Source organism: Coptis chinensis, unplaced genomic scaffold (assembly GCF_015680905.1).
Source record: "Coptis chinensis isolate HL-2020 unplaced genomic scaffold, ASM1568090v1 utg653_pilon_pilon, whole genome shotgun sequence".
Classification (NCBI taxonomy): domain Eukaryota; kingdom Viridiplantae; phylum Streptophyta; class Magnoliopsida; order Ranunculales; family Ranunculaceae; genus Coptis; species Coptis chinensis.
This window is the reverse complement of record NW_028238177.1, coordinates 167,957-238,124: the sequence shown is the minus strand read 5'-3', so window position 1 is coordinate 238,124 and position 70,168 is coordinate 167,957. Positions and strand designations below refer to the sequence as shown.

General features: G+C 37.0%; 7 protein-coding genes across 13 annotated transcripts in view; 5 read left to right on the top strand and 2 right to left on the bottom strand.

Annotated features, from left to right (window-relative positions):
• LOC147472894 (NAD(P)-binding Rossmann-fold superfamily protein) overlaps positions 1 to 1,419 on the bottom strand; it is a 3,229-nt gene extending 1,810 nt beyond the window's left edge. Inside the window, exon 1 of the mRNA XM_086588114.1 lies at positions 669 to 1,419. Within this exon, the coding sequence (XP_086444240.1) occupies positions 669 to 1,136 (468 nt within the window). The 5' untranslated portion in view covers positions 1,137 to 1,419. The remainder of the gene's footprint in view (positions 1 to 668) is intronic.
• A 15,068-nt stretch (positions 1,420 to 16,487) lies between these two features.
• On the top strand, positions 16,488 to 18,831 carry LOV1 (NAC domain containing protein 35). Its single transcript, XM_086588116.1, has 3 exons — positions 16,488 to 16,823; positions 16,965 to 17,233; positions 18,060 to 18,831. The coding sequence occupies exons 1-3, from the start codon at positions 16,622 to 16,624 to the stop codon at positions 18,681 to 18,683; spliced, it is 1,095 nt and encodes a 364-aa protein (XP_086444242.1). The 5' UTR covers positions 16,488 to 16,621; the 3' UTR covers positions 18,684 to 18,831.
• Positions 18,832 to 27,038: 8,207 nt separating this feature from the next.
• LOC147472892 (Class I peptide chain release factor) lies at positions 27,039 to 29,237 on the top strand. The gene is made up of 3 exons (XM_086588075.1): positions 27,039 to 27,962; positions 28,056 to 28,137; positions 28,778 to 29,237. The coding sequence occupies exons 1-3, from the start codon at positions 27,265 to 27,267 to the stop codon at positions 28,796 to 28,798; spliced, it is 801 nt and encodes a 266-aa protein (XP_086444201.1). The 5' UTR covers positions 27,039 to 27,264; the 3' UTR covers positions 28,799 to 29,237.
• A 389-nt stretch (positions 29,238 to 29,626) lies between these two features.
• LOC147472891 (phospholipase D delta-like) lies at positions 29,627 to 36,594 on the top strand. Of its 6 annotated transcripts, none has more exons than XM_086588071.1 (12): positions 29,627 to 29,970; positions 30,639 to 31,327; positions 31,726 to 31,842; positions 31,969 to 32,163; positions 32,619 to 32,885; positions 32,983 to 33,051; positions 33,305 to 33,452; positions 33,541 to 33,689; positions 34,188 to 34,355; positions 34,966 to 35,129; positions 35,511 to 36,209; positions 36,286 to 36,594. In XM_086588071.1, exons 1-11 carry the CDS (start codon positions 29,682 to 29,684, stop codon positions 35,605 to 35,607), a joined length of 2,352 nt encoding a protein of 783 aa, XP_086444197.1. In that variant the 5' UTR covers positions 29,627 to 29,681; the 3' UTR covers positions 35,608 to 36,209; positions 36,286 to 36,594. The 6 variants fall into 6 exon arrangements, with proteins under 6 accessions (XP_086444197.1, XP_086444194.1, XP_086444196.1 ...); XM_086588068.1 differs by having other exon boundaries at positions 34,966 to 35,163; XM_086588070.1 differs by having other exon boundaries at positions 30,315 to 31,327; positions 34,966 to 35,163.
• Positions 36,595 to 37,147: 553 nt separating this feature from the next.
• Positions 37,148 to 45,876, top strand: STI (AAA-type ATPase family protein). The gene is made up of 7 exons (XM_086588067.1): positions 37,148 to 37,404; positions 39,900 to 41,939; positions 42,228 to 42,447; positions 43,220 to 43,783; positions 44,296 to 45,112; positions 45,389 to 45,470; positions 45,567 to 45,876. Exons 2-7 carry the CDS (start codon positions 39,906 to 39,908, stop codon positions 45,666 to 45,668), a joined length of 3,819 nt encoding a protein of 1,272 aa, XP_086444193.1. The 5' UTR covers positions 37,148 to 37,404; positions 39,900 to 39,905; the 3' UTR covers positions 45,669 to 45,876.
• A 787-nt stretch (positions 45,877 to 46,663) lies between these two features.
• On the bottom strand, positions 46,664 to 52,135 carry LOC147472889 (2-C-methyl-D-erythritol 4-phosphate cytidylyltransferase, chloroplastic-like). 2 transcript variants are annotated; one of them, XM_086588112.1, is made up of 12 exons: positions 51,966 to 52,135; positions 51,657 to 51,888; positions 51,507 to 51,578; positions 51,364 to 51,419; positions 51,170 to 51,249; positions 50,815 to 50,897; positions 49,964 to 50,041; positions 49,071 to 49,139; positions 48,261 to 48,329; positions 48,113 to 48,159; positions 47,158 to 47,248; positions 46,664 to 46,998 (listed from the first exon to the last, which is right to left on the bottom strand). In XM_086588112.1, the coding sequence occupies exons 3-12, from the start codon at positions 51,510 to 51,512 to the stop codon at positions 46,942 to 46,944; spliced, it is 636 nt and encodes a 211-aa protein (XP_086444238.1). In that variant the 5' UTR covers positions 51,513 to 51,578; positions 51,657 to 51,888; positions 51,966 to 52,135; the 3' UTR covers positions 46,664 to 46,941. The 2 variants fall into 2 exon arrangements, with proteins under 2 accessions (XP_086444238.1, XP_086444237.1); XM_086588111.1 differs by having other exon boundaries at positions 51,657 to 52,026.
• A 1,510-nt stretch (positions 52,136 to 53,645) lies between these two features.
• Positions 53,646 to 61,656, top strand: MMT (methionine S-methyltransferase). The gene is made up of 12 exons (XM_086588102.1): positions 53,646 to 54,119; positions 54,196 to 54,401; positions 54,482 to 54,691; positions 54,765 to 54,860; positions 55,641 to 55,829; positions 56,049 to 56,237; positions 56,330 to 56,566; positions 58,368 to 58,502; positions 58,693 to 59,013; positions 59,187 to 59,366; positions 59,618 to 60,586; positions 60,998 to 61,656. The coding sequence occupies exons 1-12, from the start codon at positions 53,903 to 53,905 to the stop codon at positions 61,325 to 61,327; spliced, it is 3,279 nt and encodes a 1,092-aa protein (XP_086444228.1). The 5' UTR covers positions 53,646 to 53,902; the 3' UTR covers positions 61,328 to 61,656.
• Positions 61,657 to 70,168: the final 8,512 nt, after the last annotated feature.

Genomic DNA, 70,168 nt, shown 5'->3' with positions numbered 1-70,168 from the left:
GTCAAGTTTTCTTTGTTTATTTACCGAACTTTTAGTCCTCGTGTTCAAAGCACAATAGTAGGATTATATCCTTAATGTGACCTAAGGAACTTGATTATGGACAGAACACTTATTAGCAGTGTCTTACTCCTTAAAAACTTAGTTTGTGCAGGCCGAGACAAATATAGGCAACAGTACACGTTTGAGAATTAAGTCAACCCACCATGACACCCTCTTTAGTGTTTGGGCCACTATCATCCCAAATATAATCAAGGAACACAGTTGACAGAGAAAAGGTATTATTTAAAAAACTACAAGAGTGAATTCGAACCACCCAAGAGCAAACCCCTTTGAGTTTGAACTTTGATTTTTCTTTGGCTTGATTGTAAAGCCTATCACAAGGTCAGATATAACCTGTGTTTGTCTCTTGCCAAACTAAAAGAACCAACTGATAATTCTAATATAGAGAATTTAATCTAGTTACAAGGCCTAAAACTAACCATAAATATTAGTACACTACCAAATGTGTAACTCAAGTCCAAAGCAATAAAAAATAATGATAATAATAATAAGAGGTAGAAGAAATAATTGAGCTCTAAAATAATCAAAAGCATCCAACTCCTCAGCTCCAAAGCAATATAAATTAACAAAAAAGACAGGAAAAGGTTTGGTTGCTAAGCAAGAGATACCTGGCGAGATTGGCAGTAGTGGAGATCGGTCCAGGAGGTCTCGTCGAAGGGAATGGTGTTGGGCCAAGCTGGATTGGGGACCATGGCAGAAATGGAGGAGGTCAGCACCACCCTCCTCACCTTCCTGGATGCCTCCAGAACGTTGAGAGTGCCCTGCACCGCCGGGACCACCAGCTCGGATTGTGGGTCCTTGGGGTCCTCCAAGTTGCAGGGTGAAGCCACGTGGAACACCCCGTGGCACCCTTGGACAGCCCTGGAGACGGCATCCACGTCTAGGATGTCGGCCTCGAATATGTGGAGTCGTCCGGGATAGGTGGAGCCCATGGAGCGTAGGTGGGAGGTGGGAGAGCCAGGATAGACGGAGGCATGAACGGTGTAGTAACCCTTTTCCAGAAGAGTCAGGGCCAGCCACGAACCGATGAACCCGTTGGCTCCCGTTACACACACCACCTGCTCCTTCTCACTCATAATTTGTTCCCTTTCGTCTTGCTCTAGAGTCTGGAATATGTTTTTTATTTCCCGATGGATTTTCTTTGTATGTAACTGGGTACCCAAAAGCCCACCTTATCCCTTTTCCTCTGAGCTAAAGCCCAACCACTGTTTATTAATTCTATCAATACAGAATAAAAAAACATGCCCACTCTAGCTTGAAATCATCATAGGAGAGATGCCAACAGAAGAATAGATCACCGATATAGATCTAGTTATTTATGACGAATAGAAAAATCCCATAGAAAAAATAATCGACTTTAATTTTAATTTTGATTTAAATGGCCAATGATATCCGGGTTCAAGCTAAATTTGAAAAAAAACTGTAAGTCCAAGTCCAATGGGGTGCTACATGGGTACTGGCCATATAGCACCCAAACACCGAATGACCATTGGAATGGGGCTGCTAGATCGAAGGCTCTTAAAAATTGTACCGTCCATATCCATTTATCACATCAAAACTAAAAATCTCATTGGAATGAAATTTAAAGTTTTGGCATGGCAAATATGGCTGGCAAGATAACAAGGCTAAAAATCCTATGTGGCACCCTTCTGCTAGCCCTCCATTGGACTTGCACTAACGATGATTGAACTTTGAGATAATATATTTTGTAGCCGGTTCCCAAAATTCCAATGGTCTAACCACCATTCCTTAGATATATATTATAGCTATACTCTCTTGGCTCAATTTTTTTGGAGCATGTGCAGAGTCTCCAATTATTTTAAAACACTATTGCTAATTACCAAAAAAAACGGAAGCCCAAATTAGAAGGTGTACTATTTAGGCTTATTTTAATAGTTTTTCAATATATAACCACGTAAAAGTACTTGCTACTGTTTCCATTCATCGTGCTTAATTGCTTATCATATCAAAGCTCATAAACCACAAAGAAAGAACACAATTGCATCACAAATACAAGGCTATTTTTTTTGGTTAAAGGTTGTTGGTGTAAGCATATTGACCATGTAGATATTGTGACTTCTAAATTATTGATCCGACCTCAAATATACGTTTTTATCCGCTTATAATATTTAATTTCAGTTATATTATATAATCAATAATGTAGGAAATTTATGTTATTATTGCTTTTTCAGGTTATAAGTCTATTTCGGATGAAATATCTTAAATGAGGAATTCTAGTGCCAAAAGGAGCTTAAATAAAACATCTTACTAAGACTAAAACTTATTAGAAAATAAACCAAAAAATCAACGGTCAAAGTTAACAATCAACGGTAAAAAACAACTCAATGACCGAGGACCAAAGACCAAAGACCAATGATTAATTCTCAAAGGCCTAGAAGACTTGTCCTCAACTCAAAAATCCACAATATTAATTCATTTGATCTTATTTAGTATTTGTATTTGAAAGTAATATATAAAACATAAAGTAAAAGCAAAAACAAAGTGATGTGTTGTCCCAAAAATGATAGAAAATGGACAAATATGTAATCATGTAAAAGTTCTATATAAAAAGGAAAAATATAGAGAGAAAAAGATATGATTAACTAGATAAAGTAGGAGTAGGAGTAGGAGTAGAGCTAGGTTAGATAATTTTTAGTTTTTAGTTTTATTTGTTTTATCTTATTTTCCATTGTTATCATTTCAAGTTTTAAATTTTATTAAATACAAAGTTCTTTTATTTATTTCAACCTTGTTTCAATCATTAGTTATTTACTGCCCAACTTGTTTTCCATCATATTTTCTTTACATAAACATGTTCTAATCATTTGCAATCCGTCAAATGATTATAACTTGTTCTTAAGTATTTTCTCATTCCATACAACCATTCCAATCATGTTTTGATCGATCATTAGCCTTTCATATAAACCATTCAAAACATGTTTTAAATCATTAGATTAATCTTTCAAACATCATTCAACATGTTTTCATTTAGCTAACCATTATACAAAGTTAAACCACAAAAAGATATATTCACACCCTAATATTTCATAAGAATAACCATCTCTCTAGTTCATTAGGAAATCATTGGCGAACTTCAAAACCACTATAAACTACAAAAGATCAATTAGCACTGAGTATAGTAATATGAATCTTTGATCAATCAAATACCACTCCAACAATTGAAAATAATGTTAATGCCAATGGAGATGAATTGAGAGATTGAAATTGAGAGTGAGCAATCTAACTAACTAATTGAAATATGGAAACAAGAAACAAGGGGTGTTTGATTTTGTTAAAATAAGTCCATTTTATATGTTACAACAACCAAAAAACGTTAGATAGATTTATCAACAAACATCGATAATCAAATACTAGATCCCCGACATCCGAAATTTAAGAACACTTGATATAAGTCAACTACAACTAAATTTGATATATATTTTAAATATAGCTTGCCCAATTTTTTGACATCTTTTTGTATAAGAAGTGTATGCAAGCCAGTTGTGGATGTGAATCTCCAATGCATGACTACTTTCAATTGGTCTTTGAACATAGTAGGTATGATTTTGTTGTTATATTAGCATGATAGTAGAGTTTGTGGGTTGTGAGAAAAGCCACCATCTGCTAGACATATTATAATTTTTTTTTGTTGGTAAAAATATATTAAAACTTCTTTGATCTGTTACAATTGGCATCTTACCGATTACATTGCAAAACATTGGGAAGTCATCAACCATAAAATTGCTCAAAATAAGTTAAAACAACAAAACAATGAAATAAAGGAAAATGAACAAAGACTAAAGCAACCGTCAAACAACTAAGCTTCAACAATTGTTCTTGAAGCTTAAAGCCATCAAACAACTTCAAGCAACCATAATCGTGTATTCCAACGCCAATACGAACATATATACGGATTTAATATTGTGAGTTCGTACGTGATTTCTTGCATCCTCTTATAAATTTTATTTCTTCTTTCCTACAAGGAATAAACCTCAAAGAATAATTAATCGGAAATCGGAAACTTGATGCAAATGTAAGCCATATCGTCTAGCTAAAAACCCGAGAGCTTTGTCTCAAACAGCCCGTGCAGACCGCTTGAGTGTACACTCAAACGACAAGCTTAAAGAAAAAACCCAAGAGCTTTGTCTCAAACGATTTGTTCAGACCATTTGAATCTACATAAAAATGAGACCGTTTGATGAGAAATGACATAGCAAGACCATTTGAGTGTATACTCAATGGACCTTGTAAGGTCGATTGGAAGTTCATCACAACGGTATAGTGAAGTCATTTGGGTCTCATTAAACTTGTGATTTTAAGGACTTGAATTTAAAGGGTTTTTAGGGTTATGCATGGTTTTAGCCCTTTAGGAAAGAAGAATAATTGAGTTATGGGTTTAACCCTTTACACTCTTACTTAAATGGGTTTTCATAAATTTAGAAATTTGAAAGTGGAACCATTTTGGAATTTTGAAAATTAAATTACAATAACCAAAATTTGAAAGTTAAGCCATTTTTAAATATTTAAAATTTTGATACATTTTAAAGATGTTTGAAATTTTAATATATTTTGAATAATTGAATGAAATATGTTTGAAATTAAAATTTATTATGTTGGTACGAACTATGCATTAGACATGTATGTACTCATAGTCACAAAAATCTCTGATTTTTTCAATAAAACGTAAAAAGTCTCCGAATTTACTGGTTATTAATTTTTTAAACGATAAAAACGTTAAAAGTCTCCAAATTCTCGACGTTTACATATATTTAGTGATTTCCCGATTTTTATAATGTTGGATAGTTTTTATTGTTATTTTTTATATTCTAAATTGCAAATATTTATAGGAAAGTATAAGAATAACAAGACTTTACATATATATTTGCAAATTTTGAATTTGATACATACTCAAAGTGACCTTGACATGATGCACCAATGCACAATTACACGCTAACATAAATCTCTATGATTTAATTAATTATAGCTTTTTGATTTTTTTCCCTAATTTTTTATCGAATTTGTACAAATTTATTTTATTCTTGTAGAATTTATACTGAATTCCAAATTTGTGACTATATAGGTTACTGACGCGTATTGTATGTGTAAATTGTATAAGAGAATTATCTTTATCAAAAATAAAAAATAAAAATGACATACTAAAATTTTCTTGTCTTATGACATCATTATGACAATAAGCATATGACGGTAAGCATCCAGATCTAGTAAGCCGGAATATAGAACTATGGAAAGAGAAAACAATATATAATTTTAATGTGTTACGGCCTTACGGTGTTAGAAAGAATCACGAGATGCCTGCGTTGCTCGCTTGGAGTTGTAGGAAAAAACAGGTATTTTCTTTGACGTGCACCCACACATCACATTTCGCATGTGGGCATACTACCAACTTTTACCAAAAACACAAAACGTAATCAGGCTGCTGCTGGCTGGGTCAATACGAACCTTGTCCATAGCCTTTGCCTTATTTCCTCGATCTCTAGTAAAATTAGGAAGCTGTCAATATAATAAGAGGAAGGACAAACATAGTTGTCAGTCTGTCTAATAGAAGGTCAAATGATAATGTCATAATGAATCAGCGGTGTTGATGGCCCCACATGCTCCCATGTCAATCAAGTCTAACTAGTTTGTCTCGAATGCTCTCTCAAGTCTCATCGAGTCATTACAATGAGTTCGATAAAGAACACAACACCCTATAATTAGCCGAACCAACCCTTTCACAAGTAAGGATGCAGCATAAATGGCCATTACAATCAGCGGTGAGGTTCAGAGTTATTAATTACGTACTCTTGATTAAAAACATGGATCCTCTGTCCTCACAAACAACAAAGGTTGGGAGTTTTGAGATAGGAAAAATATAACAGATCCTAAGACCAGTTCGTTCCAAACTGAAAGGCTTGACCTGCAGGCCAGTAGCCAACTTGTCAGCATCTAGATATAATGTGCAAGAAAGTAAATATAATTCTCCACCCATTAGAATTTGATATTCAGCTCCACATGATGATTTGCGCCAGCAAACACAACAAATAATGCTAGCTACAGAGACTGGGCGGTCAACGACAAGCCTTAAGTAAGACAAGTTCATATTGGTCGGTGGCTATGTGGACCCAACACCGCAGCCCACTTAATACACTCTATACATAGTTGGGGTTTGTTTTGCATTAAAATTGACGCTGATTTTGATCTTGTTTTCAGTGGAGAGTTATGGAGTGGAGAATGAGGAGCGGTGACGACCGCCTAACTGGTCCAGACCACGAGATAATTGAGAGTTTGGAGTGGCTACATCCTTACTTAATTAGGGGGGTGGGGGCCATCCCTATGTCGTCTTCTGGCCCGAGCCCAAAAACGAACCCACCTTCCCAATTCCTGCAGAATCTAGCTCTAACCCCATCCCATACACCTGACCCGACCTACTTTAGCAGATGACGAGGTGCGTCACCTAGGGTAGTGCAGTCTTAGTTAGTCACACGTTATTTATTTATTTATTTTTTTTTTTTTTTTTTGCAGTTTTTATTAAATGAGATAAATAACTCCTTGATATTGGCGGATTCAAGTCCCAAATCTCTGGTATCATCATCTAAAAATTTTACTGATTTTATTAATAGGCACTTGCACACACTTATGGCTGGCAATGGGTTGGATCGGTCCGGATATATGCAAATCCAAAATCGATCCGCTTTTCAACAATACAGACCAAAATCGGACCCGATCCGAACGGATATTTGAGTTAGAGAACCAAAACCGAATTGAAAACTTTTTTTTGATTCCGGATCCGATCCGTTCCGAACCAATAAGTTCAATTTCAATCCGGTGAACCGAGTTCTTTATAATTGGATCCTAATTTTCGTTATATGAATATTAAATAATTTTTTTTACTAAACACAAAAACAGGATACACAAATCCAAAAGGCATAATGAATGATTTTAAATCCAAATTTGTAAGGGATGATTTTTCTTTAGATATAAACCATTTTTTTGTTATGTAAAAAACATATCGTAATATTACATATGTATTTTGCATATCTTATTTTGGAATTTTAAATATTGTAATGTTGCGGTAATAGAAATATATGGTGGAGGAAAATTAGGAAGAATAAGATTAAATATTTTAATCGGATCAAGCCTATAACGGTTCGATACATACTTAATCCAGAACCAATCCAATAAGAGTCTGGTTATGATTTTCAAGACCCAGAACCAATCCAATATGCTAACTACCTATTCCAGATCCATTTTTATTGGTTCGGATCGGATCAGGTATCGGTTCTTACCTGACCCATTGCCAGCCCTACACACTATCTTATTAATGTGGTCTAAATGTCCAATTAGTCAAAATAAACATCTAGTAAATCATATTTTTGACTTTGGTCCTTTGTTGGACTATAGGTGATGCTCTTAAATTTTGAGCATATACTGTAGATCGAAAAATCAATTTCAGCATATTGGTAAGGAATGTAAGATATGCACGCACATTCGCCATTAGATATACATATCAAGCTCATTCTTCAACAGAATTACATTTAATTTATCATTAAAATTTTATGAAGTGTACTTGGAATTGAAATTAGACTCCTAACCCGCTCCGGGCTAATCCGTGTAAGATTTTAAATCTTTAATAATAGGTTTGGGTCTCCTTAACCCAATAAGTTTCTTCAAAAAAAAAAAGACTCCCAACTCGCTCGTAATGCGAAAATTGTTCTGCGCGCATCAGTCCCACTAGATCAAGTGTACGCCTATTGGAGAACCACTTTTTGTTGCCAGAAGACTGCAGTGACATGCTTTTGGCATGATATCTTTACGACGTCTTGCCTAAAACCCGATAGAAATCCATGACTTTTGTATCGTACAAGCAACGTTGGTGTTCAGTTGACTGGAAATAACAAAAGAAGCAGTAGGCCAGAGAGTAAAGTGCGCGTACATCTACTTGGACATTCACTTGAATTGGTGTCTACTTATGTAGTTATGTGCGAATATTCAAAGTCATTCTAGCTCACTACTAGAACTTTTTAAAGAATTTGTGGGCTGGGAAGTAGGAATTAATCTATAATCTGCATTTGGAAATACACCCTTCATGGCATCTAGTTGTTGGAGTTATCCCTCACATGAGGAGAGAAACCGGAAAACGGGCTTTCGGCATCGCCTTAAGTCGAAGCGGCTTTTGATAACTTCGAGTTTCGATAACATAGGGCTTACCAGCTCAAAGTGAGCTTCGAGTCTTTAAGCGCCGACTTCGCCAGAAGGTGGAGGGAATTTCGTGGGCTTGCTACAATTTCCGCTAATTTGGTTTTTGGAGATAAAACCAAAATCAAGGTTTTGGAAAACCTAACCTAACGGAACCAAACAAGTCGGAAAGGATTGGAATCCGGACTAAAACTAAGAGAGAACCTTTACGTAGAGATACACCCTTAGAAAGAGATAAGAGTTATCTAGTAAGGTGAGAGGACAAAAGGAGAGATTGTAATCTTCCTTCCCATTTTATTAAGAACAAGTAGGCATCATTGGCGAACCACGGTGTTGTGGTTTGTTGTTTAACCGCTTTTATTATTATATGTTGTTGAAGTTGTTTAGCGAAGTTGGGCATGTTAGTATAAGTAGTTGGTGATATTTAGAATTTATCCGAGTTGAATTGTGTTCATACAAGTTATCCGTGGTAGTGGGGAACCGATTGGTATTGGTGTAATCCCCAACAAGTGGTATCGTTCCTTGGTTAGAATAGCTTTAGGGTGTTATCCGAATCTTGGTCGAAGGTGTTTGACGAATTCCCGAGAGAAAGATTTGAGGTTAAATAACTTGTAGAGATGGACCATTCCGCGAACACTGTATTTGAGTCCGAATAGGAAGAACTACACCATCCGAAAAGCCAAGATGGAAGACTTGCTATACTACGCAAGGACTTGGCACTTCCCATTGAGAATGAGGGGAGTAAAACCGAAAAAACCTCTGGCCGAAAAAAGCTTGACGTAAAAGCTATTGGGTACATTCGACAATGGATAGACGATCTTTCACCATGTGGCCCAAGAGACTACTGACCCACTTCGAAGACCTTTATGAGAGGAAGCCCGGGTGGAAACAAAGTGCTAGTCGTTAAGAAGTTTGCGTAAGACCAAGAAGGTTCTTCAATGTCGAAAGCATCTTAATGAAGTATTTATATCATCAATCGATGCATTTGATGAAGATCAATTTGGGAGACGGAGTTGAGGCTTTGTTTCTATTAGGCTCTACCCGAAAGTTGGGAGACATTAGCGTTTCTCTACATGGAGCGACCAAGGATGGAATTGTTACCATGGAGATAGCTACCACGCCTTTGTTGAATGAGGAGACTAGAAGGAGTGCAAGAAGCGATTCTAACTCGAAGTCCTTTCACGAGAAACGGGGGAGAGGTCGGCGAAAACCATCTCGCTTCTAGAGGTGATGTTAGTAAAATCCTAGAACTCCTAAGGCAGAGGCAATGTTACTATCATCCAAAGGCCAATATGAGTTTTACAGGATGAGAAGAATAACCGTTACATGAAGACATGGTGCGGACGGAAACACGGAGATACTACCGCACTAGTCGATGACCTACACGGAATTGTGTCGATTGTGGTGTGTGGCCAGTCTTAGTACCTCATGTCGATACGAGTCCAGATAATAGCATCCTATCACGCCACAATCGCTCAGAAAGATTCTTCACTACCTACCGTGGTGAATATGGTGAAATTTAAGGATGAGTAACAAATGGAGTCTCAAGATTATAGGCATTGGAGATGTTCATGTAAAACCAATGTCGGCTACACCTTGACACTCAAGGATGTAAGACATGTCCCCGACATCGGTTAAGCCTAATTTAATTTTTCAAATTAGATGACGATGGCTTTGTAAACTCGTTTGGTAAATATGGAAATAAAATTAGATGTTCCATTAGAAGCGTTGGAAAGAAAAAAATCTTGCTCTCTTTACAAAACACGACTAGTTTGTGTAAAGCGAAGCATGCGCGTGGAAGAAGCATCATCCGAATGATGGCCAAGAGACCGCGTCACATGGGCATAAAAGGGATGGAAGTTCTTGCTTTAAGCAAAAGGCCATGCCGGACATTAAAGGTACACATTTAAATACATGTACTCATTGTTTGGTAGGAAAGCAACACGATGTCTTTCCAAAGATTCCCGTCTCACGTAAAGGACACCGTCCCCCGAGCTAGTACAATACGCACTTATGTGGTCCTATGAGAGTGAAGTCCCACCGGGAGTTTCAGTTTCATTGATGATGCGTCAAGAAAGATATGGGCCTATAGTCCGAAGACCAAGGATGAAGTACTTGGCGTGTTTGAAAATTCCACAAAGATGGTGGAAAGAGAGACCGGAAGTTGTTGAAGTGTATTCGCCGGATAATGGGGGTGAGTACATTGGGCCATTTGAAGAGTATTGCCGAGTCATGAGATTCGGCCATGAGCGCATCGCTTCCAAGACACCGCCAATGAAATGGAATAGCAGAGAGAATGAACCGCATCATTGTAGAGAGGATAAGATGCATGTTATCTCATAAAGCTACCTAGAAGCTACCTTTAGAAGCGCAATGCGTTGATTAACTTGTCACCGCAAAGCCTCCGAATAGTGATTATCCGCAGAGAGTATGGTCGGCAGATGTGTTGATTATGGATACTTGAGGGTATTTGGGTGCGGGGCATTTTGCATATTCCGAAGGATGAGAGATCCAAGCTTGATGACAAAGCCAAGCGGTGCATTTTTCCGGGTTATGGAGATGAAAAGTTTGGTTACAAACTCTATGATCCGATTAACAAGAAAGTAATCCGAAGTCGAGATGTTGTGTTCTTAAAAGACCAAACCATAGCAGATTTGAGGAGGGTAGAAGGCTAGGCTTTCACCAATGATCTTGTTGATTCGTAACTAAGTTCCTACCGTGGAATCGCGTAAGGCATTGAGAATGCAGAGAACCATGAGTTTGAAGCTCATGATGAGAATCCTATCGCTATGATGGGATAGAACCTATTGGTATAGAAGATGCATGAGATGCATGAACCACCACCGAGAAGCAAGCGAAGTGCATCCTCCCGGCACCAAAAATTTGCAAGGAGGTCCGACAGAGAGACTAGCTTCAACTGTATCCACCACATTTAGTAGTGTTATGGATGGTGGAGAACCTATGTACTATCAAGAGGCACTTGAAGGTACGCATAAAAAAAAATGGTTGAAGGCCATGCATGACGAGATGGATTCTTTGCATAAGAATCACACTTATATGAAGTTAGTTGAGAAACCCACAGGGAGAAAAGTTCTCAAGAACAAGTGGATATACAAAGTCAAGCATGAGGGAAACAATCCTCACCCAAGGCACAAAGCTCGCCTTTGTCATCAAGGGATTCGGTCAAAGGAAAGGGATTGACTTTGATGAGATTTTCTCTCTTGTAGTGAAGATGACTTCTATCCCGTGGTATTGGGTATGGCCGCAAGTATGAACCTAGAGGTTGAGCAGCTAGATGTTAAGATGTTTTCTTCATGGAGACCTTGAAGAAGATGTCTACATGGACCAAGGGTTTGAGGTCAAAGGCAAGGAGCACCTAGTATGCAAAAATAAAAGAGCTTGTATGGGTTGAAATTAGCATCGAGACAACGGTACATAAAGTTTGACTCCTTTATGGTGAAGCAAGGATACAAGAAGTCCGCTTCCATTGTCGCGCTTGTTCGAGATTTCGGATGGAGATTTCATTGTGCTATTTTGATGTGGATGATATGTTGATAGTTGGCCCAAACATCAACAAGATATCCAAGCCGAAGAAAGACTTGAGTAAGTCCTTTGAGATGAAGGATTTGGGTCAAGCAAAGCATACTTGGGATGGGATCACTCGTGATGAAAAGAGTGGAAAGTTGTGGCTTTCTCGAGAAAGCTACATTGAAGGGTGTTGAAAAGATTCAACATGGATCAAAAGCCGGCTAGTCGGTTGTCCCGCTTGGTGGCCTAACCAAAAAGAGATGTGTCCTAAGGGTGAGCATGAGCAGAACGATGGAAAAGATTCCTTATGCATCCGGGAAGGGGCGAATTGATGTATGCCATGGTGTGTACTAGACCGGACATTGCTTTTCGCCGTTAGGTTGGTAAAGCGATTTCCATCTAACGGGTAAAGAGCATCCTCAAGGTGTTAAGTGGATATTGAGATATCTCAAAGGCACTTCCAAATCATGTTTGTGCTTTGGTGGAAGTAAGCCCTTACTTGAAGCTCTACACCGATGCGCATTATGGCGGTGATGTTGACTCGATGAAGTCCACCTCCTAAGTATCCGGGTTACTTTTTTGCGGGGAGCAGATCTCCACTACATTAGTATATTGCGACCATGTTGCAAAGAGTTGCTATGGATGAAGAGGTTCTTCGTTGGCTAAAACAGAAACATTTTTGTAGTTCTATGTGACGATCGGAGCTACCATCCACTTAAGCAAGAATCCGAAGTTTTCATTCTAGATCCAAGCACATACACGCGCTGCTTATCATCGATTAGAGAAGTTTAAGCATTTGTGTATCGAGAAGATCCATACCGACAAGAACGGGTCGGATATGATGACCAAAGTCTTACCGAAGGTAAGTTTGATGTTTGTTGTGCTATTGCTATGAATGGCGTTTTGTTATTGATTTGGCAATTGCATGGAGGTAGCCCCCACCGAGCCAGATTGTTGAGTTATCCCTCACATGAGGAGAGAAACCGAGCCGACGAAACCATCGCGATGGTCAGTCGCTTCCGCCACCGCTTCGATAGAAGAACTTCATAGAGTTCCAGAATATGCGACCGCAAGTGAGCGCCCTTCCAAGGCGCGTCTTTACGCCATCTATTTTTTTCGCGGGCTTGCTACATCCGCTCAATTTGGTTTTTGGAGATAAAACCAAAATCAAGGTTTTGGAAAACCTAACCTAACGAACCAAACAAGTTTGGAATCCACTAAAACTAGAGAGAACCTTTACAGATACAACCCTCAGAGTGATCTAGTAAGGTAGAGATCAAAGAGAGATCAATCTTCCTTCCCATTTTATTAAGAACTCTTGTGGAAGTAGGCATCATTGGCGTACCGAAATCTTTGTGTTGTTTTGTTGTTTAACCGCTTTTAATTATTATATGTTGTTGATAGTTGTTTAATGAAGTTGGCATGTTAAGATAAGTAGTTGGTGATATTTAGAATTTATCCTGAAATGAATTGTGTTCATACAAGTTTATCGAAATGGGGAACCGAATTGGTATTGCAATCCCCAACACTAGTTTGAGGGGAAAAGTTACTTTAGAAGGGATTTTGGATATATAAAGAGTTCTTCATGAGAGCTCGATCTTGAAGGTGAAGGTGGAGGGAATATCCATGCATGCTCCTATTTCATAAAAATATTCTAAACTAAAAAATGGAGTGCTCCTCAGAATTCAAACGTACACTTACTCCCTTAAACTCGTGGGTGCGTCCCTAAACCTTAGTTTTATCCTTGCCTCAAAATCTTGTAATTTTGATTTATGGAAGCCTTAAAATGTTTAAAATTTAAACTTTAACAGCTTGTGTAGTTGTGCCACGTGCTTATCTAAACGAAAGCAAATTAAAACAAAAACAAAAGAAAAATATGAAGGAAAACATGTTTAATTAGTTTTTGAAAAAATATTAAAATTGGAAATTTTGTTTAACATCAGCTCTTCGTTCCTACGACACAAGTGATTGGTTTTAATAAGGAATTGAAATCCAGTTGAAGGACGAAATGAGTCTTTACTCTGAAGTCTGAACAGACAACAGTTCAGTCAATGTAGAAGAAAAGGAAAAGTCTTGGCTTAGTCAATACGTCCTCTGGAAGAAAGTGGAGAATTGAAACTTCATTTCCTCTGCCTTGCTAATAGTAGTTTTATTTCTCGATCACAAATCTTTCTGGGACGTAATGTATCTCTTTTTCACGCAATATAATCCAAGATTTCTGGATGTAAAGAGGGGTTTGATAAGAAAGACATAACTTGGTATGCAGAAGCAACCGCCCATGTCATGAATGAGAGCATTCACTTTGTCTTGAATGGAAGAGTGGCCCTTTCAGAGGTTGGACGTAGTGAAAGATAGTTTTTTTTTTTTTTCGATAAAGAACAGTGAAAGATAGTTGTAGTGTTGAATGGTGTTCAGTTGGATTCTAATCTAATTTTCTCGTTGATTTCAATGTAGGGCCAACCTTTGGTTCTAATAAGACATGGGTTAGCTTTTTCAGAACAAATTAAGCAAAGAATCCTAGCTAGCCTGAAGACACGGTTCCAAGAAGATAATTAAAAACTTGACTAAACGAGTGATGATGAAAGAAAAATACACGGCATCAAGTGATAGTGATTGAGTCAGGTTAGCCCGTGAGATCCACATAATAAATGCAAAAAGCACTCAGAAAGATTGTACTGGATGTGCTCCATTTCTTAACAATTCTCAGTACGTAATACGAAAAAGAAAAAGGATGGGCAACTCCAATGGGTGCCAATGTACCACGACGCCTTTACGATGGCTTGCATCTCAATCCTAGTCGGATGCAAATGTATTTTTAACTTGCAAAAATAAATAAATAAAAAATAAAAATTAGGGCGTGTACACAAACACGAAACAAACTTAAAAACGACACTTTCAATTCATGTGGCATTCCAAATGATGTCCATGTTTTTATGTCATTGTGTAAATCTGGAGGAATATTTTCCTTTAGGTTTACAAGTTGATGATTATTAAATGTACAGTGTTTGCATCCCCTAGCTATTAGGAGAGTGTAGTTTTTGATGATGAGTATTACAAATAATTTACGGTATACACCCCTATTGGAAATGTCCTAAGAATCAAGATAGACAATATCCGGATATCATATCACAACTATATATGATATATGTCGAAAAATCAAAGGTGGATATTTTTGGATATATCGATCCCAAATATTAAATATTTTTTTAGGCGATATATATAGATCGAGTAGGTTCCGAATATTTTTTATACCATAGTTTATACCACCACCCCCTACCTACAGATGAGTTAAGTGCTAATAATTTGTGGATATGATTAACCATAGATACATATCAGGAAAATTTTGCAATTCTCTTTTGGCAAATTTAGAAATTTCCAAATGAGCTCATTTTTTATAGGAATGTTCTCTATAGTGAGAAGTTCATATCCACAAAAAATCAAGTATTAAATGAATTTTATAGTGAGATATAGACCATTGTATAAACTATTGTATATAGATCCCTCCCTTACGGTGGGTTTACGGTTTAGGGTATATATATAGGATAGGGTATATATATTAAAATCACTAATTTTATCACTATTTTTTATATAATTAATATATATCCTTTGGCCTTTTTCGCTTACATTTTTTATATATAGCAATGAAAATTTGAATATATATTCTGGATATATCCGAAACTTTTACAATCATAAATTTGCAATTTGCAAGTTGTAGTCTATCATGCACTTTAGTAGTGTTTGCAGCTAAACAAAAAAATTGAGCATGTGAATAATGGTCCAAACTTTATGTTTATAATTCAATAGTGTGTAATTTGAATTAGTTGCATTTGATATATATATATATAATGTAAGTTTGAACTATCTATGTAACTTTGTCATCAATCAATAATTATTGTCATTCTTTTAATTCAAGTAATTTGTTTAATTTTCAAATATTGTCTGATTTATTTGGATATTCGATATTTAATACATAGATTAATAGATATATGGTCAGATGACCAAAAATATATATCTCTGAAAATCTGATATATATCGGAAAATTAGGCATCCACGCATGCAACGATATGGATATTATGGGCGCTGGCTAAGAACTACCTTTTCAGGTAGAAAAGGGTTTCACAGAGGCAATTGAAATCTTGTTCCAAAAGAAATGAAATGCATGAATGGAAATAAAGCTTTTAATTCATCATGTTACCTGACAAACACACATAGGACTAATTGAAGTTCGCGAAATAGAAGTTTAAATTCAGAATTAAAAAAATATATATAATAATAATAATAAATAAATAAATAAAATAGGAAGGGATAGAAACCGAAGTGACGATGGGGAAGGGGGCCGAGGCCACCGCTAACTGGCTAGAGCCAAGCTGTCCGCTTTTTGAGAGGTCCCTTTCACATCTATTAAGGTCCAAATGCAGTCCTCATTATCCAAGTAGGACCAGAAAGAAAGCTCTGCTTGTAGATCTTTCTCCAACACTCTCTTCTACAATTCTATCCTAGATTGCTCCTCTTTCTATCCTTTTCTCTACTCTTTTTTACATAACTTCCCCCTATATGTACTATTGTATGTATGCACGCTAACATAGAGATTGACAGAGAGACTATGATGAGTTAACTTTGTGGTGGATGATGTGGACGCCTTTGACATTTTAACCGTTTCTCTTATCTTCCCCACCACACCACTTGGACTACTACTAGTACTACTGGCTGCTCCTCTAACCGTGCAAACCTCTCTCTTCATTCGATCTCTAGCTAGTATAAAGGAGGAGATCAGAAGATTACTCAACTCAATAAAGAGTGTTGCTCATATATGACTGTTACTAGCAGTTATTAGTTTATGGCAATTGCAGCCGCCATGAGCCAAAACGACGATAAGGACAACCACGACCACGACATGGTCATGCCCGGCTTCCGCTTCCACCCCACCGAAGAAGAACTCATAGAGTTCTATCTGCGCCGCAAGGTAGAGGGCAAACGCTTTAATGTTGAGCTCATTACCTTCCTCGATCTATATCGCTATGACCCTTGGGAGCTTCCAGGTATCACACTCCATCGAACCTCTCTCTCCATTCAAATCCCACAACGAGTATGGTATATATAGAGAGATAAAGACGACAGTAGTACTACTCCTAATTAATTAGACAGAGGAAGCTTTCCTAACTAAATTTCGTTGTTCTCAGCATTAGCTTCAATAGGAGAGAAAGAATGGTTCTTCTATGTGCCGCGAGACCGCAAGTATCGAAATGGAGATCGCCCTAATCGTGTGACAACATCTGGCTACTGGAAGGCTACGGGAGCCGACAGAATGATTCGAACTGAGAACCTGCGCTCTATTGGGCTCAAGAAAACCCTAGTCTTCTACTCAGGGAAAGCTCCCAAAGGCATTAGAACCAGTTGGATCATGAACGAGTACCGTTTGCCACAGCACGATACTGATCGGTACCAAAAGGTACAACTCACATCATAACTATTGAAGAATCAAAATACTGAGAAATTACATAAAATCAAGATAGTTTAGTTTTGCAAGTTTCTACACAGATAGACTTCATCAAAACAAAACAAAAAATCTAAACAGATAGACTTAATTTTTTTCATCCTTCATTTGATAACTTCAATCAAGTGTGTGAGAGAGATCATCAGCCTCTTACTATCATTCCCCTAACTAAGAAGACTTCACAAAATAAAACAAGAAAGTAAATATTAACCGAAATTCATTAAAAGCCAGTTTTGATCGGAGATATATGTGCCCGGCTACTTGTACTGTTAGGATTCTTTATAGAGAAAGGTTGGGTTGTGCGTACCAGTATCGTCTATGTGTTATCGGTGTAGTCTGGTGTGAATCTCACAAGCCCTACTCCCATGGATCCCAAATTAGGGAAACCCTAGGAAGGCTAGGCGCTCCATGCCCGATAATAATCATTCCCATGTGTTTGTTTGCTTTCCCCTTTCAGTGGAACTCTAGTTTTGACAATTTTCTTGGTGAACGTACAGTTAGCCTGAGAAGGGATCGAACCTCTATTAGGATAAAGTTCAAGGTGGTCATGATCGAATAGCTAGTGCCTGTATATATAGCTTCATTTTCCGGAGGGAAAGTTGGCGTTATTTGACTCATCATTTCTGCACTTCTTTTGAGTTCCAAGTATATTTGTAGTACATCCATGGTAGCTAGCTATATTTCTCTTTTGTTGAGTCATGCTTCTTCCTTTTGTTGAGTCATGCTTCTTTCTCCTAATTAAGTGGAAAAGAACTGTACAATTAGTCCTTATATTTTTCAGGCTGAAATTTCGCTTTGTCGAGTCTACAAAAGACCTGGAGTAGAAGACCACTCCCGCCTTCCAGGTTCACATTCTTCAGCACCATCTTCATCAAGAGGGACTCACTCAGATAAAATACAACATAATCTGGTTAGTAATGGATCTGCAAGCTTCCAACCATTTGATAATAATTCATCGGCAAGTGAGATAGAAAAACTTAATGAAGCGGATGCAAGCAGTAGCACTGATACCGGGACTGCTCTTGGGCTTGCCAATATTGGTGCAATCTCTCCTATGACCTCCACACTCGCTCCGGCTTCAGTTGAAGAGGTTGGGGGTGCATTCTCACAATATTCAAGGCAAATCATACAACCACCAACCTGTACTGGTACCCTCTTCACTTACCCTCCAATGCCGACCGCGGATGACTTGCGTAGGCTAGTAGACTACCAACATGCTTATGTTCAACAGCAGCAACAACATTTTAATCAACAGAATCTCACTCAGATTTTGCCTTCATCTTCTCACTCCCAGTCACTAGTCCTCAATACCCTACCAAACACAATTACAAACTTCTCAGACAAGCTTTGGGAGTGGAATCCTATCCCAGACTCTCACAGAGATTACACCGGCCCTTTTAAGTGATCAATGAACTGGACACATATTAGCTAAGCGCTATATGTTTAATTACTGATTTCACTGTGCGTAGCTCTATCTATTGTGTTAGATTGTAACTTGCAAGCCTGACTATAACGTTGGTTGATGTTAGCGATTATATCTTTTTGCCTTTGCATGTTTAACTGATACATATACACTAGGTTTTTAGCTTTTATCATCGATCTATTAATTGCATTTAGATATATCTCATACTAAAACTTGAATTTTGTGCTTAAATACGATGCTTTTGTAGACATCTATCATCTATGGGTGTAGAACTAAATACTATATAATTTTGTGCACAATAACCTTGCTTTTTAGAGGGCTAGTTCCCGGCCTGTTTTTGTTTGACGACCGCGAATTGCTACTTAGTTAATTAGAATTTCTACCTCGTGTATATATATAAGAAAAACATACTATCAGGTTATGTACGTAGAATTCAATAGTAAGATTTTGTCTTTAAAGGCAAACTAACCTTGTTCTTTTAGAGGACTAATTCGGTGTTTTCCTTTGAGGAATTCCTACTTAATTAGAATTCCTGGCCTATTTCCTAATGCATGTGTGCATAAAAAACACACAACTATCTTTCTTCTTTTCTTTTTTTTTTGGTAAAGAACTGTCTAGTACTTGCAGAGTTGATGAATTCATGTGTACAATGTTACATGAAGAGAAAATATGACACACATGTATAATGTACCTGTAAAGGATGTTTTTGGTGATCCTTACAAATATAGGTTTGATCAAGGGATTGGGATGATTGGATTGAATTGACCGAGTTCGTATGGACGAACTACCTACGTATCAAGTTCTCTCTCTGGGGTAGGACTTGAATCAGGTCAAACGTAGTTCTTGTCCCCTTTATATAGAAAACATTGGCGATCCTTCCTCTTCTTTATCGTCAGGTCAGATCCTGGTCTTTAGGTCATGATGGTGAGTTATGGCGATTGATGAGGTGCATGACTAAAGTTGCAACCTTGAATGCATCAGTGAAGGCGTACGTTACTAGCCGTTATTGAATGGGGTGAGTGAGCACGCACTATGGAGGCCGCTCTAGGACGAGGTCGTCCATTTGACTTGAGTCACTTTGGAGTGAGGTTGTAGGGTGAGTGTATGAGGTCATTAGGTGAAGTGATTATGTTGGTTTGTTGTGAAGCGATTTGTCATGAGTTCGTCGGGGAGGTGTCTTCTGATGGTGTCAATTCATGATGGAGAGACAGTTTGGTTCGCTATGAAGCAAGCTGTCATGAGGGGGGAATGTTCTCTTGATGAGTTGTGCTGGACATGTGTATGATATATATTGGTTGTGTATATTAGTCCCTCACACAACCCCCTCTCATTAATTCGTTCTTGTTTATTGGGGCGATCTGATAAGAGAGTAGGTCACACGTGGGAAGCATATAAGAGAATGACTAGTGGTGAGAACTAAGCGAATTGAGGCCTTTATTCCCAAGCGAACTAAGATAAGGAGATTGAAGGTTTTGCGCATTTGAGTCATGGTGAGAAAAGGAGGAAACTTCTTGTGGTGTCAAGCTTTTTCTCTTCGAAGAGAATTAAAGGAATCAATAAGGAGGAAGGAGTAAGAAGAAATGTCCTTCACTTGTGAGTGATTCGGACTTTGTCATGGGGAACGAGGTGGCTGAAGCTGTTGTGAACGAACCGAGAGATGTGTGTCTGTCAACTTGGATGAGGACTGGTGGTAGCCTTGGGGGTAGTTCGAATGCTGGAAATAATTTGACGCTGCGTTCTATTAGCAAGCGTCCTATGGGTGAGAATGACCGGGAACGTCTTTTGTGCCAAGAAGACTCTTTCTTTGATCTGGAGGAGGTGACTGTGGCAATTCAACCACCAAATTTGAAAAGGAAGGTTGGTGATATTGTTGATAATGTGGGGACTGTAGGAACTTGTGATGGGAAGGTGGCGATGGATGGTCCATCTCTCTCTAAAACTATTGACCTTAGTGAGTTTGACTTGGATGTTTTTGATAAGGAGGTCGGTAGTGCGACTGTTGTTTCTTCTCCTACTGTGAAGCAAATAAGTGTTATGAAGGATTGTGCTAAGGGGATGCAAACACAGAGCAAAAGTGTTGAGCTCGATATGAGTTTGTCATATGTTCATCCTAAGACGGGAAAATCCCATTTGGTGAAGCGATCTGATTGTAGCTTTAAGTCGCCATTGGTGGCGAGCTACTTGTTGGATAATATTGTTTTGGATGGTGCCATGAAGGAGTTGGCTGAAAGCAAAAAGCTGGTGGACAATCTGGAGGTGCAAGTGGTGTCGATTTAACAGAGGATGCTCCTGTTGATGTGCTTTTCAAAGATCATCATGCTGTCTTATCCGACTTTATTGATGGAGTTATGGATGATGGGGGCATGTCCCCATAGTTTGAGTAATATAATGTTTAAATTTTGCCTGTTACGTTGGAGTGACGGAAGGCTGTTTACTTTTTGGACTGGTTTGAGCAAGTCGATACTTCATGCATCGCGTTTTTGCGAACTGGTTTCCTGAGGTGACTTCGGCAGTTCTTTTGATACTATGAAGCTTTTGTGAACTCGTTTCGTAAGGTAGCTCAAGCAGTTCTTTTGAGTAGCTTTGATGATCTATTTTGCTTTAATATTCCTTTGTTTTTAGCATAGTAAAACTCTGTTGATGTTGTTGTGGGAGCTATGATGTTAGAAGTATAGTTCCGTAGCTTGTAGTTTTGTGCTGGAACGCACCTAGATTTAGATTGTCATATGTATGAGTAGGCAATCGTTACGGTCGGTGACGCTTCAGTAGACTGAGTGGTTGTTCCAATGTTGAGTAGTTTCTTTTGGACGAGGTCGTCCACCCGGCTTAAGTTACTTTGGAGTGAGCTCGTAGGGCGAGTATATGATGAGTTGATCCTGGACGAGATCGTCCATTGGTATGATACCATCATAGGTAGATCCTGAATTGGTCCTAAAAGTTTAGGTCCCCAGTTGGCGAGACTATTTGCTTGGCTGGAGTCACTTTGGAGTGAGCTCCTGAGGCGAGTTCATATTGAGTTGCTCCTAGCTTCTGCTCTCCATTGGTATGATACCATGCATGTTAGCTCGCCGATCCTGAACTGGTCCTAGAAATATAGGTCCCCAGCTGGCGATACTATTTACTCAGCTGGAGTCACTTCGGAGTAAGCTCGTGAGGTAAGCCGGTGTAGAATTGATCCTGGATGAGGTCGTCCATTGGTATGATACCATCATAGCTCGATCCTAAACTGGTCCTAGAAGTTTAGGTCCCTAGTTAGTGAGACTATTTATCCAGTTGAGTCATTTTGGAGTGAGATCGTGAGGTAAGTTTATGTTGAGTTGCTCCTAGCTTCCACTCTCCATTGGTATGATACCATGATAGCTCGATCTTAAACTGGTCCTAGCTAGAAATATAGGTCCCCAACTGGCGAGACTATTTACCCAGCTGGAGTCACTTTAGAGTGAGCTCGTGAGGAAAGCACGTGTGGAGTTAATCCTAAAAAAGAAATGCGACCTTACACGTGGTTGTTAATATAGACTAATGGTAGAAGATACGTCCGGATTGGTGGGGTGTTTCTATCGGTGCATTTGTTTATTGGTGAAGCCCCCAATATATATTTTGCGTTGTGCGACTATGATTGTGAGTTGATCTTGGTGTGGTCATATGACGGGATCAGGGGCAATTTGTGGCCAGGACGTATTGGAGCGTACTGCTGGTTGATCAGTACGCTTCATCCTATATGGTTTGGTGACGTCTCTCTTGAGTAATGGTGAGTTTTGAGTTGGTCACTAAGTTTTTCGTATGGACGGAGTTTTTTTTTTGGGGTGCATCGATGGTGTAATGTTCGTCTCCTTTGCTATGGGGGATGAGTTGGTCACTAAGTTTTTCGTATGGACAAAGTTTTTTTTTGGGTGCATCGTCCTAGTGTAATGTTCGTCTCCTTTGCTATTGGGGAGTCGAAGTGTGACTTTGTGGTTATGGCAGTTCGTTAGTCGTTCTAACGTGTGTGTGAAAGCAAACTAGTTTGACATTGTGAACTAAGTATTTTTCTACAAAACATGTTCCATGAAAGAAGGATAACTTTATTGATGAACAGAGAGATAAGATATTGACGAAATAAATAAAATATGTTGAATTGACCTTTGAGAAAGCATAGATACTCTTTTGCTCATATGATGGCGGTTCTTTGCGAACTGTGTGTACCGTGTTGGATTAGCTGATGTGCGCTGCCATACATCGTCGTTGTAATAAGCAACCTAACTGTAGGTCGGTGAATCTGGACGATATGGGTGGATCCATTTGCAAACTGGGAGTGTGGAATGGGGGGAGTCATGTTCTATTTTGGCATTGATTGTTGGGACACGTGTTTGAGTAAAAGCCCCAGTAGTTTGACATCTCTTTTGTTTTTGTGGTTCACCACTGTTGGCGTACTATTGGATGTAGTCCTTTTGTTCTGGACCTCTGCTAGATTGTTGCAGTTTGTTGTTAATGAATTCCTTCAAGAGTCCTTTGCTGATCAGGTATTGTATGTAATTTCTTAAGCACTTATACTTGTTTCTATACTGGAGTTAACAATAGTCCACCCATCGGAATCCATCAGTCAATCTTTGCCAAAAAAGGCAAGTTTCCCTCCTAAGAGAAATTCGAACCTTAAGTAGTCATAAAAGGAGAAAAGACCGAAAAGCCCTCAGGTTCTCACAATCTCCCCATCATCGCATAATAATATGTAGAGCACAAAGAATTCAATATTGTAGAGCTAACTAGTATTGTTTTATTCCATTCAGTTTCGATATTTTTGGGTTATTGGGACAACAATCTATTGAGCTCCTCAAGAGACTTCAGAAAGTTATGGACACGTTATAACAGTTGGTTCTAATGAGTTTGTTTTTAGGAAGATAAAATTTGCTATTTAGAAAGGGCTTGCGGCACAATTTATTGTACATTTGTCTTAATTATTTGTAAAATTTGTTATAAATAAAATTTTCACTTGATTTAAAAAAGCACACACACCGAAAGTTGTAGCTCCAAAAGGAGAAACAGTTGAAAGTGGTTTAGTCTAAAGTGAGCAGTGGAGGCAGGCCCCTTGAGTTTGGGTCTAGACTTTAGATAGACTCGAGAAAAAAATGGAGAAGAAAGAAAGTGAGAGTACATTGATAGGGGCTGAATTCAAATGCAACCAGTCTATTGGGAATGTAGAACTATAGGTGGAAGTAGGGGTGAGAATTTGGCCGTAATGACCCTAACCCAGCTCTGACCGACCCGACCCTAAGCCCTATAAAACCCTCACAACTAAAGCCCTCGAGTTTAGGGCAGGGCCAACCCGACCCTAAGGCCTTCTAGGGCAGGGCTAGGGCTAAAGTTCTGAAACATAGGCCCGACCCTAATTCAGCCCTAACCAATCCCTAGTTATAGTTTCATATTTTTACTATAAATACACGTACCATAATTGTCCAACTCTTTGTTAAATATTTTAAATTAAAATAACATTGTCCTTTGTAATTTATCACTTACACCCAAAGGTATTTTCAATTACTTGTCTTATATAACAAAAACTTGTCAACCTATCTAGCAAATGAAAAAACAATGAGCACTAGCCTAATAAAAAATAAGACTTTATCCCTTTGATCATCAAATCAAAGTCTAGAACTTATTATTCTCAATTTATTTTCCCACTTACTTTTATAAATTATATTTTTATTCACATCTAAGCCAAGTCTAGAACTAAAGGTTTCCGGCCCACACTATTAAAGTTATAAATACGAAAGAGCAAAAATTTGAATACGTAAAACCAAAAAAAATTTTGTCGAAAAAATGACATTTGTAAAACGAATAAAATATATAAGCCCGGCCCTAAAACCCGACCCTAAAACCCGGCTCTAAAGCCTTTAAAGAGGGCTTTGAGTAAGATAAGGGCTTGAGATTTAGACTTGTAACCCGATCCGACCCGATTCTATATTGACTTTAAAGTCGAGCTGACCCGGCCCATTGCCCACCCCTAGGTGGAAGGCCCTCAGACAAGTAGGCTCTTACCACCGTAGATGACTCATAGCGTCAGCAACTAAGACAGGTAGGCTCTTACCACCCTAGATGACTCAATGCGTCAGCAACTGGGGCCAAGGCATCAGTTGGCCTCGCCATGGTCATGGGTTCTCGGTGCAATCAGTCATGAGTATCTGGTCTCGAAACAAAATGACGTGTGGGACCAAAATATTGTGAGACCCGGTTTTGGACTTTGGATAAAGCCAATTTTATTACTTTTTTTTTTTCCAATCCTCACTTTCTCTCGGTTTGTCTCTTTATTATTGACAAGTCAGTCCGTTATATATTTATACAACTGGGGATGGACGTTTAAGAGACTCTTCTGACGCGAGGTGTATGTATATTAACAAGGTTCTTTTTTGTTTTTTTTGTTTATGGTGGTTTTATACCCAGGCTGGATTTTAAAAGTATATATTTATTTTAAGTTAAAATAAATACATAAGTAAAATTTTACTTAGAAAATAAATTTAAACGTAATTTTTTGTAAACATCATATCTACAAAATTTCAACTAATTTGAAAATCTCTAATTTAAGCAAAAAATGATTGCAAAAATACTATTTTCTAGACGGTTAAATTTTTTTTAAATATGACAATAATTTTTAGCTAAGGGTTAGAGATTTCCAAATGAGCTCAAATTTTGTGGAGATGATCTTTATGGTATGTAGGTAATACCCACAAAAAATTAGAATTGAATTCATTTTCTAAGTGATGTTTTACTTACGTACTTATTTTAACTTTAAAATAAATATATACATCTAAGATCGGGCTTATATATATTTTAACTTTTTATCCAATGAATTCATAAATAAATAAATAAATATATATAAATATATATAAATATATATATATATATATATATATATATATATATATATATATATATATATATATATATATATATATATATATGGGTAGGTTCCATTTACAACACTTTTTATACAACGCTTTATACAATACCCATTAAAAATATGAATTAAGCCTTGATTCCTTGTAGATATAATCTCCACACCATGGAGATCATCTCCACAAAAATTTCATTTGAAAATTCATAATCATGAGAAATATTGTTCTCAACCTTGAATTTTTAAAATCCGTAAATATATTTTGTAACTTTTTTTTGGCAACTTAAAATGTTCAAAGGACCCAATTTTTGTGGAGATCATATCCATGGTTTTATCTTATCTACAAAATATTAGCCCTTAAAACATCTTGAAGGGTCCAAAGGAGGATAAAACGCGTTGTAAAAAAGTGTTGTAAACGAAACTAAATATATATATATATATTTATTTATTTATCCTCTCAACTTTTGGATCCAAGCTAAGTCATCTGAACAAACTTGTCATACCGATTCATTAACTGATTTATAATTTTCTATTCTACTTAACAATTTTCAAGAACTGTTGACCATCAACTTTTGATGTTGCCGTTTTTGGAAACAAATTTGATGAGATGAATAGATGATTGTGAGATTGTTTCTTATAGAAATTTTCCAAATGACAATTAAATTATCTTAGATTTTGCAATCTATTATTTTTACACCATCCATGATGCAAGACTAAATTAAAGAGACTACTATGATGCATGTACTGGCGCACATGTTGTTTTTATCCACAAATCAAATGATTAAAACAATGAGAGTAATATCGTAAATATAGAAAAATAACATGGGCAAAACAATCCTAAAAAGTGTGACCAATAGTCACAAATCACAAAATAAACAAATATTATAATACTGTTGCGGGACTTGTAGCTCAGGGTCAGGATTTTTAAATTAGTAAAAGATAAAATGTGTCCAGGGCCACCCATTGACATCTAGGGGCGGCTCAAGCCATTTGAGGGCCCTTAAGAGAAGTTTAAAAAGAGCCTCCTCCTATTGATTACACTGACTTTTTGTAGGAAAAATTAAAAGGTTTTGTTGTAGAAGTGTGGAAAGGGTTTGCTTAAGAATGTAATTGCATTTTTTTTTTTGTGTTCAATTCAATTAATATTTTTTCAAATGGTTTTTGAATTTGTTGAAATTCCGAAATCCCAATCTATCAGTGAGACCAGGGAGGGCCATTCATGGCTATATTGTGTGTTCTGGATTCAGTTCAGATGTGCCCATCACAACTGCACTTGTTGCCCATCAGTTTAATGCTGCCTACAAGTTTTGTTGAAACAACCGAAATAAAATAGCTTGGACTTCCATGTTTGCTGCCCATGCAATTTTTATGAATATTAGTATTTGACCCAGGTAATAATGTTATCATTTAGGAAATAGTAGACAGAAATAGGACTAAAACCTAATATTTCAGTATTTCTAGACCAAAATCTAATTACCATATTAATAGTATGACCAATATCTAAAAAACCCCACGAAAAATGTAGAATGAACTCAATGAAAAAGAATATAAAAATGAACACTCTCACAGTCTCACCGTTAACAAGTACATGTAGGGTCCTAAACTTGGGTTTGTGGAGAAATTGTTGTAATGGCAGAGAAGAATTGAAGGGGCATACGAGAAAAGAAGAAATTGACTATAAGTAACTAAATATTATATTAAATGTCCTTTTTACCCTTATCGGCGGGGAAATTCCATTTCATTTCATTGATGGCGGGTGCGAGTGCGGGTCGGTTGGGTTTTCAGTTTCAGTTTCAGTCTCATTATTACTATACAAAAATAATTCCTTGTTCAATTTTATCATCAGGGTCGTCGTCGTCGTCCTTGTTATTACGTAATAAGATTAATTTATTGTTATCTTCATCCTCCCGGTGGTCTTCTTCTTCTTCTTCTGTCAATATTAATATTGATGGTAAACAACAAGTGGAGGATTGTTATATAAAGTTGTCGGACGAACAGCTGATGGGCCAGTGTGAGATGACCACCTTCAAGTCTTCCGGTCCTGGCGGTCAGCACCGCAACAAGCGCGAGACCGCCGTCAGGCTCAAGCACGGCCCCACCGGTATCATTGCCCAGGCTTCTGAGGATCGCTCCCAACACATGAATCGTGCTTCCGCCTTGTCTCGTCTCCGCACCCTCCTTGCCCTTAAAGTCAGGACCCCTATTCCGGACCTCCAATCCTACACACCACCTCCACACCTCCTTCAAATTCTTCCTCTCAAGTCCACTCTCAGACCTTCTGCTTCTTCTGCCTCTCAAATTGGTCCCAACAATTCTAAATTCGTTTTGGGTATGCAAGCTCTTCTGGATCTTCTTTATGCTGTTGGTGGTTCCGTAGCTGATGCAGCTAAGTTGTTGGGGTACATTTCCATTTCCATTTCTCTTCCTTTTTATGTTTTATTGTTTCTTTACTGCTATTATGGGACTCAAAATCTCTTCACTCACTTCCGCAGCTTGAGCACTGGTGCTCTATCACGATTGATATTGTCTGATGATTCTCTCCGACTAGCAGTCAATCACCTCAGGGCATCTAAGGTAAAGCATTACCTGTCCTCATACGATATTTTTTCCATTTACGTTGCCTGCTGTTTATGGTAATACTTCTCTCCAAATGCTCATTAAATCTGCTTGGAGAAGAAAATAAATGTAGTGATCAAATTGGAGATGCATCCTAAATTTTATTACGACATCCAATCTTGCTCTGGTGGTTCCATGAGCTTTGTGGACACGTTACTTTATTGAGTTGATATCTGAGTACCATTGTGCATGTCCTGTTCTGGATAAACCTCCCTAGAATCATTTACATCTTATTCATTTGATCTAGAAATAACAAGTACTACATCTTTCTCATCCACTTACTCAAAAATTGTATCCACACACAAATTCTCTGTCAGTTTGTTATGTATAGACAGTCAGAAGACTAGTTTATCATCCTGGCGATAATTTGTCTCCGGTTCTATTTTACACTTTTATAGTTCTCATTCCGTTGTAACTTGGATTGGTTTCATCTTTCTGTGAAATTTTTATATCCCACATGGCATGTCTAGTATCCGCCTAGCTCCACACTCGTTGAACTGCAATTTGACAAATCTGACGTCAAAGCAATTGTAAAATTTGTAAATATTTTGAAAACTCAATAATTTGACAAGGACAGCTACTTGATGAATTCTTTCAGGGTATGAAGCCTCTCAAATAAAGTTTCTTCGGAAAACAATGGACATTCTTGTAAGGCGCACACTCTTCTTATGGGTTACCATACAGGAACACCTTCTTATTTCCTGAGGATACAGCTGACAATTTTAAGCTTCTGAAGTTTGCTCGTTCTGCCTTGTGGCAACGAAAACTTGTCGCAAATATCTGCTACAGCAAAAGGCTTGGATACTTGACGACAACACTTCTCAAATATTTTCACTGCTTCTGCCATCTGTAAAGAGTTGCAAAAGAGATGCTGAATTTGCGTTGGCCGTCAACAAAAGTGTAAAGATTGCAGTAGTTTTGATATGGGGCATTATTATTGAACTGTTAGAAGTTAACTGTAGCTACTATCTTCACAGGCTGTAGTAGTTCGAACTAAAATTCAACATTTCGGATATGATTTCATCTTCTAGTTAGAAAAGTTTGATAATTCCTACAAATTGGAAGTGTACTGTTTCATTTATGGCCTACCAATGTGCTTTATGCTTCTTCTGTGGTTAGCGTTTCAGTGCTAATATGGTCCATCGGAAAGGAATTATTTGAAAATGCTTTTAGAGTTCATCTTCAAGTGAAAGAGGTGTAATAGAACTGTAGAAGTAAGGAAGTTTGAGTTGTCTGTGGTATATGATACGGTTTTTTTTCGGTATATGATATTTCTTTGGTTTTTTTGCCTAGAGAAATTATGTAGATAATACAGTTGATTATGTGATTGCTAAAAAGTAAATTTAAAGATCATTCTCCTGGTTTGGAGAAATTTTCGTCAAATTCTGTTTTTTGTGCAACGTATATTCATATTTAGTTTTATACTTCTATGTTGATTGTCGATTAATATTGAATGTCAAAGTAATAATAAGAAAATTTCATTTCTTTAGATTCATGAACAGATGAAGAAATTTATGAATTTTTATACAGACCATCAATACAGAGTATATTGTAACATACATGTGTCTCTGTGGACTAATATCAACTTCATGTTAATGGTAAGTATCAAATGGCGTCAATCACGAAGAGGAGACACAGACATAAATTGGGTCGGGTGCTCTTATACCCACACATGGCCTAAAGGAGTCAAGGGCTTTCCCGCGTTGAGTTCGGCGAGCGAAGCGCTCCACCACCAACCAAATGGCGTGACCTTTTCGCTTCTTCTATATATGTCTATAACCAGAACCACAGGTTCGTTCTTGATCGTCCTTCTTCCTTTTTACCCGGCCTCGTAAATAAATCTTGAGTAGTAATATGGTCATATGGAATGAAGTTTTTGATGCACCATTCATTCAAACAATTATTTAGTTGTCGCTGTGGCCAGTGGCAAAGATCTTTGCCACCCATTGCTTACTTGAGAGCAAATCGGGCTTACTAGATCATTGGTTTTTAAGTGTTGCATGATTGGGGTGGTGTTGCGGGTTTTTCCTTTTTCCCTTTAGTTACTTTTTGCAATTACTTGTTAAGGTTCTAGTGCGTCATTCTCTTAGTTCTGGAATTTCACAAGTTCATATATTCATTCGTCTTAGTGGCAGGGAACGTAAGTTGTTATTCCCTATGCTGTTATTGTTAGATTGCGTGCATTTTTATTAAGATTCTGGCCAGTTCTTCGGATTACATGGAACAAACTGTGCTCAAACAAACCGAGGTTGCTGAGAAGCTTGTCTTCTTGCACGGTGATCTGGACTTGTGGATATTGGAAGCGAAATCTCTTCCGAATATGGATTTAGTTTCTGAGAGGATGAGAAGATGTTTTATAATGTTTGGCACTTGTCCATCTCCTTTCAAGAGGAAACCTAGGCATAAGGGTGTGCATAACATAATAACTAGCGACCCTTATGTGTCAGTGTGCTTGGCAGGGGCAACTGTAGCTCGAACTAGAGTGATTTCCAACTGTGAGAATCCATCATGGGATGAGAACTTTTGCATTCCGGTGGCTCACCCCGTCTCAAAGTTGGAGTTCCAGGTTAAGGATAATGATGTTCTTGGGGCCGAACTTATTGGAGTGGTGGACATACCAATTGAGAAAATTCTAGGTGGGAACACAGTAAACGGTTGGTTCCCTGTGGTTGGTCCTTATGGCAATCCCTTGAAACCCTACCCTGAACTGCATCTATCTCTCAAGTTTAGGCCAGTTGCTGAAAACCCTTTGTATAAAGATGGTGTTGGAGCTGGGCCAGATTACTCAGGAGTGCCAAACTCATACTTCCCACTTCGTAAAGGAGGGAGTGTGACCCTTTATCAAGATGCTCACGTGCCAAATCAGATGCTACCGGAGATACTACTAGATGGGGGTGAGGTTTTTCAGCAAGGTAAATGCTGGGAAGACATCTGTCATGCGATTTTGGAAGCTCACCATTTGATTTATATAGTTGGCTGGTCCGTGAACCATACTGTAAAGCTGGTAAGAGAGCCAACAAAACCATTGCCCACTGGAGGAGAGCTATCCCTTGGCGAATTGTTAAAGTTCAAGTCGCAAGAAGGAGTCCGTGTTGCTATGATGATTTGGGACGACAAAACCTCACATGACAACTTTCTTTTCAAAACAGTAATAATCTGTCACATTACCTTGAACATTGTTTTGTGGAGGTTCATTGATTTATCAAATGCTATAGAACTGTTCATGTATAGTCATGGCTGTTGCAAGAAGTTCAATTTTTTATTTTTTATTTTCACTGATCGTTGCCTTTTTGAGAATTTGGGTTTAAGTATCTTCTGATGTTTATTTGAAGTTTTCCTTTTTTACAAAACGGTTAAATTTCAAAATCCTGTCCACGTGCTTCTCTTTCTCTTACACGAATATAAAAATGTCTTACCACAGCTACCTATGTTTGTCCATGAAGTTAAATCAGTTGTTTATACAATTAGGAAAACAGGGGAAGTTAATGCACTGTGTTGAATCTTCTTGACATCTATACATGTTTGATAGATATAGTTTTAATGCAGGAAGGTGTTATGCAAACTCACGATGAAGAGACTCGTAAGTTCTTCAGACACTCAAGTGTCCATTGTGTACTCTCTCCGCGTTATGCCAGCAATAAGCTTAGTATTTTTAAGCAACAGGTAGAGATATTATTTGAGGAGCAAAATGTTATTAATAGCTACAAAGACAGTAACTTTATTATGCATTTTGATTATCTTAGATTACTAGCATTACTAATTACTCTTGGAGTGAACCTTCCAATCCAGGTTGTTGGGACACTCTTTACACACCATCAGAAGTGTATTGTTGTTGATACCCAGGCATCTGGAAATAACCGAAAAATAACTGCTTTCATTGGTGGCCTTGATCTCTGTGATGGTCGCTATGACACCCCTGAACATCGGCTCTTTCGCGATCTTGACAGTGTCTTTGCGAATGATTTTCACAATCCAACATTTCCTGTAAGTGCTGATAATCTTACAAAATAAAAGTGATTTTGCACCATCGCTTCTCATTTTAAAGAAATTTCTTCATATCACTTTGCTTTAATATCTGACTTTTCACTTATTGGCCAAATGGTGCAGTATGAATATAGATTTATCCTTTTGATAGATGTTTGTAGTAAAGCAACCTACCAATTTTAGTAATGCTTCTTCTTACAAGAGAAAGTGCTGCTTGTATTAGCTTTTATCAGCTCACATTATATCTGTGATGTTAGTAAATGACGCTACTCTGATAGTTTAAATAGGAGTTTATTCCACACCTTTGTGTTTTAATCTCTCACTGTGTATCTACTTTCTTGTTCTTGTGTTTTGTTCATGACCAGAAAGAATAGTTTTATAGATCATTTCTCAAAAAGAAAATATTTCTGTTTTAGTATGTATTTAGCCGTTAAGTTTCCTGATAACGTTTTTAGTCTCGGGTCAGAGGTCCAAGACAACCCTGGCATGATTTACACTGCAGAATCGATGGGCCTGCTGCACATGACATACTAACTAACTTTGAACAAAGATGGAGAAAAGCTACAAAATGGAAAGATATCGGGATCAAGAAAGTCACACGCTGGTACGATGATGCGTTGATAAACTTAGATCGGATGTCATGGATACTTACTCCTGCTGCTTCTAATGATGAGAATGTGCGTGTTTCCAAAGAAGGAGATCCTGAAAACTGGCATGTGCAGGTAAGAATGAAGATGTATGTAGTTCTTGATTTAAAAAAAACAGGAATGTCATTGTGCTTCTGTTCCATATGAACAAATAATCAGTACCTTCTTCTAGGTGTTTCGCTCAATTGATTCCGGATCTGTTAAGGGATTCCCAAAAGGAGTGAAGGAAGCTGAAAAACAGGTGAGTTACTGTTGGACATTATATTGCATCTCTGTTCTTTGAATTCAGTATCCATGCTCAATTGTACTTGTCTCGACTTATGCATCAACAGTATCTCCCATTTTGCGTCAGCCAATGTGAAACGTTATTATTATGGCAGTTATTCCAAAAATATTTTTAGTTGCCTGTTTGTATTTTTGGCAGTTGTTTATGATTATGGCTGTTGTTCTTTTCTTTATAAATATTTTTAGTTAGTTTGTATTTTTGTTTGCAGAATCTCATGTGTGGAAAGAACTTGAAAATTGACAGGAGCATACATGCTGCATATGTGAAAGCAATAAGATCGGCCCAACATTTCATATATATTGAAAACCAGTATTTCCTCGGATCTTCTTATTACTGGCCATCCTACAAAAATGCAGGTTTATAGATCGTGCCTGTTTGTTTCATCACCACCAAAATATTTCTGCTAATTGCTTTGCCAAATTACTTAAAAAATGTTGTAAGCAGGTGCTGATAATTTAGTGCCCATGGAGCTGGCCTTGAAAATTGCCAGCAAAATCAGGGAAAACGAGCGTTTTTCAGTTTATGTTGTAATCCCAATGTGGCCTGAAGGCGTCCCAACAAGCGCTTCCGTGCAAGAAATTCTTTTTTGGCAGGTTGGGCTTTTCTGTTCCCATAATTTCTTGCTATAGTTTCGTGTTTTTAGGACTTCTGCTGACTTTAGTGTCTCTGCCTCATGTATCCAACATACCACTAACTTTTTTCATATTGAAGTATTAAACTTATGGCTATGGTGGGTTTAAAAGTGGCTTGAGTTCACAATCACAAAGGCCAACTCGGTCTGTGGATCAGATTTTTGCCCCATGTGTAACAATTACAGGATGAAATTCTGACAAATGATGTCATGGAAAAACTACTTTTATACAAGCAGATATTCACCATAAGTAGAATTCTGCAAACCAAATTTGTTTCTAGAGTTTTGTTCTTAGGTTAAAATCTGGCATCAAGATGAGTTCAGGGAGGTCATAATAACCTTCGGCCTATATGTTCTACAACTTCCTCTATGGGAGCTTATCGTGTGTAGATGACTTTGAGTGTGATATTCCATTTATGAATGGATGTGATTCTAGCTAAAATGAATGAAATTCTTTCAGGGGCAAACAATGGAAATGATGTATAAGATTATTGCACAAGCACTTGCAGAAGCTGGCCTTTCTAATGAGATCCATCCACAGGATTACCTAAACTTCTATTGTCTTGGTAAGCGTGAAGCTGGTTCCAATGAAGGATCGTTAGAAACAAATAAGGCTTCTGATGGAACGGTATGAACTTTAGTGACTAGAAAATGAATCTTACCAGCGATCTTTAAATTTTATAGAATTATTTAAAGATCCTACTTTTTAGTTAACACACCTAAATGGATTATTACTGAAGATGATCCAGAAAGAGGAAAAGAATAAGGAAAAGACAATAGATAATACATCCTGAAAATAAAGAAGTACGTCATTGACAAAATTAGTCTCTTGTTCACCAAGTTTGGCATCTCCGTGGATGGTTTATAGCTCTAAACAAACTCTGAAAACTATGAACAGGTGGATGAAATTTGTGAATTTGACTTCTTGGTGTATATATCTTATATAAAAAAGTTTATATATTTGCAAAAGTGGAAGTTTTGACTGAAAGAGGGAAAAGTAGGATACTGCATGACTGGATTTCACACAATATGCAATAGGATATGAGTAATTTAAAACATAGGGTGTTATCTGAAAATGGATCTCTAGAACTAGCATGGTGCAACATTGGGTCAAGAGTTAGAATTAATAAAGGATTTCGGCTGTAACTATAGAAGTGCATTCCCCCACATTCAGTGACTACAAGAATTTGAATAAATGAGGTAGGCAGGTAGCTTATCTATCAAATGTTTCGCCACAGGGATCATTGCAAAAGCTCCAAAGGTTTATGATATACGTCCATGCCAAAGGGATGATTGTTGATGATGAATACGTAATCATGGGTTCTGCTAACATTAACCAGAGATCTTTGGATGGTTCAAGGGACACAGAAATTGCCATGGGCGCCTATCAACCAAATTACAGGTGGGCAGAAAATAACAGTCATCCGCATGGACAGGTGTGTGCCTTGATCTGGTTTTCATTTTCATGATATCAGAGTTGCCAATGAATGTATAATGTATCTCAGTTCATTCTGCTAAAGGTTTCTCTTATACTATGATATTAATATGCGGAATGGAACCCTTTGTGATGTCCAAACTCTAAAATATGATTTTATTCTTTCTTATTTATCTTCTGGGGTGAATTTTATTATCAGTTAAATTGGCCGTGCTCTCTTTTGAATTTCCAGTTATGCATGTACTCTTATAGAAACTTTTTAAGATTTAGAAGGATAATGTGATATGTATGATAAACCATGTATGTTTAATCATATGATTATAAATGAAATATTATTGGTGGATATAGGTTTTTGGATATCGGACGTCTCTCTGGGCTGAGCATCTCAATATCCTTGAGGATTCTTTCCGTGAACCACACACCATTGAATGTGTTAGGCGTGTAAATGAGCTTGCTGAACGAAATTGGCAGTCATATGTATCAAAAGAGAAGAAAGAGATGAGGGGGCACTTGATGAGATACCCTGTAATGGTTGAGAGATCTGGGAAAATCGGTCCATTACCTGGTTATGAATGCTTTCCTGATGTGGGGGGTAAGGTTAGCGGAGCACCTACTAATCTTCCGGATGCTTTGACTACGTAATAAAGTAATTGAATCATAACTGGAGTGTGGAATGTCATTGAGGCCATTGAAAAATTGGCGTTATTCATGTTGTTGTAGATTCATTTTGTATTAAAAAGAAAAAGAACATTTTAATCATCCTTCCTTATAGTCTTGTGGAGCAGTTAAACTCAAACCAAGGTAGTCTAATAGATAATATGTAGTTCCTGTAGCGGATGAACTGAAAGCTTCCTTTGTAGTGTGAGAGTAGCCTCAAGTCCTCAACCATATGGTGGAGGATAAAGTCTGCGAGAAAGGAATGGAAACCTCAGTTGGAGTAGTGAGTACTGAGTAGTGAGTGCAACAGTTATAAAATGGGAAGAACCTTCGGAGCATTCACAGAAAGTGGTCCATAATCAGGACACGAACAGAGGACTATGGTCTAAGGTACGTCCTACTGATTAATATCTTTGGTTTGACGTTTATCATGCAGCATGAATTGATTGATACAAGAGCTTTGCAGATAGTAAACAGCTCAGTATGGCGAACAAAGGCATTGGCAAATTGATCTGTACACTGACTCAACAAAAACTTGTTGGGAGTGTTTGATTGCATCACGACGGAATTGTCCTCTGAAAACCCCAGTTTGTTACGTGTTGCAAAATTATGAGATGAGCATAAAAACTATCAGTAACATTTCTGTGAATCTCAAGTGTATATTAAAGAAGAAGAGAAGCATGTTATCGATTCAAGATTGCTTGTGATTTATTTATTTCCTTTTGCGTGGTTATCTGGAACTCAATAAATATTTTATGGTTGAATGTGTTGATAATGGAGACATTAGTTAGGCATGTTCTGTCGTTGGAATTCAGTTGATAAAGACGTGGTTGAGAACTGAGAAGGACCCTTTCAAAGGAATCACATGTTCTTCCTTAGAAAAGAATGAAACACACCACTACTACTACTAACACATACTATTATCTGTTTTGGTGTGGCATAAACTAGTCAGTTTTGAATAGAAAAAGGCTTGTCTCCATGTGAAAGTGATATTATAAATTCGATTCCAGGCGTTTCTAGTTTTTTAATTTTACAGCCTCATTTTCAATTGAAATATAGACATAGAGTGCATGGAAAAACTTTGTTATCTTCATTGGTAGTTTTCACATTTCTATATTATATCGTTTTTCATTATCACCTCTCTCACCGTGAGTAATATACAGGCCAACTCTTCATTATTATGTACTAGTGTAGAATGTAGAGGACTACCAGTAGCAGATACGAGTCTTAAATACAAGTCAACGATCAGTCAAGTAGAATTGTTTCTTTGCTGTCTGTACATGACAAAAAACTAAAAAATAGAAAAGGAAATTGGAGGGAGTTTTGATTTTCATGTGTCTGTGACAACTGTTGAATGCCAAAACCCTAATAGTAGTGTAGTACACTAACAATAATAATAATAATAATAATAATGTTCAGCTGCCTGCCACCCTGTAAAGATTTAAATCTATCTTTCTCTATTTCTCACTTTTATTACCAAATATATATTATTGTTTTTCTCCGCCATCTCTCAAAAGTGTGGGAGGGGATGCGCCCCATATATTTCTCTTCTTCTGTCTCTATCTCTCTGCAGTGAGATTTACAGGTACCCTCACCTCTCTTCCATGTATCTTTCTTTTGTACAATGCTTTATTATTATTATTATTATTAGGATTCTGAATACCCCCATATCAACTTCAATTGATTTTGAATTCAAGATGTAACCTTTCTTCTTTCACACTCAGATGCTCTCTTATTATTGTCTTTAACTATTCATTTTTACATATCACTCACTCTTTACATACATTTCTCACATGCAAAATAAAATTCCCATTTTTTTCATTTACACCTTTTCATTAATTACCTTTTTTCTTTCCACTGGCAGTAACGATGTTCTTGATTCTCTTTCCACTATTCATCATATCTGCATTATCCCAGCTTGAAACTTCAAACTCTTTGCTTTCACCTACTTTTTAATTTCAAGTTCATCTTTTTATGTCTTCTATATTACTGTTTCTCTTTATTACTTCGCCCTTCCTTCTCTTATACAACTTTTCAGCCCAGGGGATGATTTTACTGATTGCTTACAATAATATTCTACTGTCGTTTAATATACATAGCCATAATGGCGCGAGCTAAGAGGATTCAAAAGCTTGTCATATATCTTATTTGGTTTCTTGCGAGTAATTCAGAATTCTTTACTTCATTGCACTCACATGCTTTAGCTCCTTTTATTTTGCTTCCTTATTCGGGAACATGGGGAGTTATATTTGTAGGTTGGTGTAGATTAAATATGCTCTCCACAGATGTGTCATACCCTCTACTCATTTTTACCTTTCTTCCTTATTCGGGAGCATGGGGAATTATACTTGTAGGCGACATCGTACTCGTTGTCCTTAAATATACTCAAATGCTTCATGACCTTTCCAAAATTGCAACATACCCGTATCAGACATGTGTTGGACTTCTCCACGCGCAATTTCATGTGCATCGCAACAAAAGTATTTATTGTTTTCCTTTTCTTAGTTACAAGATATTGGACATCTTTCTCATCCATTATGCCTTCTATGAAGCACGGGCACCGACACGTGACACGGATACACGGACACGACATCATTCAAAAAAGTAGGATACGGATACGTTATGGACACGTTAAAGAAAAATTATATATATATGGATACGTCATGAAATTTAACCCTCTCCACTAAGTTTAAATCAAAATATGAAAACTACTTTTGAACATGTCTAACTCTAAAAGATTAAACAACATACATGTCCAAAAATGCAAGCTAATGTCAATGAAAGAAATAACAATTACAAAAGATTCATAACAAATATATATAAAAACTTAAAAAGGACTTTACAATCATCAAAAGTGTGCAGTTGTGCATTGTGCCTCCTTATTTCAAGAGTGAAATAAAACCCCTACCAAGTCATGTCTTCTTTTAAGTATTTTAATCACTTTTTTAAAATTTAGAGTAAAATGTAGAAGTGTCCCCCGTGTGTCCCCAGCATGTCCATGGAGTGTCGGAAATTCTATAAATTAATTAATAAATTTAACACTCCAAATCGAGTATCCGACACATGTCGGAGGTGTATTGGGGAGTGTCGGTGTCGGATACGTGTCCGACACGGATACGTTGCCCTTAGAGGAGTGTCCGTGCTTCATAGTATGCCTTTCCCTCCCAGCTAAGATTTCTCTTTTAGCAAGTATGATATAAAATTTATGAACCTTATTATTGAAAATCATTTGAAAGCTATAGATTTACACATATTTTCTATAGGTTAATGTATTATTACTCTTCATGCTGCATGAATGAAGACAAGCTATCATTTTTATCCCCAATCTAGAAAAACAAATTAGTGTCAAGTCCGCTAATCCTAGTTTTGCGCTTTCACCAAATCCGACCCTCTGCACGCAATTGGAATTCTTGACACCTGTATCATTGTCATCCATGCAACATGTGTACGTTGGAAAAAACTAGGATTAGTTGGGTTCTCTTCAGCATATGAGGAATAAATAGCATCTCTCCTCTGTGTGAACATTATTTTTTTTCTGATTTGGATAGGACATGTCCAATGATGCATAGCTTATGCTTTGTATTTCTGTAAACAATTTGTTTTTTCACAAGGCTATTGCTATCAAATGATTTTACTAGCCAGCTAAGCTAATCGTTAGTTAGATGCTGGTCCACATGTCTCTCATAAATGAATAGCTTTAGAAACTAAAGTTTTAATTACAGCTTCCCAAGTTTCTCTGTATTGTATGTCCTTTTGCGGAATGCTGGATATTGTCGTTGTATCTTCTTCCACTTATTGTTTTTTGAATGGTCTCATGTATGTCATAACCTTTTTCCTCTTTTTATTTTCCTAGCTACTGGCATGCCTATATGAAGAAACAAAAACCTATACATAGATAACTAGTTCAGAGCTTTAGTCTCTTGGGGTTGAATTTAGGATTTTGACTTTGAGCTTGGAAAGTGAAAGTTACAGATTTTGATTATAAAGGCTAAAAAATTGCTAACACAGAACTAAAACTGCATCTCTGCATACTCTCCTACTACAGTTACATGGAGCTTTGATAACAAGTTTGCACTGCAGGTTAAAATGTCAGATCTCCGCAATATGAATGATGAACTACACTGGAAGAAGGAACTTACAGCTCTTCGCAAGGCTGCAAGATTTTTACCTGATCCAGACACTACTTCATCATTGAGATCCCCATTGAGTTCTAGATCTGTTCTTGCAACTTCAGATTTGAACTATTTAAGTGGAACCAGAGGGCACTATACCGGAAAACTCCAAAGTAGGTCTTCTGAACTCGACTACCATTCTCCCTTGAAATGCAAAAACAATCACAAACAAGTGTTCCTATATAACTGGAGGCATACGCCTAGTAAATCAAGTGACAGTGGGGCAAAGTTAGATGAGCAGAGAAACTATGGAAATGAAAGACCAGTACCACTTAGTCCTGGTGATAGCTCGAGTGATGCAAATAAGGAAGCTTGTAAGAGTGATACACATGTTGATGACCCTGTAGTGCTCTTCAGATATAGGAAGCCAAATTTGGAGACATCAACTCAAAAAGCAAGTAAGAAGTCAAAGAAATATTCTGGTGTCTCGAGACAACGTGCTGTTAGAAGGCCTGCAAATTCAAAACTACTGGATCTTCCATCCATCTCTTCAGAAGGACCAATTACCTCCATTGAGCAATCTGATGATACAGAATACTGCAACTCTGAAGATTTACGGATTTCAACTCGTGAGTTGATGCGAAAAAGTGGGTACACATCAAAACCAGCATCGCCATTGCTGTCTAGGGGAGAAAACTGGTCCCACTCATCTAAACTCTTAACAAGAACCCAAAGAGAGGACTCATCTTTGTCTTGTACACCCGCATCAACAAATTCATACAACAGATACAGAAACAAACACCATAGAACTGTTGAGTCGTGGGACGACACAACAGCTTCCTTCAATGGGGATGAAGGAGAGCCTTTAAATTTGTCGAGACGCCAAGGTTGTGGAATTCCTTGCTACTGGTCAAAGAGGACGCCAAAGCATAGGGGTTCTGGAGGTTGCTATTCTCCTTCACTTTCTGATACTTTGAGGAGAAAAGGAAGTAGCATGTTATGTGGAAGTCAAACACTTTATCATAAACGCCGATCATCACGATCCACCAAGCGAAAACTTGTGTCACAGTCCGCCCAAGGTCTTCCATTGTTGACTAATAGCTTTGATGGCAGAGGTGTATCATCTGGAGATAGTGGGCAGAGTGACGACGAACTTTCAACCAACTTTGGAGAGCTTGACCTAGAAGCATTGAGTCGCTTGGATGGACAGAGATGGTCATTGAGCTGTGGAAGTCAAGAAGGATTAGAACTGCTAGCTCTCACAGGAACTGATGGAGGGGCATTAGATAATGGTAGCACTCTGAGCGAAAAATACAGACCCATGTTCTTTGATGAAATAATTGGGCAGAATATTGTTGTTCAATCGCTAATCAATGCTATTTTAAGGGGAAGAATAGCTCCAGTCTATCTATTTCAAGGTCCTCGTGGGACAGGAAAAACTTCGACAGCTAGAATATTCTCTGTTGCTTTGAATTGTGTGGGTACTGAAGATATTAAGCCTTGTGGATCCTGCAGGGAGTGCACTAGTTTTATCTCTGGTAAGAGTATGAACCTTAGAGAAGTAGATGCAGCAAACAAGACAGGGATAGACAGGGTAAGGTACCTATTGAGAAGCCTGTCCATGGCTCCTCCATCAGACTTCTCACATTACAAGGTCTTTATAATAGATGAGTGTCACTTGCTACCCGCCAAAACTTGGTCCGCTTTTATGAAGTTTCTTGAGGAACCACCTGCACAGATTGTGTTTATATTCATAACAACTGATCTCGACAATCTGCCTAGAACTGTTCTATCCCGGTGTCAGAAATACCTCTTCAACAAGATCAGGGATGCTGATATCATCACCAGGTTGCAGAAGCTGTGTGTTAGTGAAAACCTGGATGTGGAGTCAGGCGCTCTGCACCTTATTTCATTGAATGCGGATGGTTCACTACGAGATGCTGAAACTATGCTAGAGCAGTTGAGTTTGCTTGGGAAGAAAATCACTTCATCACTTGTCAATGAACTTGTAAGTTTCATATTCCATAATTGAGATAGCATCCTGTCTGACTTTGTTTTTTTATGGAAAGCTTCTGTGACAACCTGCTTAATAGGTAGCTCATAGAAACTGATAAATTAGTTCCATCGGTAGGAATGTAGGACAATTGCGTAAATTGTGTTGTGCTAACTGCATTATATTGACTTGTCAGTACTCTGTCACGAACTTGCCTCAAACAGCCAACATTAAATCCTTTGTTTATTTAATTGAATTGTTCAAATTTAATCCACAGGGTTTTTCTGTTTGTTATTTGTACAGGTTGGGGTAGTTCCAGATGAAAAATTACTTGATCTTTTGGAGTTAGCCATGTCGTCAGACACTGCTGAAACAGTGAAGAGATCCAGAGAATTGATGGACTCTGGGGTTGATCCAATGGCATTGATGTCTCAATTAGCAGGACTTATCATGGACATTATAGCTGGAACTTACCATTTGGCTAACTCAAAATGTAGAAGTTCATTCTTCGGAGGGAGAAGTTGTGAGTACTATATACCCTCTGTCCCCAAGCTAATTAATGCTCTAGTGTACTAGAATTTCACACTATGGTTGGCTGTCATTTAACATTGTAGTTTTTTTTCTAATGTTTCTTTACAAACTACCATGCATCATGATATAATTTATTTTTCTTAGGTGTCATCTAGCTTTGTATTTGTTTTTCTGCTATGAACTACTATGCATCATGCTATAGTTTGCTCTGGTTAGCTTTCATTTAACATTGTATTTGTTTTCAATGCTTCTCTAGAAACAACTTTGCATCGTGATATAAAATGTTTACTTTTGGCCAATTTTCAACATAATCATATGCAATTGAGCTGCTACTAATTCCTGCAGACTACATGAATTTGGCATATCTTTTGTTGGTTTTCCGGAAATTGATCCAAGATTAGGAGCACACTAGTCAGTTTTCTAAAATTGAGACACAACAAAAACGGTTTGTGATCATGATGCTTCCCTGCCAATATATTCTATATCAATCCAATGCACAATCTCTCTTTTTTCCATATTTTCCTTCGGGAAGGGGAGGAAAATTAAAATAACCTATTTAGTGAACTCCAAATTTCAGCCAACGTATTCCATATTTTCTGAAAATCATCATGGAAAGTGATTCAGACGTGTTCACATGCCTACATTTTCCATCTAATGGGATTGAAGACAGCTGCATGTTCTTGTAAAATGTAATGCCTAATAGTCTAGTACTGATCCTCCTATTATCGCATCCTTTTACTTTTCCTTTCATCTTTTGGGCCCAGTGACTGAAGCAGAGGTGGATAGGCTAAAACAAGCTCTGAAGCTTCTTTTGGAAGCTGAAAAGCAGCTAAGGGTTTCAAGCGAGCGTTCAACATGGTTTACAGCGGCTCTACTACAGCTTGGTTCTGTTCCTTATCCAGACCCTTCCAATTCGAGCAGCAGTAGGAAGCAGAGCTCAAAGACGACAGAAGGAGAACAATCAAAATTTTCTTGGGAGGTTTATTCCCACAAAAAGAAATTAGATGGACAAGTCATGCTGCACAAACCAACTTCATCAGCATCATCACCTGGGACTGTTGATGAACATCGTAGCCGTTTGGGTCTTCCACTGTTACTGGTTGATAGTTCTAGTTCTGATGGGAGGCCTACATATGGTCGTGCTGTGGAGGGAGGTGCATCAGTTGCTGCTCATAATGGTACAATGACAGAGAGTAAGGTCTTAAGATGCATAAACCCAGAGAAGCTGGGTGATATCTGGGACAAGTGTATTGAAAGATGCCACTCGAAGACATTGAGGCAGTTACTGCGTGCAAATGGAACGCTTTTGTCGATTTCTGAAGTTGAAGGTAATATAGTAATATTTTTGTAAGTTGGAATTTCTTTTATGATTACTTCCTTTAGTTGAAGTTTTGTTTGTAAAACAACTGTCTGTTACCACTTTATTTCTCTGCAACGATATTTTTTTTCTCCCGTAATACTCTGCTGACTAAATGTTTAATACAAAAAGAAGATGCTTTCCTTGTATTTTCCATGCTTGGTGTTGTTGACTTCTTGTGAAGACAGAGTTGAGCATCACTTATTTTAAAGGAAAAATAAAATAAAATAAAATAAAAAAATAAACTATGAAGTACATCAGGTTAATGGCATGATAACCAATTACCCTTTAATTCTTGAGGTAAGGTTTATGCTTGGTGTTGCCACGGCATTCTCATTATACTGTTAAGTGTGTTTTTCTCCCACTGACCTCTATAAGTATCATTTTAGCCAGTAGATAAAATGCTACGTATCTAAGTCGCACTATCTTGATTGACGTGTGTGTCTTGTGGTTTTACTATATCTAACAAGCAACTGCTTGTAGGTGTTCTGATTGCTTTCATAGCACTTGCAAATGGAGATATTAAGTCCAGAGCTGAGAGATTTCTGAGTAGCATTACCGATTCAATGGAAACTGTTATGAGACACAACGTGGAGGTTAGACTTGGATTAATGCGAGATGGTGAGACTTATATAAATAGAGTAAGGCCAGTGTTACCGGAGTCGTCAGCCCTGAAGAAGAGGGAAACAACTGAAATGATTGAGAAGGAAGCAAAAGGTGAGTTGACTAATTCATTAAATGGTCATTTACATTGGAACCAACGCCAAGAATCAATTGAAGGCCTTAAAAATAGCTTTAATGGCTCTGGAACTAATTTGGGAAGAGGAACACCAGTACATTCGGATTGCTCTGTTCTAGTGGAGGACAGGTGCTACCAAGTTACAACTGCATTACCAGTCCTCTCAGAGAAAGGCAATCATGAAAACACAAAAGAGAAGAAGCAAACTACTCCGATGCAACGAATACAGGCCATAATTGATGAGCAGAGGTTAGAGAGTGCATGGTTGCAAGCAACTGAAAAGGGAACCCCTGCATCTTTGAACCGGTTGAAACCAGAGAAAAATCAAATATTACCACAAGATGACATCTCACGCCAGAATCAGATGTCATCCATGATATTGGCTGGAGTGTCCTCCCGGAAATGGGAGGACGAACTAAATCGTGAAATTAAGGCTTTACAAATTAATGAAATTAGGAGTCACCAGAAGGAGCAGACTGGTCAAAGATTTGAGCACTATCCCATGTCTCCAAGTTTGTTGCACAACAGAGGTTATGTGGGCAATTTCGACAAAGAGAACCTGTGAGTAGTTTTTTATTTTAATGATCATACATGTGAACTGTATTATGTCTATTGTGTGATTTTATAAGATTTTTCTTCGAGGGTGTTAGTTGAGGGAAAGGGTGTGGTTGGATTTAGTTGGAGATTAGTGAGGTAAATGGACTTTCTTCTGTTGTGTCTCTTGATGAATATACCAACTGCTCCTATGGTTGTAATTAGCTGTATTCAACAACTTGGCTAAACCTGATTTCAAATGTTAAAATTACAATTGTAATAATTTGTTGTGTTTCTCTGCAGGGGATATGAATTGAGGACAAATTCTGGTGGTTGTAATGGACTTCTTTGTTGGAAAAAAACTAAAAACAACAAAAAAGGAAAGGTAGGTTAATCAGATATACTCTTTCTGAATTCAAAGTTTCATTAAGAAGAAAAATACATGTGTGCAATCATGATTTGATCATCTTTCTGTTTGTAGGTTAAGCCTGGCACCCCTGTTAGATTACACAAGAAAAGACACTTTTCCTGTTTTGGACAGTGTGGGAAGCCAAGAAAGATGGATAATAAACTGAAACAATGAGAAGGGCGTAAATCAATTGTCAGATATTCTTCTTTTTACTATATAGTTATTTTTTCGTTAGTGTAAATTATTACAACTGCATCATTCTTCTATGAATGCAAAGAGAAAAGGATGTCCTTCTATGGGTATGCGGCCCATTTAATTTTTTGAATAACTTGAACTTCATTGATGGAATAAAAGGGCTATTTATTTTTGATAACCAATAAAAGGGCTTTTTAAACAAGGCAAATGTCCCATTCCCTTTGGGAGCCACGGAGGTTGCCCCCTTAATATATGGTTTTAACGTGTTTTTGCACGTCTTGTCCCACTTTTCTAGCTTAGGCTAAGTCCAATGGTACAGCAAAACACCAAATATCACAGCGGTATAAGTTTATTTATCTATAGCACTAGTTTTAACGAGATAGCGTTAAGTCTATATGTTAGTATGAGTGGCGGGTAGAAGAAATCTAAGCCACATGCCACACTGTGTGGTTGGCTATATATATATATATATATATATATATATATATATATATATATTTTTTTTTTTTTATTATTTTTTGAGAATGGGGCTTTTTAAAAATGGGGATGAAGAGTTAAAAATAAAATAATAAAAAATAAAAATCCTATTTGCCATTAGTACTGGCGGCTGTGAAAAAAACCATTGGCTTTGAAAACGCTAACCCGCTAACTCTATACACTACTATTGTGGTTTGGTGGATGGCGCACCAAAGCATTGGACTTTGCCTTAGCAAAGAAATTTGATCTCATCTACATGTTAAGAAAGAATTTACTTTTAAAAGAAAAGGAAGTAATTACTGTTGTTTCTGACAGATGGTATTTAGTTTAGGATACTTAGGCCATTTCAAAATATCAAAACAAATGCACGAGACATTACTGTGGCTCACTAATAATTAAATTGAAAAATAAAAATAATTTTCCATGCAAAACGATTTTGATGTCTTCAATGCCAGTAGAGTCGATGGCTTAACTGGCCAATCCAAAAATACCCCTTGTAAGCTTTAATTAATATAGATTGATATATATAGATGACGAACCCTGACAAGCTAGCACAAATCTTTAACCTTCAACCGCCAGATCTCTAATGTCATGCATTCTAGAAGAACTATTTTTCTCGTTAAACTAACTTGCTTTAATACAGGGCAATGGAATTATAAATGATACTCTTAAAAAAAAAAAAAAATGAGATGGATCCGCCTCTTGTTTATTTTTCTCTTAAAAAGATTAATAGCAGCAGAAGGGTTTGACCCAGCTACAGATAAGTCCAAAAAAATCAAGAATCATCATTCAATATCCTCTCAGCAAGCAACATATCATCCGGAGTTGTTACCTGCAGTCAATTTGAGGTACGTTCAGCTTATTGCAACTTTCCCAGGTAGAAATAGACTGTTTAAGAGAATAAATAGAATGTATACAATTTGATCATGAATCTGGACAAGACTACTAAGCTCAAACTTTTGAGCTATGGCCCGTTAGAGAAGTTGACTACCTTGATATTGGTGTAAGATCCTTGGGTTATGTATACTGGATGTTTAAGATGCTCAACGATGGATACATCATCAGTGACTTCGAGGCCTTCTCTGTTGAGAAAAACAGTTAAACGTCATACTTAAATTCAGCAAAAAATATGCATCCCAAATTACAAACAAGGGAACAAAATCCACTTCTCCACAATCTTTCCTCCCTGGTTAAGATGACCCAATCTGAAGTTCAATATTAATAACCTATATATCAACCCACCTTCAATCATTAAATAGTTGTCAGTCTCTCATATTTATTTGACCTTGTTGTTTGCATGGAACACATTACAAGTTGAAGGATTTGAAAAAGAAACAGAAAGGAGCATACATCTTCCTTTTTCAATGCATATCTTAGAGACAAAGAATACATTCGGAACAAGAAGCATTGAAAGACTAGCAAATTGCATATATGGTGTAATTGGTAGAGTATCGTGTCATGAGTTTAAGATCACAGAAAAAATGCTTCATTGTGACCTGGATATCACAGGTTCGAATTGCAAAAACAGTCTCCCAGCACACGGGGGTAAGGCTGCTACATTGAGCTTCCGCAGATCCTGCATTAGCGGGAGCCTTGTGCACTGGGCTGGCCCTTATATCGTGTCATAGGTTTGAAGTTGAGCATGAAACTTACTTAGCCTGACCTGAGCTGGGTTGAGGTTTTGTGGTATTTGCTCTGTACCTACATTCTCATTATGTTGCAAATGAGGATTATTTCATTAAATAAGTATTACAGTGTTCATGGATCAGGTTTGATAATCATCTTTCCATCTCTCTCCCCTACTCCTTAATGAATCACACACCAAACTACCAAAGCAGTTGGAAAAGTGCATTAAAATAAGTTAGTCAGTTTCATACTGAGAATGATGTGCACTTGTGCAGTGTTTCACTTGAAAATGTTTGCTAATTGATTTGGGCATTACAAACCTGATGACAAGCTCAAAACCTTTTGTGAGCAACTCAGGCTTGATAATCTGCATAAACATGGCTTTGTGAATATATATGTATATATATATATATATAAAATACGTTCACTGAGAAAAGATCTATGACCAGTTAGTTTTTGCTCATTGACCTGTGGAGTTTGCATTTCCCATAATGTTTTCCTGTCCAGTGTTCTTACCACGAAGGATTCACTGTTTGCCTGCAAAGCAAATAGAAACAAATGTTACACAGGCCATCATGCAGAATGAAACACAAAGCATAAATGGTTCAGACGAATTGCACTGGATGTGATCATGTGGATTAGAAGTATGGTTCAGAGACAGAATGGTGTGTTTCATCGAAGATGTGGAAGGAGTGGAGATACTCTCTTTGTGAAATTTGTGCTTAGGTGGGAATCTTTATTGGGGAGTTAATTGTGGAGCAGTTGAGATGTTTGCAGGGTAAAGAGCATCCAACGCAAAGCGGCCTTTCATGTTCCTCTTTTCGTTTTAACTTCTGTATGTGCATTCAACACCAAGAACATTACAGGCACAAAGAATAAATTGCACAATGTGCCTGCAAAAGTAGTTTCTATCATCTATTACTGCATTGGTGTTTCCATCAGTCTACCACTCTAACTTAAGCATAACGAAATGACTAAAACATCTCAATTGAATTATCTTACTTCTTAAAATCCTCTTGGACTGTTTAGTTTTCTCTTGCATTCATTCTGTTTTATTCTATCTATCTTTTAACATTTTAAAACTCCAACAGTAAGAATTTATTATTATTATTATTATATTGTTTAGTGTGTGGTTCTGCTTGATATGTCATATGTATTCCCAACATTTCAATCACATGTAGTTGATGGTAAGAGAAATCATTTATCATCATCAAGAGACAAATAGATGAACCCGGGTCCCATAAATTCATCCAAACTTGTTCAAAGGGTAATATGAACCTCCTTGATTGTAGCTTTTGCAGGAACGCCAAGCACAGCTGCCCCATTCAGCCATCCATCATCAAGAACCTAGCAACATGAAAGTATGGTTTCAGATAAAAATTCCATACTTATAATTTAGGTTAATGGCCCATATTCAGATTCAGAATATACAGCTCAAAAGTGATCACATACATACCTAACATAAATTTCACACTTATCTTTTCTAAATCAGTAACATATATTTCACACTTATCATGATATTGTACTTTATCTCTTAGTTCTCTCTTACAAATCAAGATATTTACATTAATACCTTAGATCTCAGTTTTATACATCACTCAACTACTGACCAAAAACAATTAGTAGAATGCCAAAGTTATTTTGAGTTATCTCAAGGACTCATTATCTATTTCTTTAATACGGCTAAATTAGAATGCATCGTACTTGATGGTAACTGGCCACCCATGCCTCATTCCATTTTAGGAGATCTGTTTTAGCCTTTGGTCTCTTATGAAACTTGCTGTGCTTCCATATTTAGGGAAGTGCACTTCAGCTCATAAGATAAGCTACTGAAGATAGTTGACATAATGTCGATAAATATGTATCATAACTGCACAACTATTAACAGGCACAAGCTTTGTTGCGCTGTCCATAATGTAAAATCCCCAAAGTAGGGTTCCAACTTTAAAAAATTACAACCTAGATTAAATAAACAAACATAGCCACAGAGACTTCAACCTCATTCTCTTGTGATCATTAGGGTCAGACATGTAACTAGACAAACCATCAACCTAGAACTCTGTAAGAAAAGCAATTTCTGTGTACAGCAATATGCACATTTTTTTTTCCGCTAACATTACAGCAATATGCATGTTACGAGTTCATCCAATAAATCAATCATAAAATCAAACCTTTTCTATATCTTCAGTTGATACCAGAGGTCTTGCTGAATCATGGATGCATACAAGTTCTGAGTTATCATCAATTGCCTGTGGAAGTACATAAGAGTGTTTGACTAAATGAATAACAGTGCCCTGAGTATTAGCTTAAGTACGTCAGCATAGAAAAGAAATCACATAATCACAGGGAGTCGGTTTATACCAAGATGTTCTTTTGTTTTTGCTCGATAATTAACTATTCTTCTGATGGACCAAAAAAAAAAGAGGCAAGCAAAGGCAAAGAAAAATATAGGAAGCCTGCTGTGGCACCTATTTACATGTTCTTAAATGTCATTTGGGGATCCTCCACTTTGTCTAATAGTGGAGGCCTACCAACAGAGTGTTCACTGGTGTTTGGCCCTAGGATAACTCCATGATTAGCTAATGAAGCCGAAGCAAAGATTACCAAGATGTCCTGCTTATTTGGAATCACAGACGTCTTTTCATATTTTCCACTCCAGACCCCAAGAAAACAAACACTACCTTAAAGTGGCCACTTCAGAGAAACAATGAATCCTTGCCCCTCTAAAATCCATGTCAGCCTGAAATGAAATGGTACCCTCAAAATACATGGAGGACTCCTTCAAAAGAACGAAGGTCACGTGTCAGGCTGATGCTGCAAAAGTCAAGCTGACTTTGCATAGACAAAGTATGTTGCTAATAGCTCTTTGAAGCTGATAAGCCACTTCATGTAGTACTTTCCCAAGAAAATGGAAATATGTCCATCTTTTGTAATATTAAAAACAAAGTAAAACAGAGAACATTATATGAATGGGTAGAGGGAAGAACTAACAGCTAAAACGGGATAAGGATTGTGCATGTACCTGGAATCCATTAAAGACAGAATCTTGTCTCTCCTTCCCAGGCAATGCGAATTTGAGCTCCACCTTGATATTGTCGCGTGCATCTGAGAGCAAAAATTCAACATGTATTATTTTGATTTTTGAGACTCCGAGCATAGGATATTAGGACACCCTGAACAATTAAGTATGCCGACAGAAATGGAAAAAACAGCAAAACACAAGGTCCACAGAGCCTAAGACACTGATTTGACAATTTGATTGAAATTGCAGAATGATAAAAGGTTAAAGAAAAAGTAAAGCAACTACAGCAACTAGTATGTTGTATATAATGTGAAATTTGGGTTGCCTAGGATTAGAGGCCAAGAGTGATGCAAACCTTCAAAGATGTCCTTGTAGGATGGATCACAAACAACAACAATTTCCTTTACTTGAACCATGCGTGAGAAAGTGTAGAAACTGTACAGACACAGTACGGTTTGATTAACAACGAGAGCAGAATAATATTGCAAAATGAAATTTGACATGAGTATAGTGAGTGGCAGAAGATAGGGCATTTACGAGAGAAGTCACCTATACAAAGCAATCGGCTGGCCTAGGAGTGGTAGATATTGCTTGGGCATACTTGCCTGGGGTTAGGTGGGAAAACAGAAACAGACAGTGTCAAAATAAGATAATTTGAGAAGCACCAGCATGGGATGAGATACAAAACTTACGCCCATTCGTTTGCCTTTGCCTCCAGCAAGAAGAACCACTGAGACGCTTCCCTCTTTCACTGCTCCGCAAGTCTGCACGATAAAATAAATAAATAAAATTTAAAGAAATAAAGTGAGAAAGGAGAGAGACAGAAATGCAGGATGACATACCTGGTGGGCAGCAGCAGCAATGCGAAGGTTGGATTTTCTGCTGATTACAAGAGCCGTGGGAGTTTGATGCCGCAACACTAGTGTACTAGAAGAAGATGACAAGGAGAATTGGCGCGGAAGTAGAGGAGGAGCTGCTGCCAGTGCTAAAGTAGTAGTATTCCAATTCCATTCCAATTCCAATTCGAACAACAAGACGCCGCCGCAATGTCGATTCGAAGTGCCATCTTAACTACTGCACGAGGGAGACAGAGAGAAATGAGATGAGCTCGCGAGAGGGGGAAGGGGGTAGTAGATGGGGAGAGCTCTCACCTAAAAAAAAAAGTCGTCAGTACTAGATGACCCTTTCCGCATTTTTTCTTTAAAAAAACATGCGAAATAATAATACTACCCTTTGTTATTTGTAAGATTTCGCCCATCAAATCATATCTTCTCCATATTCTGTTTAGATCCATGTGGAATTGGTGCATAACATCGGGAATTATAAAAATCATAACTGTATTTGATGTTTTTTGTTTAAGAGTTTGTTACTATTTTTCTCTTGCAAACCAAGTGTGGAGAATAGATAAAAAGCATTACTAAATATATAAATTGACTTTAAAATGTTAAAAATAGTGTGGGGAGGTATTTCTAAATAATCCGTGAACGTTGAGGTCACTATTTAACACTCTCACAAAAAATCATTTCATAAGGGTCACTCTCCTAATAACCATTATTTTGTGTCTGACCGTACCCCCCTCTTATCTCATTTTTCCGTCTTCGCCTCCAACCTCTCATAATCTCTCCTCCAAACTGTTATCACAATCTAAGAATGATTTACATATCCTCAATCTTCCTCCTTCACTCTTCGTCTCTCTCTCCCTTCTTTCTTCTCAACCAAACCCAACTCTATTTCTCCCTACCACAAACTCATCTCTCCCTCTCTCTTTTCCACTTCCGCTCACGCCCCCACTCTCTTACAGTTATCTAGTATAATTATATAGAGAGGTATTACTAAATAGTGGAAAATAATAGAGGAAAAATACACTTGTTCCTATGGTCAGAAGGATTTTGGAAAGTCTTGATCCATATTTTAAGGCAAAATAAAAATAAAAAAATACTTTGTCACATTATTCAAGTTTAATTTATAAAATGGAATGGGATTGGCAAAAAAAAAAAAATCATTGTATATACGACTTTGGATGTGGGTCCAAATGCCTTGAATGCATATGAAATGTTTTAAAAATGGATGCCACTGTAAAATATACAAACTTACTGCCCATTAACCCAACTAATTTTTTTCAAGAATGTGTTTAAATGGGATCAATAATCAATAATGAAGCTGGAGGGGTGTTTTTTTTGTGTATATTTAGAAAGATATCCTAATTTCTTATCCAATATAATTGACTTAAAAAAAATAATGAAATAGAACGGAACTGTTTTACAAATTTTAAGGGGAAAAAAAAAATACTACTCTGTGACTTTGTTCAAATTTAATTTATAAAATGGAATGGAATTGGAAAAAAAAAAAAAAATCATTGTAAATACGGCTTTGGATGTGGGTCCAAATGCCTGGGCTCATCTAGTGGGGGTAATACTCATTAACCCAAAAACAATATAGTTTCACCAACTTTGCTAATTGGAACATGCACCCAACCTCCTTTTGATGAGCTGGGGAAGGCGCAGACAACCCATTGTTAAAAACAAACAGGTAAATGCTTTCACAGCTAACTTTGGGATCCCAGTTGTGAAGATGCACCATGAGAGTGTGGTGAATTATGGACCAGTTCCCAGGCCTTATGGACCTCATGCATGACCTGTGTTTGTTTGGTGAAGGGAATAATATAAATCCTCTTGGGATCTTTAGAATATTGAGTCAAATAAAATCAATTTGAGGAGACAATTGGAGACGGTTGAGTGGTAGTAAGTATGGGATTGGGCCCCAAAAGTGGGGGCTGGTCAAAGGTTTAGAGTCCAATTATATAATTGCACCGGAATTGCAGTCAAAAAAACAAACGAGCACAGAATATAAGATAGATAGTGGGTCACTCCGTACCATTATATATCATCGATCGCCTCAATTTAATTTTTTGAGATCCCAGTTCCCCGTAAAGAAAGCCACGTGGAAGCCTCGTTTTCTCGTCAAAAAGGCAAAAGAGAACCTCACTCTGCCTACAACCCTACCAAGTTTACAACCCTACCAAGTTTGTTCTCATTTGTTCGTTCTTTGATAGTATTTAGAAGAAGAAGAAGAAGAAGAAGAAGAAAGAATGGAGTCGGAATTGTTCTTGAAGCAGTGCTCGGAATCGGGAGATGCAGCATACAGTGCTCTCAAGTCTCTCCTGGAGAAGCTGGAAAACCCGAGCACCAGAGCCGAAGCTCGCGTCTTCTGCTCAAATATCCAGAAGCGCTTCCAAGAGGACTCACTCGAGTGTTTCAAGACCTACCATTTCCGAATCCACGACATTCTACTATCCGATTATCATGGTTCGTCATCCTCTTATTATTTTGTTTAATTAATTAATTAATTAATTAATACTTATTATTATTCTCGAATCACTAGTCGCGGGGTTTGAGAGCCGGAGGAAGAAGTTGACCATGATGGAGATCCCTAGCATTTTCATCCCTGAAGACTGGTCCTTTACTTTCTACGAGGGTTTGAACCGTCAGTCTTCTGACTCCATCTTCAAAGACAGGACTGTTGCCGAGCTTGGTTGCGGCAATGGCTGGATTTCTATTGCTCTCGCTGAGAAGTGGTCTCCTTCCAAGGCATCTATATATCTTCTTCTTCTTCTTCATCCCATTTTTCATCCTAATCATCATCTCATCATAACTCATAACCAACGCAGGTTTACGGACTTGATATCAATCCCAGAGCTGTCAAAGTCGCATGGATCAATCTCTACCTTAACGCTCTCCACGAGACCACTGGACTGCCCATTTATGACGCTGATAACAAAACCTTGCTCGACAGGGTCGAATTTCATGAATCTGATCTCCTCTCCTACTGTAGGGATCATAAAATGCAACTCGAACGCATTGTTGGATGCATTCCTCAGGTCATCTAACAATCTTATTATTACCCTTATTTCCTTCCCATTTCAACTACTTATTACTGTTTCTTATTGTCAGATTCTCAATCCCAACCCAGAAGCCATGTCCAAGATGATTACTGAAAATGCAAGTGAGGAGTTCTTGTTCTCTTTGAGCAACTATTGTGCTCTTCAGGTTTCAACACTTTATCTCTTCTTGCTTCTCACTTTAATACACTAGTGCGATTATTCAAATCATTTTGTACCTTATTTCCTTAACACGCTTTCATGTGCAACAATTGGTTACCATTCATACCCAGACGTCTTTGTTTGTCTCTTACTACTACTGATCCAGTCATCCGGACTATATACCTAGCCTCCATTGGCTTTTATATACACACAGGCGTCACTATGAATGTGATATACAAGGCGTTGACATTTGGCCAAAGCCTACTAGTGGTCTTAAACCGAGTATGTTGTTTATTATTTCCTAAAAGTTTACAAGGTACTTAGATTAATAACAAGAAGCAAATCAGATGCCAACTCAATTCGCTAGATTTGTTGGCCATCAATTCATAAGGACAACGCACTGGGCAGTGGACTTACTCGGCTTCATAATTTAGAATAGCAATGAGGCGTCCTATTGTGCAGGGCTATGGTTGATGCTAGTGGAGGATTTAACATCAACTAGCTAGATGAATAAACGGGTTAGGGTTGGCACAATGGGTTGTGTGGAAAATATTAGGACTTTTGGTATAAATTAGTTCTTTTTTTGCTACAGTTGTGACTTGCATTTCTTACAACCGTATAACTTTGTTATTGGTTTATATCTTTTGTTTTAAATTGTGTTTTAGCATATGCTTTTCTCATTATATATAATTCATGCATACGATGAAGTCTATCAGTTGTGCAATTCTCACTATTTCTTGTGAAATCATAAAACCTGACCTTGAGTTTGTACTATTATCTATTCCAGGGTTTTGTTGAGGACCAGTTTGGTTTAGGTCTAATTGCCAGAGCAGTTGAGGAAGGTATTTCTGTCATCAAACCTATGGGAATTATGATCTTTAACATTGGGGGCCGTCCTGGGCAAGGTGTATGTAAGCGCCTGTTTGAGCGCCGTGGTTTCCATGTTACAAAGCTGTGGCAAACTAAAGTTATGCAGGTAAATCATAAATATTACCTTAAAATTAGGTGATCACTTATTTTCTGATCACATATCAGAACAATGGGTATTCTAACTTGTTAGGGACTAGGATATGCATGAAAGCCTTCTTTTAGTTCTTTTGATTTTTTTTAATCCTTGCCTTTGTCTACTGAAATACTCTTTAACAGAAAGCATAACTTCCATCAAATTAATAAATACTGAACATGTATTCTGCAGGCTGCAGATACAGATATTTCTGCCTTAGTGGAAATTGAGAAGAACAGTCGCCACCGTTTTGAGTTCTTCATGGGGCTTGTTGGTGATCAACCTATATGTGCACGATCAGCTTGGGCTTATGGGAAGGCTGGTGGACGTATTTCACATGCTTTGTCTGTCTATAGCTGTCAACTTCGTAAACCAAATCAGGCATATCTATAACCTTTGTTTTCGTTTCGTAACACATTAACAGGTTGAGATGGCAATAATTCATTTTGTTGACTGTGGGATTTAATTGACAGGTTAAGATAATATTTGATTTTTTGAAAAATGGCTTTCAAGATATCAGCAGTTCTTTGGATCTATCCTTTGATGATGATTCTGTTGCCGATGAGAAGATTCCATTCCTATCTTATCTTGCCAGTGTTTTGAAGGAAAATCCATTTTTCCCTTACGAGCCTCCATCTGGAAGCACTGAATTTCGTGATCTTATAGCAGGCTTTATGAAAGTTTACCATCACGTTCCACTAAAAACTGATGTAAGAGAGCATTCACTTTTTTTTACCCCTCCAACATTGGTCTTCTATTTTCTAGGTTTACTTTTTTTAGATACTTCCTTAGGTCCATTCAGATAGAAGGGATATGCTAGTCTAATGTTAACTGTTAATGATGTAGAACATTAGTACGTTGCTGTCATGTTATGGGCGTGAGCTCCTTAGTTGAGTCCAAGCCCATGGTTCGAGTCCATTAGTTAGTTGGACACATGTCGTGTTCCTATTGGTTTATGCTTTCTAGGTTTGTTTTAAATAACGGGTTTGTAGTTAGGGTTTCAGTAGTTGTGTTTATGTGTGTGATTGAGAGATTCAATAAAAGAGTGATTTTTAGGTCGTCTTTTAATTGTGTTTTAATTAAAGTGTAGATTCAATTAAACTGAAGTTTCCGCCAGTAAGATCTACATTATTTGGTATCGGAGCAGATTAATTTCAAGAGTTACTATTTATGGCACTGTTCATCAAAAACACTGTTCATCGGCACTATTCACCGCGTCATTGTTCACCCAGGTTACTGTTTATGGCGATTTTTTTTTTCCTCGAAAAGTCAATTTTTTTGTGTTATTATGATGAATCACAAAGCAACTCGAAGTCGTTCTCCATCCATGGATACTCGTATGTCTCGTTTAGAAGAAAGCATGAAGAACATGACACAGATGTTCCAGAACCTGATGGAAGCAAAGTTTCCAGTTCAAAGAGAGGTGCAACAACCACCTCCACCACCACAGAATAATGGTTCAGTGGTTCGTACTGACGATGCATCTCAGGTTGATGGTTCAATCCCTCTTCTGAAGCCTTTTGCGCCTACAGATCTAGAAAACAACAGAGAGAACAGAGTTGGCATGAAAGATAACACCAACAGTGAACCTCCTCTCAATGAGGAACGTGAGGGTGTACCCCTCAATGATGGCGCCGCTCGGCTGCCGGCAGGTGTTGAAGCCCCCCTATTGGGCGCTCTACCAATCTTTGATAAGTATGAAGATGAGTCTCTTTTTGATAAGTACGAAAATCTGATTTGGGAAAATTTTGTGACTCACTTTGACAAATGAAGTGATTTGTTTTTCAAAAAAACACGATTGCAGATTTGGATTTCCTTAAAGAAAGTCACTTATGTTGGTGAAGTTACAAGCTTTCAAGACGAGCCATTGGTACCAAATTTTTTTGGTGCATTTTCTGGTTATTGTTTTCATAATCTGTGTGCAAGAGCATGTTGTGTGTTACTGATTTTAAGCCAGGAAAGCTGCTACAAAGGAAAAATTCATGGTCGGATTCCTTTCAGCTGGGGTATTGGCCGATTTCCTAAAGCTTGTGGACGTGGTTCTCTTTACCTGAAGTTTTCATTGATTAGAAATTCGATGACAAATTTTTTTCGGTTGGGGAGAGTGATGTAGAACATTAGTACGTTGCTGTTATGTTATGGGCGTGAGCCTCTTAGTTGAGTCCCATAGTTCGAGTCCATTAGTTAGTTGGACACATGTCGTGTTCCTATTGGTTTATGCTTTCTAGGTTTACTTTAAATAACGGGCTTGTAGTTAGGGTTTCAGTAGTTGTGTTTATGTGTGTGATTTGTGATTGAGAGATTTAATAAAAGAGTGATTTTTAGGTCGTCTTTTAATTGTGTTTCAATTAAAGTGTAGATTCAATTAAACTGAAGCTTCCGCCAGTAAGATCTACATTAGTTAAATGGATCCTCAAACTTCTAATAGCTAACGCATGGCTGCTAGTTGCTTTGGTGGATTTTCAAGAGTGTAAACTAAAGTGGGTTGTTTTGTCCTCTTTTACACTGCAGAATGTAGTCATATTCCCTTCGAGAGCTGCTGCAATTGAGAATGCCCTCCGATTGTTCTCACCACGCCTGGCCATTGTTGATGAACATTTGACCAGAAACCTGCCCAAAGGATGGTTAACATCTTTAGCAATTGAGGTATGGGTAATTTTATGACCTCTTTTAATATTTCTCATACGCCATCACACACAAGCACAAGCAAGCACATACATTGACATCAACACTCCTACACGGGACGAGCACCCGTGCACAGTTGCAGGTAAACCAGAGAGTTCTATCCAGGGCTTTTATATTATTTGCATATAACAAATAATTTCTATAAGTGCAGGGAGCAACTGATGGTCAACCTTCAGAAGATGTGGTAACGGTCATTGAAGCTCCACGTCAGTCTGATCTGATGATAGAGTTGATAAAAAAGCTCAAACCGCAGGTTGTGGTTACAGGAATGGCTCATTACGAGGCAGTTACTAGTTCATCTTTTGGTCATCTTGTAGACACAACAAGGGATGTTGGTTCTCGCCTTTTCTTAGATATATCTGACCAGTTAGAGCTATCCAGTTTGCCTGGTTCTAATGGAGTCCTGAAATATCTAGCTGGAAATACTCTTCCTCCACATACAGCGATTTTATGTGGCCTGGTTAGAAATCAGGTAAAGATGGTTGCGTAGGTACAACTGTTAGTATAAAGGGATTACTTGAAGGTTCCTGAGCACGTTTTTACTCAGCTCTTAATGAAGCAATAAGGCTGGAACACTTTTTGGAAAACTAAATTTTCAGCTTACTATAAAGATTCTATTTTAACTGGAAAGGTGATTCCATCCAGGTGTATTCAGATCTGGAAGTTGCATTTGTCATTTCGGAAGAGGAGAGTGTTTTCAAGGCATTGTCCAAGACGGTGGAGTTACTGGAAGGGAATACAGCTTTGTTTAGCCAATACTATTATGGTTGTCTTTTCCATGAGCTTCTAGCCTTTCAGCTGGCAGATCGCCATCCACTTGCACAGGTTTATATTTGTCTGTTCCTTCCTCTTTCCCTTTCCCTCTCTTCTCCCCCTTATTCTATTAGATGTGTAACAGATTTCGTTTTCAGAACTTATTTACATTGAAGTATCTGGAATCGGTTCTGGGACTCTTCTCAAGTATCAAAATATGACGTTCTTCAGAATTGTTTTTGTTATTGACAAGACTAACAGTCCTTTCATGGAATAATCACTCTATTTCTTTTATTTATGTCAATATCTCGTTATTCCTGCAGAGAGAATGTCCAAAGGTTGTATCTGCTGAGATGATTGGGTTTTCAAAAGCTGCTATTTCCGTCCTTAATGATGCTGAGCTTTCCCTTACGTCGGCAAAGAGCGCATCACTGGTTCACATGGATGTAGACCAAAGCTTCCTACCAGTACCTGCTCCTGTTAAGGCTGCTATCTTTGAGAGTTTTGCAAGACAAAACATGCTCGAGGCAGAAACTGATGTGAAGACTTGCATCCGGCAATTTATCAAAAGCAGTTATGGGTTCCCTAGTGATAGCTGTGCGGAGCTCATATATGCAGATTCCGCATTGTCTCTTTTCAACAAGCTAATACTATGCTGCATTCAAGAAGGTGGCACCTTGTGTGTCGCTGCTGGATCAAATGGGACTTATGTCTCTGCTGCAAATTTTTTGAAAGCAAACGTTGTTAGTCTCCTGACATCAGCTGAGTCAGGCTTTAAACTTACAGGGAATGCACTAACAGATTTACTTGCAGGGGTCGATAGACCGTGGGTGTACCTTTCAGGCCCAACGATCAACCCAACTGGATTGCTTTATAGCAACCAGGAGATCCAAGAAATATTATCTGTCTGTGCTAAGTTTGGGGCCAGAGTAGTTATTGACACATCTTTTTCTGGATTGGAATTCAACACCGAGGGTTGGGGTGGTTGGAACTTAGAAAATAGTTTGTCAGAACTCACTTGCTCTGGGAACTCCTCTTTTTGTGTGTCTCTGCTTGGAGGGCTGTCTTTTGAATTGCTGACCGGAGGGCTTACATTTGGCTTTCTGGTTCTAAATCAGCCTCTTCTGATTGATGCATTCTATTCGTCTCCAAATTTAAGCAAGCCTCACTGCACTGTTAAATACGCAATAAAGAAACTGCTGACACTAAAAGAGAAGAAAGAAGGAAACCTATTGGAGGCTGTCTCTGAACAGAAAGGGATACTGAGGGCTCGATCTAAGCGCTTAATGGAGGTATGTAATTCGCTTCTATATTTTTGAATAATACACTGTAAAACTAGAAAACTCGACCTTGGGTTGATATCCTAGTTCAAGATTTTGATGGCGAGGTATCTCAAGTCGTATAATCATAAATATCTGGACAGCGTAAATGAATATGTATGCAAAATGATGAAACAAACACGATTACCATACATTGAGCCAGCAAACCCTATTATATTCTCCCAATCTCCAGAAAGTGACATTTATCATACTGTGTTTCTATGTCTATGAAATTTTGGTCCTTCCTTCCCTTCCTTTCACTTAAAGTATATATGTATTTTATTTACATAACCGATTGTGTAAAGATTATTGTCTTCTCTTTGAACCTCCCATCAAATTCTTTTCTTTTTCCAATCAAGTTTTCTTGTGTTTGTGTTGCAACAGACACTGCAGAGGCATGGATGGGATGCGGTTGAATGCTATGGTGGTGTATCTATGGTGGCGAAGCCATCTGCTTATCATGGTAGAACCCTGAAGCTCAATTTACCGTCAAAAGTTGGAGATACCACCACTAATGCTGAAGCATTTGAAGCCAAACTCGATGACTCAAATATCAGGGAAGCATTGCGCAAGGCCACTGGGTTATGCATTAACAGTGGCTTGTGGACTGGAATCCCTGGCTACTGTAGGTTCACAATTGCCTTGGAAGACAAGGAATTTGAGCGGGCACTGGATTGCATAATCAGATTCCATAAGGTGGTTTGTGGTAACTAAGTGAACAAGCAGGTACGAATCAGGTGCAACACATGATATACATGAAATTTTACCAAGTATTTTTGAGGGAGTGTTAGCACTAACTGAGGCTGCTGCTTCAATATTTCGGCCAACAGTTTCATGCGAAGAAAATACATTTCTTCCTTCTGGCACGCTGTTGGCAAAAGGAGTGAATACGTTCAACAAAAGTTGATGCTTTTATAAAAATTGTACCATTCAATTCTGTCACCCTTGATTGAGAGGTACTCGGCTCACCTTTTAAATCAAAATGTTGATTGAACAACACGTTAGCTAATTTGCTATTATAAATTACCTACCATTTTATCCCAGTGACTGTTTTCCTGAGTGATGTTATGTTTGACAAGCGTCTTTAAATATGTAAGAGTTAGCAATCATAGGGCATGTCTAGGTTGTATTTTACAGGGAGCTCTACTCAATTATAATTACTCTCTGTAGTCTTGACAGTGGCTTGTAGAGCTAACCAGTATTGTTTCTTTCCGTTCAGTTTCGACACTTTTGGTTTCTTGGCATAACAATCGGTTAAGCTCCGTAAGTGATTGCAGAAAGTTATAGACTGCAACGTAATGACAGCTGGTTTTAACGAGTTTGTATTTAGGAGGATAGGATTTGTCGTTTAGAAAGGACTTGCGGCGCTGCTTGTTGCACGCTTGTCCGAATTATTTGTAAAACTCGTTATCATTATCAATAAAATTTCCACTTAAAAAAAACAACAACATTTTCTTTTATTCGAAGAGTATGTATTACAAAAAAACTATAAAAAAAAAAAAATTATTTTCTTTTTTTCGAAGATTTTGTACTAAAAAAAAACCATTAAAAAATAAAACAAACCAAAAACTCAGAAAAGCAAAGCTAACTGAATTTATTATGCTTAAATACTGTCGCGTGCACTAGTCTATAAACTCTAAAAAGCTTCTACTATTAAAGTTTGCGCCATCAATTCAGTATATACGAGTTGGTCTAACTACCTTGTGAAACATTCTTCTATATGTTCTACCTCATTACAAAGCCACGAACTTCGTCTAGGAAATCTGACGTTAAAAGACCCATCTTGAAAAAATTAACTTTTCACGTACATACCACGTAAGAGTGTTCAAACAAAAGCATGTCTCATTTGGTGTGCTATCTCTTTCCTATTTTGTGATATTTGTTTGTTTTCTTTGATTGGTGTGATATTTTCAAATTTCTTTTGACATGTTGTATATTGTGCTCGACACACTTTTTGCTGCAGTGTTAGCTGAATTTTTGCTCAAGTTTCACAGGTATTTTCTTTCTTCATCTCTTGACATTTTGGGGACAAAGCATCCTTCTGTTTGGGGGTGGGAAGAACCTGTAGCAAAATTTAGGCAGTTTTTAGGTTGTATAGAGCTTCTTTATGAATAAATGTACTTAGTGACAAAGTCTTGTTTCCTTTTCTATAATGAAAATTGTCTAGAAATCTCACACTAGTATTCGAATTAGGATTTGTTCTTAAAAACTTAAAATAATATGTACACAATAGTTTTTACATCTTTTCATAAACATTCATGTACGGAGTTTCATTGACAACACATTGTATACATTTTCCAGGTTTCAAATACCGACATGATCATGTCAGGGATATTTTATGTGATGTATTTTGGAGAGCTGTAGTAAAAGTGAAGAAGGAGGCTCTCGTGAATTTTTTCACTGATCCGAATGAGATAAGATCAACACTTCGGCCTGCAGATGTATTAGTCTACAGTTGATTTGAGGGAAGGCATGCGTGTGATGATGTAACTGGAGTCTCTCTGTTAGTAGTTCTTAGGAATGGAGTCTTTGAGGTATTAGAAACAACTAATAGAGCCGCGGCAGGGAAGATTGGGAAACATGAGGAGGCTTGTAGAGCTAACCAGTATTGTTTTATTCCGTTTAGTTTCGACACTTTTGGTTTCTTAGTACAATAATCTGATAAGCTCCTTAAGTTATTGCAGAAAGTTATGAACTGCTACGTAATGATAGCTGGTTCTAACGAGTTTGTATTTAGGAGAATAGGATATGCCGTTCAGAGAGGACTTGCAGAACAACTTGTTGCACGCTTGTCCTAATTATTTGTAAAACTTGTTATCATTATCGATAAAAATTCCACTTAAAAAACAACAACAACAACAACATTTTATTTTATTTGAAGAGTATATACTACAAAAAAAAAAAAAACATTTTCTTTTATTCGAAGAGTATATACTAAAAAAAAAAAAAACAACAACAACAACAATAACATTTTATTTTATTCGAAGTGTATATACTACTAAAAAATTAAGAAAAAAAAAAAAACAACAATAATATTTTCATATTTTTGAAGAGTATATACTACAAAAAAAAATCTATTAAAAATAAAACAAATAAAAAACTCACAAAAGTAAAGCTAACTGAACTTATTCTGCTCAAATACAGTCGCGTGCACTACTCTATAAGCTCGAAACAGCTTCCACTATTGAAGTTTGTGCCATCAATTTAGAATATACGTGTTGGTCTAACTACATTGTGATGTATTCTTCCATATGTTCTATCTCATTACAAAGCTACGATCTTCGTCTAGGAAATCTGACTTTAAAAGACCTATTTTGAAAAAAATTAACTTTTTACGTACATACCACGTAAGAGTTTTAAAACAAAAGCACATGTCTCATTTGGTGTGCTATCTCTTTCCTATTGTGTGATATTTGTTTGTTTACTTTGATTGGTGTGTTATTTTTAACTTTCTTTTGATATGTTGCATATTGTGTTCGATACACATTTTGCCGCAGTGTTAGCTAAAATTTTGCTCAAGCTTCACATGTATTTTCTTTCATCTCTTGACATTTTGAGGACAAAATATCCTTCTGTTTGGGGGTGGAAAGAACCTGTAGCAAAATTTAAGCTGTTTTTTGGTTTTATGGAGCTTCTTTATGAATAAGTGTAATTAGTGACAAAGTTTTGTTTCCTTTTCTATAATGAAAATTGTCTAGAAATCTCACACTAGCATTGGAATTAGAATTTGTTCTTAGAAACTTAATATAATATGCATGCAATAGTTTTTACATTTTTTTTATGAATATTCATGCACGGAGAATCATTGACAGCACATTGTATACATTTTCCAGGTTTCAAATACCGACATGATCATGTATGTGATATTATATGTGATGCAGTTGGGAGGGCTAGAGTACAAGTGAAAAAGGAGGCTCTCGTGAATTTTTTCACTAATCTGAATAAGTGAAGGTCAACACTTCGGCCTGCGGATGTATTGGTCTACAGTTGGTTTGAGAGGAGACATGTGTGTGTTGATGTAATTGGAGCCTCTCTGTTGGTTGGGCTTGGGAATGGAGTCTTTGAGGTGGGAGAAGCAGCTAATAGAGCAGCGGCTGGAAAAATTGGGAAACACGAGGAGGATTTTAGAGCTAACCAGCATTGTTTCATTCCGTTCAGTTTCGACACTTTTGGTTTCTTAAGCACAATAATCTGTTAAGCTCCTTAAGTGATTGTAGAAAGTAATGGACTGCAACCTAATGACAGCTGGTTCTAACGAGTTTGTATTTAGGAGGATATCATTTGCTGTTCAGAAAGGACATGCGACACAATTTGTTGCATGCTTGTCCTAATTATTTGTAAAACTCGTTATCATTATCAATAAAATTTCCACTTAAAAAATAAGAACAACAACAACAACACATTCTTTTATTCGAAGAGTATATACTAAAAAAAAAAAAAAAAAAAAAACAACAACATTTTTTTTTTTTTTTCGAAGAGTATATAATATATTAAAAAAAAACCATTAAAAAAAAACAAATCAAAAACACATAAAAGGAAACGAAGCTAAACTTATTATGCTCAAATACAGATGCGTGCACTACTCTATAAGCTCCAAATAGCTTCCACTATCGAAGTTGGCGCCATCAATTCAGAATATATGTGTTGGTCTAACTAGCTTGGGAAGCATTCTTCCATATGTTCTACCTCATTACAACGCCACGATCTTCGTCTAGGAAATCTAATGTTAAAAGACCCATCTTGAAAAAATTAATTTTTCACGTACATACCACGTAAGAGTGTTCAGACAAAAGCACATGTCTCATTTGCTGTGCAATCTCTTTCCTATAGTGTGATATTTGCTTGTTTTGTTTGATTGGTGTGATATATTCAACTTTCTTTTGACATGTTGCATATTGTGCTCGACTCACTTTTTGTCGCAGTGTTAACTGAATTTTTGCTCAAACTTCACAGGTATTATCTTTCTTCATCTCTTGACACTTTGGGGACAAAGCATCCTTCTGTTTGGGGGTGGTAAAAACTTGTAGCAAAATTTAAGCAGTTTTTAGGTTGTATAGGGCTTCTTTATGAATAAGTGTACTTAGTGAAAAAGACTTGTTTCCTTTTCTATGATGAAAATTTTCTAGAAATCTCACACTATTATTCGAATTAGGATTTATTCTTATAAACTTAATATATTATGTATGCAACAGTTTTTACATCTTTTTATGAACATTCATGCACGGAGTATCATTGACAGCACATTGTATACATTTTCCAGGTTTCAAATACCGACATGATCATGTCAGGGATATTTATGTGATACATTTTGGAGGGCTGGAGTACAAGTGAAGAAAAAGGCTCCCGTGAATTTTTTCACAGATACGAATGAGGGAAGATCAACACTTCCGCTTGCGGATGTGTACTGGTTTACAGTTGGTTTGAGGGGAGGCATGTGTGTGTTGATGTAACAGGAGCCTTTCCGTTGGTAGGGCTTGGGATTAGAGTTTTTAGGTGGGAGAAGCAGCTAGTAGAGCAGCAGCAGCGAAGATTGAGAAACACGAGTAGACTTGTAGAGCTAACCAACATTGTTTAATTCTATTCAGTTTTATCACTTTTGCTTTCTTGGCCAACAATCTGCTAAGCTCCTTAAGAGATTGCAGAAAGTTATGGATTGCAAAGTAATGATAGTTGGTTCTAACGAGTTCGTATTTAGGAGGATATGATTTGCCGTTCAGAAAGGACTTGCGGTGCAGCTTGTTACACGCTTGTCCTAATTATTTGTGAAACTCGTTATCATTATCAATACAATTTCCACTTAAAAAACCACAACAACAACATTTTCTTTTATTCGAAGAGTATATAATAACAGATTGTTGTGGCTTAACATATTGTTGCACGCTTGTCCTAATTAAGCAGATTGTTGTGGCTTAACAGATTTTGAACAGATTGTTAAGCAGCTTAACAGCTGTGTAAATTTTGCATCAAGTTCTTACCACCCCCAAACAGAAGGATGCTTTCTCCTCAAAATGTCAAGAGATGAAGAAAGAAAATACCTGTGAAGCTTGAGAAAAAATTCAGCCAACACTGCGGCGAAAAGTGTGTCGAGCAAAATATGCAACATGTCAAAAGAAAGTTAAAAATATCACACCAATCAATGAAAAGAAACAAATATCACATAATAGGAAATAGATAGCACACCGAATGAGACATGTGCTTTTGTCTGGACACTCCTACGTGGTATGTTCGTGAAAACTTAATTTTTTCCAGATAGGTTTTTTAACTTCAGATTTCCTAGACGAAGATCGTGGCTTTGTAATGAGGTAGAACATATGGAAGAATGTTTCATAAGGTAGTTAGACCATTCTAATATTGAATCACAAGAATAATTTTTAGGACATAAAGGTGAAACAATCACCAATTCCAGGCACACATGCAGAAACTAACAAACATTTACTCAAAAATGTGAAAGTCAGATTGGGCTTGATAAAAGATGAGTTGTTGTTCTAATGCTCAACAATGAAAGAAAAATAATTCAAATGGAAATTTAAGCAATCAATATTCTTCATTAATGACCGTTAACGTGAGCAAATTCTTGTATATAATTGACTTGGAAAATTACAAGCCTCAAGTCCAAATGGAGAGATTTCTCAAAAGCAATACAAATACAAATTTCTAAAAAGATTCACAAGTTTCTGATAACAAATCTACGCAACCTAAAATATATTAGAATTCAGTTCTCTTTTTGCCCATATTTTTTAGCAAATTGGTGCATTTACAACACATGTGACGTATCAACGATTTTTGTGTGGCTTTTTTAATATGGAATCTCAAGAATAATTTTTAAGACAAAGAATTCAGTTCTCTATTTTTTTATTTTTTATTATTAATTCCAATCTCATCAGAAAACTTGTGTATTACAACACACATGCTGTATCAACGATTTTTGCGTTGTTTTTTTAATATGGAATATCAAGTATAATTTTAAGGACAAAAGAATTTTTTTTTTTTTTTTTTTTTTTTTTCAATTTCGTCAGCAAACTGGTGTATTATAACACATGATTTATCAACAATTTTTGGAAAAAAAAAAAAAAGTTCAAAATTTTTTTTGTGGCTTTTCTAATATTGAATCACAAGAATAATTTTTAGGACATAAAGGTGAAACAATCACCAATTCCAGGCACACATGCTGAAACTAACAAACATTTACTCAAAAATGTGAAAGTCAGATTGGGCTTGATAAAAGATGAGTTGTTGTTCTACTGCTCAACAATGAAAGAAAAATAATTCAAATGGAAATTTAAGCAATCAATATTCTTCATTAATGACCGTTAACGTGAGCAAATTCTTGTATATAATTGACCTGGAAAATTACAAGCCTCAAGTCCAAATGGAGAGATTTCTCAAAAGCAATACAAATTTCTAAAAAGATTCACAAGTTTCTGATAACAAATCTACGCAACCTAAAATATATTAGAATTCAGTTATCTTTTTGCCCATATTTTTTAGCAAATTGGTGCATTTACAACACATGTGACGTATCAACGATTTTTGTGTGGCTTTTTTAATATGGAATCTCAAGTATAATTTTTAAACAAAAAGAATTCTCTATTTTATTTTTTTTTTTTTTTATTATTAATTCCAATCTCATCGAAAACTTGTGTATTACAACACACATGGTTGTATCAACGATTTTTCGTTTTTTTTAATATGGAATATCATCAAGTATAATTTTAAGGACAAAGAATTCAATTTTTTTTTTTTTTTTTTTTTTTTAGCAAACTGGTGTATTATAACACATGATTTATCAACAATTTTTGGAAAAAAAAAAAAAGTCAAAATTTTTTTTGTGGCTTTTTTCTAATATTGAATCACAAGAATAATTTTTTTTACACATAAAGGTGAAACAATCACCAATTCCAGGCACACATGCAAAACTAACAAACATTTACTCAAAAATGTGAAAGTCAGATTGGGCTTGATAAAAGATGAGTTGTTGTTCTACTGCTCAACAATGAAAGAAAAAAATAATTCAAATGGAAATTTAAGCAATCAATATTCTTCATTAATGACCGTTAACGGAGCAAATTCTTGTATATAATTGACTGGAAAATTACAATCCTCAAGTCCAAATGGAGAGATTTTTCAAAAAAAATACAAATTTCTAAAAAGATTCACAAGTTTCGATAACAAATCTACACGAACCTAAAATATATTAGAATTCAGTTTATCTTTTTTGCCCATATTTTTTTTAGCAAATTGGTGCATTTACAACACATGTGACGATCAACGATTTTTTGTGTGGCTTTTTTTTTTATATGGAATCTCAAGTATAATTTTTAAGACAAAGAATTCAGTTCTCTTTTTTTTTTTTTTATTATTAATTCCAATCTCATCAGAAAACTTGTGTATTACAACACACATGCTGTATCAACGATTTTTGCGTTGTTTTTTTAATATGGAATATCAAGTATAATTTTAAGGACAAAGAATTCAATTTTTTTTTTTTTTTTTTTTTTTTTTTTCAATTTAAAGAAAAACGTATTATAAACACATGATTTATCAACAATTTTTGAAAAAAAAAAAAAAAAGTTTCAAAATTTTTTTTGTGGCTTTTCTAATATTGAATCACAAGAATAATTTTTAGGACATAAAGTGAAACAATCACCAATTCCAGGCACACATGCAGAAACTAACAAACATTTACTCAAAAATGTGAAAGTCGGATTGGGCTTGATAAAAGATGAGGTGTTGTTCTTCTCAACAATGATGAAAAAAAAATAATTCAAATGGAAATTTAAGCAATCAATATTCTTCATTAATGACCGTAACGCGAGCAAATTCTTGTATATAATTGACCTGAAAAATTACAATCCTCAAGTCCAAATGGAGAGATTTTCAAAAAGCAATACAAATTTCTAAAAAGATTTCACAAGTTTCTAATAACAAATCTACGAACCTAAAATATATTAGAATTAGAATTTCTCTTTTTTTTTTATATTTTTTTTAGCAAATTGGTGCATTTACAACACATGTGACGTATCAACGATTTTTGTGTGGCTTTTTTAATATGGAATCTCAAGTATAATTTTTAAGACAAAGAATTCAGTTCTCTATTTTTTTATTTTTTATTATTAATTCCAATCTCATCAGAAAACTTGTGTATTACAACACACATGCTGTATCAACGATTTTTGCTTGTTTTTTTTTTTTATGGAATATCAAGTATAATTTTAAGGACAAAGAATTCAATTTTTTTTTTTTTTTTTTTTTTTTTTCAATTTCGTCAGCAAACTGGTGTATTATAACACATGATTTATCAACAATTTTTGGAAAAAAAAAAAGTTTCAAAATTTTTTTTGTGGCTTTTCTAATATTGAATCACAAGAATAATTTTTAGGACATAAAGTGAAACAATCACCAATTCCAGGCACACATGCAGAAACTAACAAACATTTACTCAAAAATGTGAAAGTCGATTGGGCTTGATAAAAGATGAGTTGTTGTTCTACTGCTCAACAATGAAAGAAAAATAATTCAAATGGAAATTTAAGCAATCAATATTCTTCATTAATG

Excerpts from the sequence above, each read along its gene's own strand:
- LOC147472889 (XM_086588112.1), bottom strand. Across the intron at positions 47,249-48,112 it reads GGTTTTGAGCTTGTCATCAG|AGAAGGCCTCGAAGTCACTG; the intron begins GTTTGTAATGCC and ends TTTTCTCAACAG. Across the intron at positions 46,999-47,157 it reads GATCTTACACCAATATCAAG|GTAACAACTCCGGATGATAT; the intron begins GTAGTCAACTTC and ends AATTGACTGCAG.
- MMT (XM_086588102.1), top strand. The coding sequence starts at position 53,903 with ATGGAGTCGGAATTGTTCTTGAAGCAGTGCTCGGAATCGGGAGATGCA. Across the intron at positions 54,120-54,195 it reads TCTACTATCCGATTATCATG|TCGCGGGGTTTGAGAGCCGG; the intron begins GTTCGTCATCCT and ends TCGAATCACTAG. Across the intron at positions 55,830-56,048 it reads GGCAAACTAAAGTTATGCAG|GCTGCAGATACAGATATTTC; the intron begins GTAAATCATAAA and ends TGTATTCTGCAG.
- LOC147472892 (XM_086588075.1), top strand. The coding sequence starts at position 27,265 with ATGTCCTTTTTACCCTTATCGGCGGGGAAATTCCATTTCATTTCATTG. Across the intron at positions 27,963-28,055 it reads GATGCAGCTAAGTTGTTGGG|CTTGAGCACTGGTGCTCTAT; the intron begins GTACATTTCCAT and ends TCACTTCCGCAG. Across the intron at positions 28,138-28,777 it reads ATCACCTCAGGGCATCTAAG|GGTATGAAGCCTCTCAAATA; the intron begins GTAAAGCATTAC and ends GAATTCTTTCAG.
- LOV1 (XM_086588116.1), top strand. The coding sequence starts at position 16,622 with ATGGCAATTGCAGCCGCCATGAGCCAAAACGACGATAAGGACAACCAC. Across the intron at positions 16,824-16,964 it reads TGACCCTTGGGAGCTTCCAG|CATTAGCTTCAATAGGAGAG; the intron begins GTATCACACTCC and ends CGTTGTTCTCAG. Across the intron at positions 17,234-18,059 it reads ATACTGATCGGTACCAAAAG|GCTGAAATTTCGCTTTGTCG; the intron begins GTACAACTCACA and ends TATATTTTTCAG.
- STI (XM_086588067.1), top strand. The coding sequence starts at position 39,906 with ATGTCAGATCTCCGCAATATGAATGATGAACTACACTGGAAGAAGGAA. Across the intron at positions 43,784-44,295 it reads GTCGATTTCTGAAGTTGAAG|GTGTTCTGATTGCTTTCATA; the intron begins GTAATATAGTAA and ends AACTGCTTGTAG. Across the intron at positions 45,113-45,388 it reads AATTTCGACAAAGAGAACCT|GGGATATGAATTGAGGACAA; the intron begins GTGAGTAGTTTT and ends GTTTCTCTGCAG.
- LOC147472891 (XM_086588068.1), top strand. The coding sequence starts at position 29,682 with ATGAAGAAATTTATGAATTTTTATACAGACCATCAATACAGAGTATAT. Across the intron at positions 31,843-31,968 it reads TTAGTATTTTTAAGCAACAG|GTTGTTGGGACACTCTTTAC; the intron begins GTAGAGATATTA and ends CTTCCAATCCAG. Across the intron at positions 33,052-33,304 it reads TGAAGGAAGCTGAAAAACAG|AATCTCATGTGTGGAAAGAA; the intron begins GTGAGTTACTGT and ends TTTTGTTTGCAG.